General features: G+C 44.0%; 1 protein-coding gene across 1 annotated transcript; it reads right to left on the minus strand.

Moving 5' to 3' along the window:
• Nucleotides 1–201: 201 nt before the first annotated feature.
• Nucleotides 202–55,480, minus strand: PLEKHA2 (pleckstrin homology domain containing A2). The gene is made up of 12 exons (XM_069966961.1): nucleotides 55,163–55,480; nucleotides 51,820–51,980; nucleotides 48,899–48,955; nucleotides 41,813–41,861; nucleotides 39,867–39,964; nucleotides 28,811–28,942; nucleotides 28,433–28,585; nucleotides 21,452–21,520; nucleotides 20,974–21,044; nucleotides 9,656–9,719; nucleotides 5,755–5,832; nucleotides 202–927 (listed from the first exon to the last, which is right to left on the minus strand). Exons 2-12 carry the CDS (start codon nucleotides 51,955–51,957, stop codon nucleotides 616–618), a joined length of 1,221 nt encoding a protein of 406 aa, XP_069823062.1. The 5' UTR covers nucleotides 51,958–51,980; nucleotides 55,163–55,480; the 3' UTR covers nucleotides 202–615.
• Nucleotides 55,481–72,089: the final 16,609 nt, after the last annotated feature.

Raw genomic sequence — 72,089 nt, forward strand, 5'->3', positions numbered from 1 at the left:
TGAGATGACAGCTATGTGACTGCAGCTATAAAGGAAAATTTAGCTAATGTTGGACAACCCCTTTAATTACCCCAGCAGACACCCGAGAATATAACCTCCTCATAGGCTTCTCCTGCAGGATTGTCAGTGACTGCAACACTACCCACCAGGGATCATGCACCATGTATAAAGAAAACTCAAGTATATAATTTTTTCCTTTTTTAATTTGGATTCACATTTTTTGCACCGTACAAGATGTAACATTGACCTGGAAAGAAGAGAAGGCCTAACTCTGATCAGCACAAGACGTATCATGATATAGACACCAATCCACTTATAGTAAACCAGGAGTATACTGCATGATACATGATATACATGAAATAATACAAAGTGAATTTGGCTGATATAGTTAGAGTATGGGCGAGATAAAATGCCCATGATATATAGTTAAAAAAAAAAAAAAAGGAATATTTCACAGTTAAGTGCCAAGACCATGGCAGTAACAAAGCAATGAAGCATTTCAGGTAGAAACTCCACGAATAAAAAAAAAAATACTGTGTAATAGTTCTCCTCTGTAATAGAGTCTGTAGACATGGCAGCCATCTTGTCTCCCTTGTATACTAAGTTGAGTCTTGGTTAGACATCTGAAGTGCGGATGTTTATGTTATCTAGGTCAAAAACAAAGGTTTCGTCTCTTAACCGTTGGGGTTCAGACATGTGCCTGGCTCGTACCCCAAACTCCCCCTCCATGGACCCTCCCAATGTCACTTCTCCGACTGACTCTGTCACACACTTGGGTACTGGAGTCCACGGCTGCCATGATGACTTAATGGACATAGATTTTCCCAGAGGCCTTTTGACATCACATGGTGGTAGAGAGTGGACGGAGCCAGAGGAAGAGGCTGGAATAGAAGTGCGGTGTAATGACATAGTGCGGCCAAAGGGGTCCTGAAGGGGGAGACAAAATAAGATGGAGATGAGTTAGTAATACCCCCGAAGATCAAAGGTTTCTTGGTAGCACATTTCCTTCATATTTTAGGCTGGGTTCACACTGCGTTTCTGCTGTCCGTTTAACAGAACCGTTTAATGGGAAAAATAACGGATGAGAAATGTATGCATTTGTGTTTTTACACTGACTTCCATTATAAGGCTATGTTCACACAACGTATATTTTTATAAAACCACGGTCGTTGTAAAACGGCCGTGAATATTACGAAAATATATGTGCCTTTGTTGCCTATGAGATCCCAGCAGAAGCGTATATACATAGTATACGCTCCGGACAGGATCCCTAGCGCCGCCACAAACAACTGTTATGTCAGTTTTCTGCGGCTTCGGCTGCACGCTCCATAGTGTGTTGTGGGGAGTTGTGATGCGGGGGCTAAATGATCTTTTCGGGGGATGATCTTTTCTTCCTAATGGAACACAGTAATAATCCAGAACTGTTGTCTATCGTAGTGGTTCAGGTCCTTATTTCCTGATAGTACATTGTGTTAATAGATCAGAAATAGAGATGAGCGAACCGTGTTCGGGTTCAAGTCCATCCAAACCTGAGCGATCGGCATTTGATTAGCGGTGGCTGCTGAACTTGGATAAAGCCCTAAGGCTATGTGGAAAACATGGATATAGTCATTGGCTGTATCCATGTTTTCCAGACAACCTTAGAGCTCTATCCAAGTTCAGCAGCCACCGCTAATCAAATGCCGATCGTTCGGGTTCGGATCGACTCGAACCCGAACACGGTTCGCTCATTTCTAACCAGAAACCATTCAGTATGACAAGCACCAAGAAGAAGGGGGCAAATACTTTTTCGAATGACTTTTTATAATTCCATAACAATATAAAAAAATAATTGAATTCACTATATAAGATCTACATAATACCTACACAATTTAAATTTAAACCAGTGTCACGTGTTAAAGGCATACAGATTGTGGAAAGGCTGGGCAGACATGCCGGCTGTGCCACCCGCTCCAGGGCAGATTTATTACCACTTCATATGATGACATGATCCTAATCTTACATTCCAAGAACAAAATTGCAAAATGTTGTTTTCCTGCATTGGGAGGAAGCTAAATATAGTCTCTTGTGAAATCTCAGTCTTGTTTGGTAAGAAGGAACATTTAAGGACCTTAAAAACCCATGACAAATATATGGGGGGAAAAAGCTTTGAAATCAATTTAGAATAAAAAAAAAATTGTCATGTTATTGAGTCAAAAAATGGAAAAAAAAAAATCAAGCAAATATATCAGGGAAGAAAGAGCGCGGCTGGTTATTGAGTCAAAAAATGGAAAAAAAAAAATCAAGCAAATATATCAGGGAAGAAAGAGCGCGGCTGGTGTCAACCGGGTGATGACTTCAGACATAACAGACGGGGAATATGTGAGATATGATAGAAATTTAATGGGTATATTGGAATAATTTTTTCCACAGGGGAGGAGGGGTGCGTTGGTCGGTGGGTGGTCTCTTCTTCTCTTGTTTACTTCTCTTTTTGTTCTATTACACGGGGCGACTAGAGTAGCAAACAAGCGATGTGAGCGCTCGCTTGCTCCTCGTTCCCCGGGGCTACTACACGCAGCAGCAGTGAGCGGGTCAGTGCAGGGGAGACTGCGGGGGGCTGCCTGGGTGATCGCTAGATCATCCGGGCAGCCCATAGAGGATAGCGTTGCTCTGCTGCCGCCGCTTCTATTCCATGGAGCAACGGCAGCAGATTGTTGCTATCACAGCCGTTTGTCTTTTAACATGTTGAAAGACAAACGACTGCGACGATCAGCCGAGATTGTTCATGTCGGCTGATCATTGCCTTCATTGGGGTGATTATTGACCGTAGCGGTGTAATAGGGCCTTTAGGGTCCTATTGGACTGCCCGATCAATAATGTAAGCAAGTGCCGATCTGCTAGATCAACGCTTGTTTACTGGGCCTATTACACGGCTCGATTATTATTTAGCAAGGGCTGCACGGACATCATTAGCGATGTCCGTGCAGCCCTTGCCCTAAGCTGTTTTACATTACCTCTCCACGCTACCAGTCTTCTCCTGCCCTCTGTGGCTGCAGCTTCAAAGCGGTCGCTGAGTGGTCAGTGATTGGCTGAACGGTCTATCAGTTCAGAGACTGCTTTGAAGCTACAGCTGTGGCACCAGGAAGCAAGCGAAGGGCAGGAGAAGACAGGGAACACAAAGAGGCACTGTATAACAGTTTACTCATTAGCCATTGGCCATGCATCACAAATACACATAGCAGTCAGCAGCCGATGATTTTGGTGTCAGACCTAAAGACACAATCAGCCTCTATTAGACTATGTTCACACAACATTTTTTCAGCTCCGTTTAAAATACTGTCCGTTATTTTGAGTCTAAAATAACAGACGTCATTTAGCAGCCTGGCCTCCTGGTGTTCGTACATTATTCTAGTTTGGGATTACTAATTGCCCTTTGGATGCGGTCTGATATGGCCAATTATCTCTATGTATCATAGTGGCATTCCAGCAGATTTTTTTAAAAAAAAGTTTTATAACTTTGTGATATAATGTTATTAAATGTAGATTTTATTATTATTATTTATTTATTTTTGGCTGCCCCCAATGACTATGCCAGGAACAGCAGAGCTCCACAATCCCTGGTTCCAAAACACATACATATCGCATACAGCGTAAGTGATGTCTCTTCTAATGCATGTCACTAGCGCTCCAGGTGCAGCACCTATAGAGCAAACTTTTAATCACTGGTCGCTTTGCTACAGGCTCCAGTGCTATAAAAAAATTCCCCAAGTGTAATGTCTATTTTAATGCTAACATCTATTAGAATAGAGATTGGAGGAGGCTCAGTATTACTAACACTGCATGCAGCAGTACTAGCGATATGCACAAGTCTTGAGCAGCCCTGCAGTTCCTCACACAGCCATTGGTGGCAGCAGAGGAGCTGTGTAGTCTCTTACTGCCACCACTCAGTATAAAAATGTAAATAAAAAACATTACTTTTGATTTAATAAAGTTATATAACAATGTTATTTGGGAAGTAAGCAGATGACAGAGGCGTCTGCAAAATTTTGTCTCTCTATTTAAATAATTATGACCACATGGGCTGATCAGAGCATTCATATTTATAGGGATCATAGGGATTGGGAATCTAGAGGAAAGAGACAACCTACATGTCATATTGAACCAGTTTGCTCAATTTCTTATGATTTCTCAGATTTTGCCCACATAACTGATCCGTGGATGAAATGACAAAATGTTGTTTTCCTGCATGGAGAAGAGGCTAAATATAGTTTCTAGTGAAATTTCATAACAAAAGTTGAAGGACCTTAAAATCCTTAGACAAATATTAAGAAAAAAAAAGTTTGGAAATTATTCAAAATTGAAAGTTTGTAAAGTTTTCGAAAGAGTGAAAAAAAATAGCAATTATTTAAGATATGATGTAAAGTTAAAGGGAAACTATCAGCAAGTTGGAAATATCTAACCTGCTCATATGTACCTGTAGAGCATGGGGTGCTGAGGATGAAGGTAAGTCTAATAATGTGTTTTGGTGCATTGAGGACAGGACCACCACCCTCGGTGCACCGATTGGCCCCAGCCAGCTCGCTCTGCTGATATTCACTAGAAGAGGTAGGCAGGCCAGGGCGCCCCAGTGCACCAAATGCCTTATTGGCGTAGGGATTAAACTGCTAATATCATGAAAGCAGCGCTGAGGATAAAGGTAAGAAAATTATCTTCATCCTCATCCCCCCTGTGCTATAGGAATATATCAGCAGGTTAGATTCTTCACACAACGTATAACGGCCGTGAATATTACGAAAATATACATCACCTTGCCATGTATGGGATCCTAGCCGGAGCGCATACTATGTGCGGCGCCGACGCAAACAACTGACATGTCAGTTTTCTGCGGCCGCTATTCAGTGAATAGTGGCCGCAGAAAACCCTGTCAGTGCACACTATGGAGCCCGCGGCTCCGGCTGCACGCTCCATAGAGTGCAGTGGAGATTCTGCGGCCCTAAAGATCAATCCGTCCGGTATTGCAGCACCGTCCGGGATGATCTTTTCAGAGACTGTCCGTTACGTTACGTGACGTGTCTCTTACTAAGTGTGAACACAGCCTTAATGTGTTTTATTTGGATTTTTGAGGGAAGTTTAGAGAGTGTTTTTTTTTTTTTTTTTGACTTTAGGGAAAATAACCACTGTAATCTGGTTCTGACAATTGTACCAGGGTACAATAAAAAGTGACCACTAAAGGTCCCCATATACCTTAGACTTTCGTCGGATGTACCTGCCGCTCATGGCGGGTGGTTCAGCCGCCAATGTGAGGTGTATGGGCTCTCTACAACAACCACTGACAGATGATATAGGGTGTGAAAAATCACTGTCCGACCCCTTTCTTCTGGGAGAGATAAGTCACCACCAGAGCTCTCTCGTTGCAACTTATCCCTGCACAGAGAGAACACAAGAATACTTGGCCATGCAGAACGTTCCTGTGTATGGGTAGGAAGGGTGGAAGAGATAACTGACAGCCGAACATTTGTTTGGCCGTCAGTTATTGAAGGTGTATGGCCAGCTTAGGTCTAAGTATTTTGACTGGATGATTTCAAAAAGTAGGTGGAAGATGCTATATTTAGTTTTGCATTGGAGACGAGACCAGGCTAAATCTGCTTCAATTCATTTGTTAATGTCCGCAGATGGCAATGATATATTGTAGGGCAGTAGCTTGTTCCCTTATAGAACCAGTTATCATTGGATAATGATGGATACAGGAGATGACTATGAAAAACCTATACTTACCCGACAGCGGGTCCTTAGGGTTTGTATGGCAGCGTTGATTGCTATTATCCAGCTGTGCATCTCCTGAGGACTGTCAGTCTGTAAAGAACCAAGACAATGGGTGCAAATCAAATATCTTGACTTAATAAAATTTGATACAAACCCCCAATAATCCTGGCCATGGTCTGGTATGTTGGCATATTTGGCAGAGTGAGAGAATCAGACTACACACAGGGTGTGTTTGTAGTCTGTAACCATGGAGACACATAGAAGACACATAGATATAAAGCTGCAAAAATTGTCTTGGTAGGTTAGCTTGGAAAGAAGTTTCTGACCATTCAATAAAGATAGAGGAGCAAACCAGGAGATCGTCCATCATTCATAAAGAAGGTATTTGTGAGAGCTACAAGCCATGACTGATGTCACCCTGATCTACAGAAAGGTCTCCTTACAGCCGTCACATGCTGTCATCACCGTCTTCCTGACGTTACCGAAAATAATCAACCAATGTGTCAAAATGAAGCAGAGCGAGCCGTGTTTCCATCTCCAACAGTTTCACTTTTGGGAATGGCATCTCGTCCAATAAACTCTAAGGTGCTGCCAACATAAATGGCCAATGTTACCTCTGAAAACGCTGCCCGGCTGAGTGTCATGCGGGAGTTATTTCAGGACCGTTCTCTGCATTTTATTCACGTAATCCACCAAAATAAGTATAGTTAGAATCTACTAACCATATATACTAAACGAAAACGAAACGTCATATTGTATATCATATATCAACTATACCGTCTAAAAGAGACAATTGCCTGATGAAGTTCTTAGGGCCGTATTACATGGGCAGTGCAAGCGGCTAGATTGGCGCTCACTCACTGAGCCTATTACATGGCTTGACGATTGTGACTGCGCAAACATCTTGCACAAAGCCTGTGCAGCCCTTGCTTTCACATAGAAAATAATAAATTTTATAACTTAAAGAGATGGAATATCCCTTTATGTTTCTTAGAAATTTAATCAAAAAATTAAAACCCCCAACAAATCTAATTGTAGGACAACCTGTAGTGATGTACAGAATATGCTGGCTGTATCCATGTTTTCCTGGACTCCCTAGGGCAGCATCCAACTTTTCCAACAAGTATTTGTGCCCAGAGACTGTTGCCGAACCCAAACAGTTTGGCAACGTCACTTAAGACTACTTTGATGGCCCAATAGAAAATGAATGGATTTATAGCCGCGCATGCGCAGTGTACACTATTACTTCTAAGGACAATTTTGTCTCTTTTCCTGAGATGGTGCAGAGCCCAGTGGTCAGACCCCCACTAATCGCATAACTACTTCCTCAGATATGGATATCCCTTTAAATATAAGGTGGCTTGGAAATCAACTGGTCACTGTGGTTCCAGGTTCGGAAACTTCTGTTGACTAGAGATGAGCACAACTCGAACATGCTTGAGTCTGATCATTTGGCATTTCTAAACCAGTGGCTGAAGAAGTTGAATGCAGCCCTAGAGAGTCCGAGAGAACATGGATACAGCCAGTGGCATAGCTACTATGAAGGGGGCCCGAGGAAGCCTGCCCTGCCTTCATGGTAGGTACTGACACTGACATCTGACCACTGTACCCCGCTCTCCCAGGGGTCCAGAGAGGAAGAGGGACCCACCACTGCACTGTTCAGCCCCCTCACTGTAGTGCCGGGTGAGCGGGCTGAACATCCAAAGAAGAGGAACAGAGGAGCAGGACCTGCCAGGTCCTGCATGGCACAGAAGGAGAGGGATGAAGGACCTTAAGGTCACATGACCCAAAGGTCCTGAATACTTCTATGTGAAGATCAGCCCGGAATACAGTATGAGGAGGAGAGGGAAGCCTGGGAGCTGTAAGTGCTGTGCATGTGTGTCAGTGAGTGTACATATGTATCTATGGGTATATATGTATATGTTAGTGTGTGTGTATATATGTATCTGTGTATATATTTATATGTCAGTATGTGTATGTATCTGTGGCTATATGTGTGTGTATGTCAGCAATGTCTGTAGCACTGGTGTATATGTGTGTGTGTGTGTATATGTCAGTTGTGTCTCAAGTGATTGACAAGTTTGCTCCCAAAGATGTTCTGCAGCAGCTTCTATTAATGTTGGGCTCTAATAAAAGAATTATATTATAATTATTACACTGAGATTATTTCCCTGTGTACAGTCTACTCATGGTGTATACATCAGCACTAGTGTAATGACATTACAGCGTATATATGTGTGTATGTCAGTGGCGTATCTGTATATATGTTAATGGTGCCTCTGTGTGTGTATATGTGCATCATTGTCTGTGTTTGGCAGTTGGGGGGGGGGGGGGGAGCGTACAGGATTCATGGGGCCCCGTACAGTTTTTTGCTATGGGGCCCCATGAATCCTAGCTACGCCCCTAGATACAGCCATAGACCATTGGCTTTATCCATGTTATCTTGGACTCCCTAGAGCTCCCAACTTCTTCATCCCCCAGTATTCAAATGCCGAACGATCGGATTCAAGCATGCTCCAGTTACAATCATCTCTACTGTTGACCGCTTCAAAGGACATGAAATGTTGCATGATTGATGGATTTGCACTTCTGCAAGTTAAGGGGCCGTTCACACTACGGATTTGACATGGAGATTCCGCCGGGAACCTCCGTCCTCGGACTCCGCGCAGAATCCCTCTTACTAATGCCCCTATTACACGAGTCGTTTGGAGGAGCAAACGAGCGCTATTAGCGCTCGTTTGCTCTTCGTTCCCCGCTCGCTGCCGCCGCTATTCAACGCGGCGTCAGCGAGCGGGTGAGTGCGGGAGGGGCGGCGTGGAGCTGCTGGGGGGGCTGCCCGGGGGATCGCTGATCGTCCGGGCAGCCCATAGGATACAGCAGCGCCTGCTGCCGATGCTCCTATTCAACGGAGCGACGGCAGCAGATCGCTGCTATATCAGTCGCTTGTTTTTCAACATGTTGAAAAACAAGAGACTGCAACGATCAGCCGACATGAACGATGTCGGCTGATGGTTGTACTCTATTCCACGGGACGAATATCGTTCGTAGCGGCCGATATCGGCCGAATACGAACGATATTGCTCCTCTAAACGACCCGTGGAATAGGGCCTTAAGTCTTTGAATGGGAGGACCCGTGCTTCAGCTCTCCGCTTAAAGAATTGACATGTCAATCCTTTGAGTGGAGAGACGCGGAGAGTGGAGGCACGCAAGCCTTCCTATTCAAAGACACAGCAGGATTCGGCACAGAGTCCGCGGATGGAGGTTCCTAGCGGAATCTCTGCACCGAATCCGTAGTGTAAGTGTAGAGGTAAGTGCATGTTTTTTTTTTTCATCCTCCCTGGCACTTTGGCAAAAAATCCCTCTGCGCGGAATTCTCCTTTAAAACTACTGGACCCCAATGTAAAATCTGTAACAAGGCCTCCACTCCCCTATCGTGTTCCATAGTGTGGCCGAGGGGTTTTCGTATACCCTCAGGCACTAGGACCCAGGTATGACTACGGCCTTAGCATGGCCTATAATTTCCCCCAGACCATAACCCTTCAGGACACATTAAGTATGTTGACTTGTGGCATCCAGCAATCATCTCTCTGTTCTAGATAGGAATGTCATGACGACTATAATTTCCATGACTTCCCTTTGCTACCATGACGTCTCCATCCAAAACTTTCCATCTATTCTGACACACTGGAGGAGAATTACTAAGCAAAATGCAACAAAAAATGTGGAGTCAAATTTATTGAGTGTTTATGGCGGTGACAGATTTTGAAAGTGACTGAAACAAGTGACACGGCTAAAACGAGCTGAAGAACGTGCCAAATTTATGGAGGCCGTGCGCCATGTAGACTTTTTTAGACCATTGACTAATTCCTTATGGCACATAACACATTATAAACATATGAGGAAAAATATTTACCTGGATGTAGAATGTCCTGGGGGCCGTAATAATTTCAAATAAATTGTCCCTCATCAGCAAATCCCTGTAATAATTATAATACCAAGATGGCGTCAGTAACAATAATAATACCAAGATAACATCAGTGATATTAATAGTAGACAGCAAAAACGGCATCAATGCTGCACAATGTCTCCCTCTCAGAGCTCATTTATGGTGTCACTTCTGCACCTTTACCCCGGGTCACCAGGAGAGCACTAAAAGTCATACTTCCTTAAAGGGCCCTCTAAGTTGCCCACAATATAACTAAATGGGATATATTGGCAGCGTAACACAGCATGATTTATGTGTATAGTCTGATAGCATTAATTATGGCCCCATTATTTATGATTACTATATGATAGTAATAATTATGCACACAGCATGGCAGCATTATTTATGTATACTATATAATAGTAATAATTATGCATACAGCATGGCAGCATTATTTATGTATACTGTATGATAGTAATAATTATGCATACAGCATGGCAGCATTATTTATGTATACTGTATGATAGTAATAATTATGCATACAGTATAGCAGCATTATTTATGTACACTGTATGATAGTAATAATTATGCATACAGCATGGCAGCATTATTTATGTATACTATATGATAGTAATAATTATGCATACAGTATGGCAGCATTATTTATGTATACTATATGATAGTAATAATTATGCATACAGTATAGCAGCATTATTTATGTATACTGTATGATAGTAATTATGCATACAGTATGGCAGCATTATTTATGTATACTATATGATAGTAATAATTATGCATACAGTATGGCAGCATTATTTATGTATACTATATGATAGTAGCATTATTTATGCATACTATATAATATCATTAATTATGGATACAGTATGACTGCATGTGTATGATGCATTAATTGTGTGTATGATAGCATTAATTATGAATAAAGTATGGCAGCGTTTTTTTTATGTATACTGCATGACAGCATTAATTATGAATAAATGCTGTTTGGTAAATACTGTATGGTAGCATTAATTAAGTATCCAGTGTTGCAGCATTATGTATGTATGGCATTATGGCATTAATTATGTAAAAAGTACAACAGCATTATTTATGTGTACTGTATGATAGCAGTGATTATGTATAAAAGTATGGCAGTAATATTCATAAGTAATGTATAATAGCACTAACTCGGTGCGGCAGCACTATTTCAGTGTACTGTATGATAGCATTAAATATGTATTATGTATGTCAACATTATTTATGTGTACTGAATAACAGCTATAATTATGTATCATGTAGCACATCTTTATGTGTACTGTACAGTAGCAATAAATATGTATAACATATAAAAGCATTATTTATGTGTAGGAGAGTATTAATTATGTATAATACAGGGCAGCATTATTTAATTGTACTGTAAGATTACATTAATTATGTATAATGTATAGCAACATGATTTATGTGTCCTATGTGACAGCAATAAGTATGTATAACATATGGCAGAACTATTTATGTCTGCTGTATGATAGCATTAATTATAACTTATGGCAGCATTATTTATGTCTGCTGTATGGTAGCATTAATTAATTATAACACATGGCAGCATTATTTATGTGTGCTGTATGATAGCATTAATTGATGATAACATATAGCAGCATTATTTATGTGTGCTGTATGAAAGCATTAATTAATTATAACATATAGCAGCATTATTTATGTGTGCTGTATGGTAGCATCAATTAATTACAACATATGGCAGCATTATTTATGTGTGCTGTATGGTAGCATTAATTAATTATAACATATGGCAGCACTATTTATGTGTGCTGTATGGTAGCATTAATTATGACATATGTCAGCATTATTTATGTGTGCTGTATGATAGCCATAATTAATTATAACATATGGCAGCACTATTTATGTGTGCTGTATGGTAGCATTAATTATGACATATGTCAGCATTATTTATGTGTTCTGTATGATAGCCATAATTAATTATAACATATGGCAGCACTATTTATGTGTGCTGTATGGTAGCATTATTTATGTGAGCAATGACTATATCCATGTGTACATACCACCTATGTATAGTGGTACCAATAAGTCAAACAAAATCTTGCATAGTTTTCTTCTTCTAATTCAGCGTGATATATGCACGTGTCTTTGGCATCTCTATACAATGCAACCTGTCATGTACACATAAATACATGAATCCTCTTAGCAGCCGTCTTCATCCATGCGCTCTGCTAGACATGACCTCACTAAGATGGGAAGCACTTATGATGTTCCAGTAATTATGTTTACCAGCTGATACATGATGGCTGTCCAGATGTTGGGTTTAGTTGAATAAGTCAGCATGGCGGGATGAGGGAAGGAGGGGGGCTAGAGACAAGACAGTGTCCGGTTCTGTATGCGCCAGCGCCATACACAGATTTCCACCACCCACATTCACACCTCACATTAGGACGGTAGTGACAGAGCAGCTCTACACAGACACAGCTTTGCTGTCGGCAGGCTAAAATGGCTTTCTATGCAGTAGAGATTTCATCATTAGCCAATAAGTAATATACAGAAGTCATAGTATGTGCATATCACACACTTCTATCCTGTCCTTGATCCACCCAGTGCAATGTTTACTAGTTTTTGGAGAGCCGTATGAAGAGAAATCTGAAAACCTGTCCTGACCTAATCATTCTCACAGCTGAGGGTTTGTTACAACTGTATTCAGTGTAAGGTCCTGTGTTAAAGGGGTACTCCAGCGAAAAAAACTTTTTCTTTCAAATCAACTGGTGTCAGAAAGTTATAAAGATTTGTAATTGATTTCTATTTTAAAATCTCAAGTCTTCCCATACTTACCAGCTGCTGTATGTCCTGCAGTAAGTGGTGTTTCCTTTCCAGTCTGCCACAGTGCTCTCTGCTGCCACCTCCGTCCATGTCAGGAACTGTCTAGAGTAGGAAAGGTTTTCTATGGGGATTTGCTGCTGCTCTGGACAGTTCCTGACATGGACAGAGATGGCAGCAGAGAGCACTGTGTCAGATTGGAAAGAAAACACTTTCCGCAGAACATATAGCAGCTTATACGTACTGGAAGACTGGAGATTTTTAAATAGAAGTAAATTACAAATCTAAATAGAAGTATCTACAAATAACGTAGTTCCTGAACACCTGTGGCTTAAAAAGAAGCCACATGCCACTAGAGATGAGTTCGAACTTGCCGAACGTTCAGGTTCAGGCAAATCAGAAGCTCAGGATTTGTTTCCTGGTGGCTGGAGAAATTGGATGTAGCCGTATGGCTGTATCCATGTTTTCCAGGACTCCCTAGGGCTGTATCCACCTTCTCCAGCAATTGTGAGTCAAAAGCCAAGTGTTAAAGAAAAAATGGTAAAACACTATAACCACATGGCGCTATTTGTTACAACGTTTTTAGTGATCTGCGTTCAGAGTTTTTTTTGTTTTTTTACAGAAACGTTGGCATTTTCCCCCATAGACCTCTGGGGGGGGGGGGGGGTCATTCTACAGGGAGCTGCTATTGTCTCCTCTTCTACTGGTGTCACATGTTGCTGCAATGCTGAACAGATCACTTTACAGCAGACTACTCTTATCACCACAGACTCAACAGGAAGCTTAGTTTTGACCCCAGTGGTTAGAATGAAAACTGCAAGATATCTGAATATTTTATCATTTAGATAAAAAAAATTAAAAAAAGTCACTCAAAATGTTTTTAAAAAGTTAAACATAAAAACATTATTTAAACAGTAAGTCATTTTCTGATGACACCTTCCCTTTAAAGGGAACCAATCACCCCGAAAATCAATGTAAAGACAAGGATATGTGCTGATAGATCACCCAGCACACTTCCCAAATATGCCCCTGTAACCTCTGTGCCCCCCTCAATGAGACAGTAATCTTACTTTGTTCTTGTCACGCGCTGTATGTAAATTTTTGCTAAGTAGTCCTGTTGGGCGTATGTAGTCCTGGTGGGCGTATGTAGTCACGGTCCGGGGGCGTATCTACTCACGGTCCGGGGGCGTATGTAGTCGCGGTCTTTGGCTGTAATCACGCCCAGAGAGGCGTGATTCGGCGGCTTGCGGTCCAGTGACGTCATCCGGCGGCTTGCGTTCCGCGTCGCGGCCGCGCCGACGTGTTCGGGAACCCGCGCATGCGCAGTACGTCAGCGTCGTCTCCCGCCGTACTGCGCATGCGCGGGTTCCCGAACACGTCGGCGCGGCCGCGACGCGGAACGCAAGCCGCCGGATGACGTCACTGGACCGCAAGCCGCCGAATCACGCCCCTCTGGGCGTGATTACAGCCAAAGACCGCGACTACATACGCCCCCGGACCGTGAGTAGATACGCCCCCGGACCGTGACTACATACGCCCACCAGGACTACATACGCCCACCAGGACTACTTAGCAAAAATTTACATACAGCGCGTGACAAGAACAAAGTAAGATTACTGTCTCATTGAGGGGGGCACAGAGGTTACAGGGGCATATTTGGGAAGTGTGCTGGGTGATCTATCAGCACATATCCTTGTCTTTACATTGATTTTCGGGGTGATTGGTTCCCTTTAAGTGCATATTATTATCCTGCTATAATACTATGAGGATGTTCAGGTGTCAAAGAAGAAAATATATTTTTGTGTTTTCCTGGATGTTCACACAAATGACTAGCCTGCTTGTTGATGGTTTCCACAGGGAAGTCGTGCTGTTTAATTGAAAAAAATATATAATAACAATTAAGCAGAACAGGAAAAAATATAATAATTGTGAAAAAATCGTCTTTAGTGGTTTACATGTTCTCGTTATCAAACCCTCATTGAAACTAATATAATAAAAGACAAAAATGTTAGTTTTTGGGAGCTGAAAAAGCATAATATTTATTAAGTCATGTGATTCTTTCATTATGTGACTCCAGGATTTCTTTTCAATAATTGCGGGGTGGGGGGCTTGTGGTCCTTAGTAGAAATGGCAATATGCATATAGACATGGCGTTTTTTCCCCCCTCTATACAAGTCTATGGGAAGAAAAACTTCACTGTCTCTTGAACAAAACGCCAAAAACGAAAACACCATGTGGGAGATTTATCAAACATGGTGTAAAGTGAAACTGGCCCAGTTGCCCCTAGCAACCAATCAGATTCCACCTTTCATTCCTCACAAATTCTTTGGAAAATGAAATATAGAATCTGATTGGTTGCTAGGGGCAACTGAGCCAGTGTCACTTTACACCATGTTTGATAAATCTCCCCCCATGTGGGTATTGCGTTTCAAATTAATGATTTAAAAATATCAGATGCCGTCGACTAAGATTTTTAAACATGTAGTTTGCAAAACTGGGCACCAGGGGGAGCTGATCATTCAGTAACTATAAAATAGGAAAGAGCGTCTCTGTGTCTTTGTGGGTGAATGCACATTGACAGGATGTTAGATGTGTTATTTATACAACCGGGGGTAACCGTGCAGATCACCACAGCGGCATTGCTTCTGGAGGCCATTAGCTATGGCAATATGGCACATACACACACGTATATAGATCCATGTATTTTGGTCAATAAAACTTTAACACTTGAAGTGCTGCGCATGGGCCAGTGATACAACTGCAGCCCATAATTCCATCAGAAGACCACCTCATTTGTTGGGCCAGCTTGCTGTGGGGATCAATCTCTGATGGCATGGTTCACAAAACAACATATTAGATCTTTTCTTGCAGGATAAATTGTACTTTTACAGGCACCATAGGGGGTGATTACACAACACAGTAATCAGGAACCCAGGGTTAAAGTGGATCTGTCAGCAGCTTTTAGCTTACTGAAGTAAACTGCATAATAGGGCTTCTTACCCTGAATCAGGAGGTATAACTCTTATTTCAATTCCTTGCTCCGGCGCTGAGATATAAGCTTTATATGTTTTACCCAAATTAGGAAGTGAAACCCAAGGGGAGTTCGCCTGGGCTGCAAAAGCCCAGCAATGTTCACAGAATGGACGTTTATAAGCAGGCAAAGGGGTGTTAATTAAGAAGGAAAAGCATTGCTTTGAATATTGCTGGGCTTTTGCAGCCTAGTGCAGCACTCTGTGAGCTTTATCTACTAATATATAGATAAAGCCCAATCTGTCACTTTAGCTATGAGATATATGCTTTAGTATATATGTATATGTATATTAATATATCATTAAAGCTTATATCTCAGTGCTGGAGTGACAGTGTAACGCCCGGAGTAGTGGATCCACTGGACCGGCACCAGCGATGGCACAAACCTCACCAGGGAGCGGAGTCTAAGGGGCCGCTGGTTTTCACCAGAGCCCGCCGCAAGGCGGGATGGGCTTGCTGCGGCAGGCGACCCCCAGGTCGCTACCCCTGGCTTGGTTGCTGGTGTCGGCAGGCGAGGCGTGGCAGGAGATGGCACAGGCAATAGTCTGCAGATGAGAGAGCACGTGACAGGCTGGACACGGGAACAGGTGGAGTGACAGGGAAACAGGAACCAGGAACAGGGACTTGGGACCAGGTAACGGACAGGACTCAGGAACAGGGACTAGGGACCAGGTAACGGACAGGACACAGGAACAACAGGGAGCTGGGCCAAACGCTATGGGAAGCATGTAGAGGCTCCAACACTAAGGACAGGGCATGCTGGGATTTATAGGGGAGTGATTGGGTGCAACTACCAATTAGGAGCGCACTGCCCCTTTAAATCTGAGACAGCCGGCGCGCGCGCGCCCTCGGAGGCGGGGACGCGCGCGCCGGCCGGCACAGCGGGAGACAGGAGCGTGGAGAGGTGAGGCGCCCCCCGGGGCCGAGGTGACAGCAGCGCCGGGTCCCGACTATGGACACCGGCTGCTGCATAGGGCAGGTAGCGGTCGCGGCGGCGGCCCGGAACGCGGGACGCCGCCGCGGCCGTAACAGTACCCCCCCCCTTTGGCCTCCCCCTCTTTCTTGCCTGCAAATGGCACAGGAAGCCACAAAGTCTTTGACATCTTGGGATAGGCTGGGCCACCAGTAGTGGCGAGAGATCCGTTGGCCGGTCTTACGGACTCCCGGGTGCCCGGCCTCCAACGAGGAATGTCCCCAGTTCAAAATACCTCTTCGAAGCGCAGGGTGAACATGAGTCTTTCCGGGGGGTACTCTCTGAAGAGTGGAGGTGACGACTGGTACTAGGCGATCAGGCGGTATAACGTGGCAAGGGACCTTCTGTGAGTTCTTCCGGTGGAGAGAGGACACGACCTTAGTCTTGGGTACGGGGAGAGGGTACACCTCGGCAGAGAAGGCATCCGCCGAGTCTTGGTCTTCTGCCGGTAGGCCGGATAGAGGCTTGGCCGGGACAGGAAATGACATAATACACTTGGTCTGAGGTGACTTGAGACACTGGTGGGAACAGTCCTGACCCCAACTGAGAATCTCCCCGGTTCTCCAGTCCAGCTGAGGGGCATGTTCTTGTAGCCACGGGAGTCCCAGGAGGACCGCGGGGGAAGAATGGGGCAGGACGTAGAAGGATATCTCTTCTTGATGTGAAGGACCCACCTGGAGGACTAAAGATGCGGTCTGGTAGTACACACGGTCGGTAAGAATTTCGCCCGTGACCGAGGAGATAGTCAGGGGCCTGGCTAGTCGGGTCACGGGTAGCCGCCATCTTTGGACCAATGTTGCCGCAATAAAACTGCCTGCTGAGCCAGAATCGAGGAAGGCAGTAGTCTGATGATTTTGTCCTGAGGGAGTCCGGATGGAAACTGGCATAGACAGACTTGGAATGGTGGCATTCACACCTAGGGACACCTGTCCCACCGGACCTAGGTGCGAGCATTTTCCGGATGTTTGGGGACGTAGGGGACATCCCAGCCGGAAGTGATCGGAACCACCGCAATAGAGACAGAGATTCTGCTCCAGGCGCCGGATTCTTTCATCAGGCGTCAGGTGAGCCCGTTCCACCTGCATAGGAATCTCAGGAGAGGGTTGGGACATCGAAAGATCAGGATTCTGGAAAACCGGCGCCAGCTGGGGATGGCGACGGGAACGGGTTAGTAAATGTTCATGCCGAACCTCCTCCTCCCTCTCCGAAAAACGAGTATCAACTCGGGTGGCCAGTAGAATGAGTTCGTTCAGGGAGGTAGGCAGGTCTCGGGCAGCGAGCACGTCTCTCACACGACTAGACAGGCCCTTCTTGAAGGTGGCCAATAGGGCGGCCTCGTTCCAGTCCAATTCGGCTGCCAGGGTGCGGAACTGGATGGCGTAGTCACCAACAGAGGAGCTGCCTTGAGAGAGGTTGAGGAGAGCAGTCTCGGCTGAAGAAGCACGGGCAGGTTCCTCAAAGACGGAGCGAAACTCGAATAGGAAGGCCCGGAGATTGGCAGCAACTGGATCATCACGGTCCCACAGTGGCGTGGCCCAGGCCAGGGCTCTACCTTCTAATAGGCTGATGATGAAAGCCACTTTAGAGCGCTCGGTGGAAAACTGACTACTCAAAAGTTCAATGTGCATGGTACACTGAGTCAAGAATCCTCTGCACAACTTAGAGTCCCCAGAGTACTTGCTTGGGAGGGCCAGTCGGAGTGAAGAAGAAGCGTCAGGAGGTGGTGTGCGCTGGGCAGTAGTCTGCTGCTGTAAGGCGGCAGTGAGTTGCTGGATCTGCTGTGACTGCTTCTGGATTTGTTGCGCCTGCTGAGTGACCACTCTGGCGACATCACGGAGATCAGGCACCTCGCCGGGATCCATGGTTGGAGCCTACTGTAACGCCCGGAGTAGTGGATCCACTGGACCGGCACCAGCGATGGCACAAACCTCACCAGGGAGCGGAGTCTAAGGGGCCGCTGGTTTTCACCAGAGCCCGCCGCAAGGCGGGATGGGCTTGCTGCGGCAGGCGACCCCCAGGTCGCTACCCCTGGCTTGGTTGCTGGTGTCGGCAGGCGAGGCGTGGCAGGAGATGGCACAGGCAATAGTCTGCAGATGAGAGAGCACGTGACAGGCTGGACACGGGAACAGGTGGAGTGACAGGGAAACAGGAACCAGGAACAGGGACTTGGGACCAGGTAACGGACAGGACTCAGGAACAGGGACTAGGGACCAGGTAACGGACAGGACACAGGAACAACAGGGAGCTGGGCCAAACGCTATGGGAAGCATGTAGAGGCTCCAACACTAAGGACAGGGCATGCTGGGATTTATAGGGGAGTGATTGGGTGCAACTACCAATTAGGAGCGCACTGCCCCTTTAAATCTGAGACAGCCGGCGCGCGCGCGCCCTAGGAGGCGGGGACGCGCGCGCCGGCCGGCACAGCGGGAGACAGGAGCGTGGAGAGGTGAGGCGCCCCCCGGGGCCGAGGTGACAGCAGCGCCGGGTCCCGACTATGGACACCGGCTGCTGCATAGGGCAGGTAGCGGTCGCGGCGGCGGCCCGGAACGCGGGACGCCGCCGCGGCCGTAACAGACAGATTGGAATAAGAGTTATATCTGCTGATTCTGGGTAAGAAGTCCTATTGTATACCGTCTTTACTTTAGTCAGCAAAATGTTGCTGACAGATCCACTTTAAAGAACTATAATATCCAGGCTGTTCACACAAGGCATGTTTGCTATAAAAGTAAAGGCAAGATCGGAAACCATCAACAAGCACGTTTTCTGCTGTTTATGGATCCTGACAGCAAAAGGTTTTTTTACTATGCAAGCAAGAAAAATCTGGAGTAGTCAGCAAAAATAAAAACAATAAAGATATAATACAAAGATGGTAGATTATATATTGCTGACTGCAGAGGTAATGTTAAAGCTGAATAAGTGTGGTATATACGGTATATACATAGATTTGTGCCCAGTATGCAGATATGGCATGCTGTGATAATCTCTCGATGACATGGCGTGATAGGACTGATAATAAGGTCATCATCTGGACGTTAGGTGTGGCCAGGCGGTCTAGCACATTGCTGATGGTTTGGAGTGTGACTGGTACAGAAAGGTGAGGAAACTCAGATAGAGACATCCGGTGTGCTGCGGTTTCCTCTGGTGTCACAGCTGTGCTCAGCTCGCTCTGCAGGGGATCAGCACACTGGAATCTAAATGAATCTTTAGTTAATATCTACAATGTGCAACTAGAGATAAGCATGTAAAGTGCACACCAAGGGCGGCAAGGGCATCAAGTCCAGAGGCAAAATATGTACCGACCACCAGCCATTTATAATACAGGAGCCTTCTTGTGGGACAGTGAGGCCTTTGTGTCCCCTGTCGCATCAGGATCCAGGGGTAAATGCTACTTCTGCACTCTCTATAGCTGCACTATTGCACCAATTTTTCTTTACTATGACAAAGTGGACAGACCGAAGTATGACTGCATGATCAGACTACACAGGTTACGTTTGTAGTCTGTTGCCATGGAGACACATATGGCTGCATAGGAGATTTTTTGTAAAGACCTATTGTAATTTTCTATTTCTGTTATTCAATTTTTTTATTCTATCAAAATTATCTACTTTCTATTATCTAGTTTCCCACCTGTTTCATGCAGAGTATTCTTTTACTTCAAAGTTAAACTAATCATAGAATATATTAGATGCTTTCACTTCAAGGGGTTATCTCAAGATGACATGATAGGTGAGAAGAATCTGATCTGGAGAGCTCCTGCCACTTGCAGTACATGAACATTAGTGGCAGCAGAGAGACCTATGCTGCCACTCAACGTAAAATGATGTATAAATTAAAAAAAACAAACATACATTTATTTTGATGAAGTTATATTACAAAGCAATATTGCTTTATTAAAGTGGAACTATCAGCAGCTTAGATGAATCTAACCTGCTGATAGTCCCTATTGTGCATGGGGCGCAGAGGAGGACAGTATGTCTCTTACCTCGATCCAGAGCACTGTCAGGAGCACTGCCTCGCCCCATCACACAAGCTGGCCCGCCCCTTCTAATGATAACCAATGGGGTGAACAGGATGGCTTGCATGATGGGGGCGGGGCAGTGCTCCTGATAGTGCTCCGGACTGAGGATTACACTGCTAACATCATGGGAACGGTGCAGAGGAGGAAGGTAAGACACATACCTCTCCCCTCAGTGCCCTGTGCATAATAGGGGGCTATCAGCAGGTTAGATTCATCAAAACTGCTGATAGTTCCCCTTTAAAGCAAGTATATAAAAAAGGGGAGTACACCTGAACATGATAGGTATTTTTTAATTTAACCTACCCTGTCACAAACAAAAAGTCTGAGTAAAGGGGAGGAGCCATGACTGCAATATATATATATATATATATATATATATAGATACAGATACATATATTTCAATATGATACCTGCTTGTAATATAATGATCAGACACTTATTACTTACCCAGATTTAACAAGACATTCATGTGTCTTCAAAATGTCCCTAAGATGAATACAGCGCAGAGGTTCCCGATCCTAAAGAAAAGGAAAAATAGGGAATTCACATATGGGTGCTAGAATAGAGGTATTTATATAACCCGACAAGCTAACACCACCCTGTTCTCATGCTTGTTTATTTTTCCAATAAAATGGGTCCAAAATTTTGGGCCAATTCATAATATATCTTTATATCCCTTGAATCAGCCCAAACCCACTAACTGCTATGATACACCAGTAAATACTAAGCTCCTGAGCGCCACCAAGTGGTGGATGTGATGTAAAATACTGCAATTTGCAGTTGTCACTTCCCTTCACGGTGAGCTGTGCATTTGACCCTTATGTTCTTAGATCGGGGGTGTATATTATGTATACCAACAGCAGTAGGAGCCTATACTTATATCTGCATGTACCCCTCTTTTCAGTCACGAGGATGAAGAAATTACCGTTTCACATTTGTAGTAACTAATATTAAAACCGCTCAAGACAAAGAATCTTCTTTTCCAATTTTTCCTCTGTAAAATAAAGAAAAAAGTACAAATTAGCCATGGCAGCTAAAACAGGTACAACTCCGTAACGTCACTCCCAGTCAGATTATAAGGCAGTACATTGAATTTCACAGAATACTCATTTTACAGGTACTTTGTATATAAGCCGATTCTGAGTGACAAATCTTTCCTCTCTGTTCTCCTCCAAAGCTAAAAATCCAAATCTGCTGGTTTCCTGATGCCAAAGAAGCAGTTACCACCGACCATCTTATTACATATGTGGTGCACTCCTGTGAGGCTTGACCGGTCACTTGCAGGATGGTACTGTCTGACGCCACTACTGTGGTGTTTGGTTGGAGTATTGCTCAGCCAGATGGTATACTGTTGTGACGCCAGTGCCGGTGGGCATACAGGTATGGAGGCACACCTGCTTTTATTTTAGAGTGGCGAGCTATACCCTTTCCCCTGTGGTCGGTGACCTGCTGGGCTGTGAGGGGATCCCTTGGGTACTTATCACGGTGGTCCGGGTGGAGTTGTGACCCACCCAGACTATCAGTACCACCACCCACAGAAAGGGGAGATGACCCAAGGACGTGGTACCTACTGTATAGGTGCCTGAGTAATAATCACTGAGCCCCATTAGCATAAACAGATCTTCTTCATTGACAGAATACTTTATACAATGGCTGACAGCAGACTGTAGACTAGACAAGACAGAAGCTGTACTGAGGACCGTAAGAATTGTACAGCTGAGAGTAGTAGAGAGGAGTTTGTACTGAGAGTCCAGAATAGTTGAGAGGAGCTTGTGCTTCAAGTTCAGAGTAGTGGAGAAGAGGTTTGTCGTGAGTACTGAGAGTCCTTAGGTGTAAAGAGAAGCTTGTACTGCAGGTTCAGAGTAGTAGAGAGGAGTAGGTTGTGAGAGTCCCAACCCAAGTAGTTATGTTCTCTGCGAGAACTGTAGAAGAAAAAGAAGTAGTAGAATAGTGCAGACTTGAAAATAGAAGTTTAATTGTACCCGTGTTTCGACCTTTCTCGCTGTACCACCTTTTGCCCACCAGTGTCGGGTGACCTGTCCTATGAGGGTGACACAAGCCCCAGACCTTGTCACCTAGGTTGAGCAGAGTGGCCAAGATTTCCTGGTTACGGCTGGGTTCACACTATGTATATTTGAGGCTGTATTTGGTCCTCATGTCAGGTCCTCATAGCAACCAAAACCAGGAGTGGATTGAAAACACAGAAAGGCTCTGTTCACACAATGTTGAAATTGAGTGGATGGCCGCCATATAACAGTAAATAACTGCCATTATTTCAATACAACAGCCGTTGTTTTAAGATAACAGCAAATATTTGCCATGACGGCCATCCACTCAATTACAACATTATGTGAACATAGCCTTTCTTTGTTTTCAATCCACTCCTTGTTTTGGTTGCTATACAGCCTCAAACATACAGCCTCAAAGATACGTAGTGTGAACATAGCCTACACCCGCGCTGCGAGATAGAGTACGTAGGCTTCTAGCAACTTTGCTCTATCCAGATTAGTTCCTCTTGCCATCAGGATACTGTCCTGCACTTTTAGACTTGTTCTCGGTGTGGGTTGGGGTTTCTCTGACTTGTCCTCTCCCTTGAGTAGCTTAACAATGCATAGTGTGTAGAAGTGCTGCTTTCAAGAAACTGGTGCCTGCGTCTCCCATGTGTGTCTGTTCTGCACAGGAACCTGACTAAGACTGCAGACTAGTTCTGGAGTGGGGACCACAGCAGGGACCAACTTCTTTTGCGCCTTCTCTGCTCAACAACCTGACTAAGACTGACTAAGAGTGGGTGTATACTTCCTCTACCCATGTGACAACTTCCTACAGGAGGTGTAATATCCCCTGTGAGTGGTGGAGAAGAAAGCATAAAAAGAAAGGAGCTTAGAGATAGGTAGAGAAGAAGAGAAGGTCCTCATTGGTGTACAGATTACAACAAACAATAACCCTTTAGTTACCTGCAGCTGTGCAAAATACAAGTACAGTTACACACAATAGCGACATCTTGTGGCAAAATGTAGATACTACTTCATTACCACAGTTACTTGAAGTACAGGCTTTTGTGAGGGGTATAACATACTAGTAACACTCCTTGTTGGTGGTGATCGAGGCAGGTTAATCCAGAGAAACGGTAGAAATAAATCTCGGCACTCACCAAATGTAGTTGCTTATTTATTCTGTGTGTTACGTTGTCCGGCCACTATGGCCTTTATCAGCTTGAGCTCCACAGTGACATCCCCCCCTTCACAGTGACATCACCCCCTCCACAGTGACATCATCCTCTCCACAGTGACATCACCCCTCCACAGTGACATAACCCCCTCCACAGTGACATCATCCCTCCACAGTGACATCACCCCCTCGACACTGATATCACCCACCCACACAGTGACATCACTCCCCCCTACAGTAACATCTCATCATAATGACATCACTGCACTTCTACAGTGACATTACCCCCTCCACAGTGACATCACCCCCTCCACAATAACAGCACTCTCTCTCTCTACAGTGACATCTTTACCCCTCTACAGAGACATTACCCCCCTCCACAGTGACATCACCCCCTCCACAATAACAGCACTCTCTACAGTGACGTCACTACCCCTCTACAGAGACATTACCCCCCTCTACAGTGACATCGCCCCCTCCAAAATACCAGCACTCTCTCTCTCTTCAGTGACATAACCCCCTCTACAGTGACATCATCCCCTCCACAGTGACATCACTCCCCCTCTACAGTGACATCCTCCCCTACACAGTGACATCCTCCCCTACACAGTGACATCCTTCCCTCCACAGTGACATTACTTCCCCTCCACAGTGACATCACTCTACCTCCACAGTGACATCACTCCACCTCCACAGTGACACCTCACCATAATAGCATCACCCTCTTTATACTGCATTATCAGTATATATGGCTGCAGGGGTAGGCATCAAAGGCCCGTCATAAGAAGCTACATCAAAAGACCCCGGTATTATAAATGGCACCAGGTGGGTGGGGCCCTGTTACAGACTGCAGTGGGGGGCTTCTAGTCCTCCCACCTGACACAATGTCTTTGTGCGATACTGTGTGATAGACAGGGGAGGCAGCCATGTGCTATATAGGGCAGATTACATATGGCACAGTAACACCTCTCCATGTATTTATAGCACAGTAACACCTCACACACCTCAGTGACAGATAGGGCAGAGGAGCTCTCGTTCCTTCCTCTCACAGCACCCTCTTTGTATCTTATTCAGCCCATTAACCACGAAAACCAAAGACAGGAAAGACGGCAGGAAAGTTTCACACTAGACGCACCCTTCAAGAAGCCACAACTGACACTCGGCCCTGACTCTGATCTCTTACTATGAAATGTATATATCATATCCACACCCCCACAGATCCCTTACTGCCTGCTCTTACAGTGGGGCTGCCTGTGGCAATATACTGTATGATGTGGCAATACACTTGGCTAAGCCTAATATTAAGGGGGTACTCCATTGAAAAAAAAATTCAAATCAACTTGTGTTAGAAAGTTCCAGAGATTTCTAAATTACTTCTATTAAAAATCTCCAGCCTTCCAGTACTTATCAGCTGCTGTATGTCCTACAGGAAGTGGTGTATTCTTTAAAGTCTGACACAGTGCTTTCTGCTGCCACCTCTGTCCGTGTCAGGAACTGTCCAGATAAAGAACAAATGACCACAGAAAACCTCTCCTGCTCTCCAGACTGGATAGAATACACCACTTCCTGCAGGACATACAGCAGCTGAGATTTTTTTTTTTTTTTTTTTTTTTTAATTTATCTTATGAGGCAAAATAATCTTTAGTATCGTATCAGATGATAACACAGGCCGGAGAAGGAATTCAGACCCTCTGCCACCCAAGCCCTATTCCGTGCAACCAGGTAAATTTCCACATAAGATACATTCACTTGGCCAACATCTATCACCATATTGGCTGATTTTTCAGCCTGGCCAAACATGTTCTAAAAATAAAAAAGAGCCTATACTCACCTGCCCTGATTCCTTACAGTTGACATTAGCAGTGCTGCCTGCTCAGCCAATCACTGGCCACTGCAGTGTCTGGCCTTAGTCAGTGATTGGATGAAGAGATAGTTCCTGTAGAAACAGTGCATTCTCGGCAACCAGGAAGTAGCCAAGAGCACCGGAATTGTTGACCCCAGTGATTTTAAGATTTCTTTTTATTCCCAGATAACCCCCTTTAAATTGGTATTCTGGTTTAAAAAAAAATGGGCCAACCCCATATTCTGAACCTATTTCTATGGGTCCAAAATGTCATCAGCAGCAAAGTAGGGCTAGCGTGTCACCAGGGGAAGCAAACAAGGTGGACAGCAGGGCTGTGGCTGAACCGAGAGAGGTGAGTATGTTCGTTTGTTAGACCCCTTTAAGTTAAAGTTGGCAAAGGGCAAAATTTGAACATATCTGCCAACATACTGTGTGACTTTTTTTTAGGTCTTTATAGTTTCACAATCATGTCCCACCTGTTGCGTTACCTGTCTGCCAGCCCTTCTGCAGGTAAGTGGCACCCATGAGCCAGTTTTGTGATGAGTTTTAAAAAACCACATAGCTGCTTTATATCTGATTTCATGACCGCACACTCACCTGAGCTGCAGGGCGGTGTCACTGAACATACCTGGCCGCTCGCCCTCAGCGCTAGAACTAATGAATGGAATATCTGAGCAGGTATAATCACCCACAGGGTGTCATTAACATTCCGATGGAAATAAGAACTCTTTATTTTTTAATTACAGTCGTCCTTTAATTAGGTCTCGGGTAAAGCCGTACGACACGTAGACTTTTATCCAGTCAAAGCACGGATCAGCGGTGTGAAGTAAACGAGACCCAAAGTGAGAACTGGCATGGAGGGGCGACAATCCCATACCTGTGACTCCACGCTGAATTTCTTATATCCTGTTATAAATCCTGTTATAAATATATCCTGTTTACACGGAACGATTTATCGTTCATTTTTGCACGATAACGATCGAATTCGAACGATAACCGTACGTGTAAACGCAGCAAACGATCAAACGACGAGCGAGAAGTCGTTCATTTTGATCTTTCAACATGTTCTCAAATTATCGTTGGTCGTTCGCAAAAAATTCGCTGATTGTTCCGTGTAAACAGTCTTTCAACGATTTCACCTATGTGTGAGATAGGGTTAAACGATCGCATAACGATTTTTCCGTACGATGTATCGTTCCGTCTAAACGCTGATCGTTGTAAAAAAAAAAACATTGTTCATTCAAAATCGTTAATCGTGCGATCGGACGAATTATCGCTCCATGTAAAACCACCATTAGTTAGCTCTAACCCCGCAATCTTCTGCCCCAAATGTCATAGTGTAGCCTACTGTAAAATTCTCTATATTCCCAGCATGTAAATAATTATATACAGTCTCCAGCCTAATAATATACTGGTAACCAGTTGGTGCAGGAATGTGGCCTTTATAACTACAACCGCTATTTAACATTCATTAATTTATATTAACGGCATAGCTGAGCCGATTAATCAACGGGTGTAGGTACAGTGGGTATAAATAAGTTTACCCAGCATGCTCACTTTCACTCCATATAAGATTGCTGTTCACTTAAACTCACTGGAAGAGAATGATGAACAAGCTGTAGCTTAATCGGCAACACATACAGTGCCCAAATGATACTGCTATATAGTGCCAACGTAATATCACCGTACAGAGCTAAATAGTAATATGATAGAGTACCCACTTCATACTGTTATATAGTGATACGGTAATGCTGCTATACACCTCTTGCATAAAGCTGTTATACAGTGCCAAAATAATACTGCTATACACAGCTAAATAGTACTATCATCGATTACCCACTTAATACTGTTACAGAGCTAAATTTTGTTGCTATACAGCTCTTGCATAAAGCTGCCATACAGTGCCAAAATAATACCGCCATACAGAGCTAAATAATAATATCATAGCGTACCCACTTCATACTGTTATAGCGCTAAATTAATTTTGCTATACACCTCTTGCATAAAGCTGCTATACAGTGCCAAAGTATTACCGCCATACACAGTTTAGTAATATCATAGATTACCAACATCATACTCTTATATAGTGCTATGGTATAATGGTATAGCAAAATAATACCACTATAGAGGGTTAAATTACAGTACAGCACAGTACAGTAATATAATGTAGTACCCAGATTATAAGGTCATTTTGCCATCATACAGACCTACATAGCAGCACAATACAGGATTTGCCCAAAGCTGCCATACAGTGCTAAATAATACCACCACACGGTACAAATAATAGTATAATAAAATACCCAAATCTCTACCAAAATAATACTACCTTACAGAACTAAATATTATTATCCAGCATCCACATAATAATGTAATCCTGCAGTTTTCCCAAGAAGCTGCCATACAGAGCTTAAATAGTACCACCATCAAGTACTCAATAAAGTATCCACATCATGCTTAAAAATCATACCACACTATAATATAGTGATAAATAACACAGTACTAAAATAATACCAGCAGCACAGAGTGTTCAATTGAATTACAATACCATGTCAACATTATACTGCCTTATAGTGCCACAATAATAATACCACCATACAAAGCTAAAAAATAACCTGATGTGGATACCCACACTATAATTCGGTAGTACTGCTGTGCAATGCTAAATAGGGATATCATACACATAGAGCTCCCATATAGTGCCAAAATAACACCACCATACAGTGCACAAATGGTATAGTAAAGTGTTTATATCATGCCGCAAAATAATACCACAATATAAGGTAGTGCGGGACCTTATACACAGGACCAAAATAATACCGCCATAACATTATAGTACAATACATAGAAGAAGATGGTTAATGGCATATACAAGAAGAAAGTGCAAGATGTCTTTACCATGTTTCCTTGCTTGACACAATATCCGCTCTTCAGAACACAAGTGGAAGATGGCGGTTTATGGACAAGTTGGGGCATGAGGCTCTGACTGCGCCGCAGCGTGGTGTGAGGGACCACTTCAGGCTGGAAAACCTCTGGGCATTCACTTCCATTCTGAAATAATAGAAAATAGTAAAGAGAATTTGGTTATGGAAAACATATGGCGGCTTTGTTATTGAACCCACCCTGGGACCCCTCTCTATGAGCCAATCCAGGAACCACTGGGAGGATGAGTCCTAGCTGTGGTGGTCTCCACATAACCATATATTACTTATGTAATTCTTTTCCCCACACCATGTAGACTAGAAGATTCCACATGACGGCAATGTCCTTATTCACCTGGCTGATAGGAGTCTGCACCACTACTCCACCAATGATCTCTGTCTTGTACGCGGTTTGTGACTTCTTCTCCTGGGATCCAGATCCAGCGGATCCTATTTCAGGTGTCTGAGTTGATCCTGGTCTTGGTACCTGAAAAACATCAGATTATGTTCTTATAATTCTAATAATATACCACTTGTATAAACTGGGGAAAAAAATATCGGTCGTATAATGGCGCCACATACGACTACCAGATTATTAAGCCGAGCAGGTACATTGATTCTAATGGAGTCGTGTCACAGATGGGAGGGGGTTTCGTCACATTGGGGGCTGGCTGGCCCACCTCCAGTGCTTCATGGCCGGCAGGTGCTAGGTAATAGACCGTTGCCGGGCATGGGAACTGGGTGGCGGTTCAAAAAAAGAATGGCACCACCGGCATGTGGTGCCGTGTAAAAAACACCAAGCGATGTACCTAGTGTACATCTTTTTGAAATGTCAGAGAGAGCTGCCAAAATTTTTGATCGGGCTGGGTCACACATACCGTAAAAGAACGTGTTGCATTGTCTACAGAATATAAGGCAGGGATAAACCCCGACCCTGATAGATATGGGTAAAAAGTCCCAACACAAAGCAGGGATCACATTGTCACGAATCTACGAGTGACTTTGCCTTTGGCACATCAGCTCCATTTACACAAAGACGTGTTAATCACGCGTGACGAGCCTCCCATTCCAGACAGCGGTTACACAATCCTGGATCGGGGCCCATTTCTCACAGTATAATTAGCTCTATCATGTGTAGTATGGAGAGGACCATATGCCCCGCAGCCTGTCTGCTTCTGACACACTCATGTCAATTCCTCTCTATTAAGTACACAGCCCCAATCCCAACACTTTGCCCCCCCTTCCCCCCCATAGGATTTACCAGGTACACATGATAAAAGAAGGGACCATCCACATTACGGAATCCATGTCAATTGTTTGAGTGGAGAGTCACGGAGAACGGAGGGGCGCGAGCTCTCCCATTCAAAAAGATTTGGCACCTATTCCGTACGGAATTTCGGCACTGATTCGGTAGTGTGAAGGGCTCTTCCTATTAGATGAAGCGATTTTTAACGATTAGTAATTAACGATAAACGATCGCAAACAAGATTGCTTATCGTTAACCTGAAATCGTTTACCATATTACACACATTGATAATCGTTAGTTACAATCGATGTGGAATTACACTGAACGATTAGTGAAAGAATGCGGAATTACAGCAAACGATTAACGACAATTTTAGGGTCAGATCTAAATTAACGATCGACGGTATACAACCGATTTTTTCGATCGTTGCATGCAATTACACAGGACGATTATCGTTTAAATTTGAACAACATAACGATTTTCTCTACAATAATCGTCCTGTGTAATAGGGCCCTTAGAAAAGTTGTATTTGAGGCCTGATGAATAGAAGAGTGTATACATTAGAGATGAGCAAACTTTTCAAAAGTTCGGTTTGCCAAATTTTGAAGCAAAGTTTGGGTTTTGTCCAAGCTGAACGTTTGATGAACCACATTAAAACAGCCAAAGAATTTAGCGTTTAGCTATTTTAGTTTGCTCATCAATACTTACCTGTTCAAACTCCCCCGTTATCTTCCGTCTCGAGCGTCCAACACAGCCGCCACCAGTCCAGGCACTTAGCCAGTGATTTGCTGAGCGGCCTGTCAATCTTATCTCGAGAGCGACAGCCCGTTTAGCCAATCACTGGCCACAGAACTGTCCCATCTCAGTCAGTAATTGGCTGAGCGGGCTGAAGACACCAGAGATCTGTAGGAGGATACCAGGGGAACGCGAACATGCACTTCTCCCCCCCCCCTTTTTTTTTATGTGTATTAAATTGTGCGGTCGCCATCTTTACAAATTCATTATGAACTTTTTGCAAAGTTTGTAATGAATCTCGGTTCATAAGATGCGATCTAGTATCAGGGGCGTTGGTAGGATTCATGCGGCCCCATAGCAAGAAACTGGAGAGGACCCCATGATTCCTGTACCCCCCCCCCCCCACTCCATGCACATACTTCCATGAACCGCCGGCTGACACAGTCCTGTGGTGTTCCGTTCTCCCAGACCCCCTTGCCAGAGTGACACCACTAGCGTATCGGGGAGCTGGGAGCATGGAATGGCGAGGGACCATTCCAGCTGCCAGGTCAAATGAGTATGTGCATGGAGGGGAGGGGGGGGGGCTCTTGTGGCTGGAGGTGCAATGCTGCCTCCGGTCACATAAGAGACACGTAGGGCAGGGAGGACTCTGTTATCCCAAGTTAGGAGGTCCGGGAATTTATAGCCCACCCCACTCCTCTTTTTGACCTCTAATTATATCTCCATTTCCTCTAAATAGCTCATTGGAAAGGAAGTAGACTGAGACTTTCTTCCTTTTTCATTCAGTTCTTGGGTTTTTCGGCAGTTGTGGTCAGCACCTATGTTATATACACCCATCCAGTATGACTGCCTTATGTAATAAGCATGAAACGTCATCAATCCTCCCCAACTCCACACCACACTGGGATCAGACACATAAAGAGTCAACTTCTTATTGCTATAAAGACTTCACATTGTAATGTCCGTATACACTACCTGAAGACAACACCATCCGATATGATGGCATATCATCACTTAAGCCTCTGCATCTCTACTTTTTAATGTAGTAAGAGGTCCTATGGGCCTGGAGATGAAGATTCAAGTTCTCGGCCCTCATATGAAAGCTATGCCTGTGCAGGATACGTCATCAATGCTCCGCACCTCTACACTACTATGTAGCAGGACGGTCTGTGAATAGTGTTGAGTGGACTTGATGAACCATATTCATCATGGATGCCTATGGCTATAGGCATACATGCAACTTCTCCAGCCGCCGAGAGTCAAATGCTCAGGTTCGGAGAACTTGGCTGAACTCGAACAGTTCGGCAAGTCCGCTCAGCACTACTTGTAAGACCAGATTCTGCTGCGTCTCCACTTTTTCATGTAGTAAGAAGTCCTATGGGCCTAGAGAGGAAGCTTTAGCTTCTAGGTCCATGTATAAAAGCTATACCTGTGCATGATACGTCATCAATGCTCCGCACCTCTACGCTACTATGTAGCAGCAGGGCTTGTGGGACTAGAAATAAGCTTTGAGATACAAAACTTTTAACCAGGTTCTCCTTTATCCTACAGTGTCCATATACACTGCCTAAACAGTGCTCTATCCAACACGATTACATAACATTGCATCAGTCTTACCAGTTCTGCTTTCTTATCCATTAGAGAACCCTACGCACCTCATGTACTATGAGGTCCAATGGGACCAGAGATGAAGCTTCAAACTCTAAGTCTAGGCACAAAACTCATGACCGAGCCCTCCTCTCATCACTGTAATGGACTCAAAGGGTATACACTCTACATAGTAAACTATTCATTGGAAAAATAGCTCTGACCAGTGTGATAACATCTTGTAACAAACATAAAATATAGGACTTCATGCTAACATTACCAGGTACGGTATAATGCATTAACAAGGGCTTTAGGGGCAGTAGACCACAGTAAACAACATCCAGTTACTGGTGTTTGACCATATGTTTCTGGTATTCACTGAACCAGAGTATGAACATGACAAAAACAGCAGCTGGGTAGAGCAGACATGGTAATACGGTTATGGGTGTTGATAGAGGAAATGGTGCTCATTGGAGCGTTCATCTTCACAATTTTTACCCTTGTTGACTGTCAGGAGGCTGAACTAATGGAGACTAAATGGGTAGCGGGTTATTATGATTGAACTGGGGCGAAGAAATAATTTCCAGTTAGTACTATCATAGCAATGGAAATAGTGGATAAGATGGGGGAAAACACTGTGCCAAAATGGTACCCATCGTGGACGTTACTCTACTCTAATATATGTAACTACTTATAGGGATCTAGCGTTGTATCGTTCTAAGTTATCTACAATTTGGGTCTGGAAATGATTGCTGCGGGGGTACAGGTAGGTAGGCTCCAGTGCAGAGTTTATACTGGGGCCATCATATACCAACAGAGGGCGTACTGTATACGGGTCATGGCCTGATGAAAGACGATAATGCCTAAAGGCCCTATCATACAAAGTGATTATCGGTCATATTTGTCTTATTATCGGCCATTATGCTCGATGCTATCATGCTCGATGTCGGCTGAGCATTGTCTTTCAACATGTTGAAAGAGTACCGATCCAGATAGCAATGATCTGCTGCCGTTACTCCATGTAATAGATGTGGAGGCAGCAGACCACCGCTATCTTCCATGGGCTCTGATTTAACGATCGCCAGGGCAGCCCCCTGCAGCTCCCCACGTCCCCCAGCCCCCTGCTCCCCACGTCCCTAAAACGTGTTGCCACTTTGCTGGCTCTCCCTACTCGTCTGATCTACAGCAAATGTGATGGATTCAATGTCATTGTTTCTGAGCAATTATCCATGCCTGTTGTATGTGGACGTCTCCTCGAAGGTACAGAGGACCTATACATATTGTCCTTAGAGACTTTATGTGCAGCCTGCACGATTGTAGAGAGGTATTAGGTCACTATTCCCAGCTGGAGGACAGGTTGGGAAATGTATATATATATATATATATATATTTAACTGTATATAAAGAGTTAGGCTAAAATATTATAGGTTGTTACCTAGAAATAAGGGGGTAGAGGTGAACTATAGTGGACCTTTTCGTTATGGTCATGGCTTAATAACTATAGTGGGTGCAGTCATACCTGAGCTCTTGTGTCTGAAAGGGAATAAAAAGATCCCTCAGCAATATTGGAAGTCATCAGTATTATACGTAGCACCTGGTAGGTGGGGGGGCCCTGTTACAGAATTTTCATTAAAGGGGTACTCCAGCACTGATAAAAAAACGAAAAAAAGCATTTGTAAACATAGTTTTCCCACTTACTATCCCTCCGGAGTCTGCGTTTGAATTTCCCGCTGTTTGCAGGTCCCTGAAGCTCCAGTTGGTAGCTTCATTTTGTTCTTTACTTCCTGGTTTGGGGTTTCCCATGATGCAATTTGTCTCCTGTGATGTCTAACAAAGGGAGGCTGGCAATGAGTTTACTTCACTTCCTGGTGGGGGGGTTGAGGGGGGGGGAAGATAGGGAAGGGGGGCAGATAGGTTTTTGAAGCATATTACAAAGTTATATAACTTTGTAATGTGTTTTAATTACTGCAAAAAAGCTTTTCGCTGGAGTATCCCTTTAAGCCAGGAGGTTCCACTTTCTCTTCAAGGGGCGCTTTATGCTGAACTAGTGAAGAATAAGACACCTATATAATTTTCTTGTGTGGGGTCCTAAGCTGTATGTGTGTACCCCTGCTATTACTGCTGTCGTCTTAGGTGACATGGAGGGACTTTGGCTCCTCTCATCCTCTTAGTGACTTAAGCTTTGAACAGATGTAGCCACCCCACTGAGATATCGGCATCATTGCCTACTGGACCACATAGTGTGCAAGATATGACTGTCTTGCTTGGGTCCTGGGTATAAATCCCACCAAATTCCCACAGTCTTGGGGGGTATGATGGCTGATTCCCATGTGTTATGATGCCGGTAGTAATTTCCTATGAAGTATTTATAAGATTTATGGATTGTAAGATATACACATTGTAAAGAGCGCTCAAGTAGGTACATGTCATAGGCCACCTCCTCGAGAAGCTTAGGAAGTCAGTGCCGCTCCCAAACACCTTCCACCGGAGCACAATGCAGATGAGGATTTATTGATATCAGGATAATGGAAGCTCATTAGGATTCTAATAATCCGTATAAACTACAGTATAATAATACCGTGCGGTGAAATGATCGCTCATCTGTCACTACGCAGCCTCCTATAAAATGGAGAGTTTTCACACTACTGTTCTGGATCAGCTCTGACTGTTTGTCAGCGCTGAACTCTATGTGCCCCGTCCATATCTTATGTAAAACTGCTGACAATGGCGTTCCATGCGGCTGCTGATCATGTGGCCACCTCGCATAAAAGTATATTATTATAGTTAATATAGTCATGATGTGTTAGGGCCCTATTACACGGAACTATCGCGCCGATTATCGCTCCGTGTAATAAACACAACGATCGGCAGATGACAACGATCATTGGCTGAGCGTTGATATAGGTTTGGACCTATAATTGTTAGGCGCTGAACGCACATTGATACACGTAATAGCGGTGTGCGGCCGGCGGCTGGCGATTTCCAAACTCTATATATTACCTATCCAGGCTGCAGGGCTCCTTTTACGGTCTGCTTCTTCCCGGATCCCGCACACTCGAGCTTCAGAGCGGCCTGTCTGACAGGCTGCTCAGCTAATCACTGGCCGGGACCGCGGCGTCCAGTGATTGGCTGAGCAGCCTGTCAGCTGAGATAGGCTGCTCTGGAGCTGCAGCGCGGGAATCGGGGAGAAGCAGAGAGCAAGAGGAGCCCTGCAGCCGGGATAGGTGATGTATAGAGTTTAAGCAAGGGCTGCAAGGACATCACTAACGATGTCCATGCAGACCTTGTTAAACGATTATCGGGCCCTGTGATAGGCCCAGTAAACAAGCGGCTATCTGGCAGAGCATTTACAGTTATTATCGGGCCCGTGTAATAGTACCCTTAGGCTCAATGTATGCAATACAACCGCCATACCTGGTCATAGTCCACCAGGAAGTATCCCTGGTTGTAGTTTGTAAGGGGCAGTCTCAGGGTCAGTGCGGGCCTAGGTGGTGCGCATTGCTGATATAGCGGTGTGTGTGGTGGTGTACTCTGTGGTCTTAATATGGGGGTGTTGTGGAGTGTGTAGGCCTATAACCACATGAGGTGGCAAGCCTGTTCTAGGTCTGTGACTAGACTAGGCCCCAATCCAGCCCCTGAGATGTATGCTGGTGCCGGGAAGGAGCGGCACAGCAAGATAGCATCTCAGATTCTCTAGGTGACTGTTGGTATTTAGGAATCATAGCGGCCCTGAGGAAATTACAGCTTAGGAATAGAGAGGTGTTAGAAGAAGACGAAGGCGGTCTAGAGGTCAGCATATGTGCTAAAGGGTTATCCAGCTTTATCAAAACATGGCCACTTTCTTCCAGAGACAGCACCACTCTTGTCACCAGTTTGGGTGAAGGCTTTTAAACTCAGTTCCATTGAAGTGAATGGAGCTTAATTGCAAACCACACCTGAACTAGACACAAGAGTGGTGGTGTCTCTGGAAGAAAGTCGCCATGTTTTTCTATACGACCATAGTAATGCTTAGTAATCCTGGTCACATTAAAAAGTCAGTTTTAAAAATTCTTTTTTTAAAAGAACCAGTTCCAGAAAGTTTTACAGATTTGTAAATTACTTGTAGAAACTCAAGCATTCCAGTACTTATCAGCTGCTGCATGCCCTACAGAAAGTGTCAAAGTACTGGAAGTACTTGAGATTTTTTTAAATAGAAGTAATTTAAAAATCTATCTAACTTTCTGACACCAGCTAGTTTGAAAACAAATTATTTCCCTGGAGTACCCCTTTAATTCTGTCAATGACCACCATAAGAGACCTTTATAGTCCCTCTCGCTCCCCTGATACTCATATTTTTGGACTTTTTCGGTTTCCGTCATTGTGTCCTCGGAAGGTTGGGTGCACATACCTTGCTGTTTATAGTAATGTATGTGAGACATAGTAATACTAGGTTCTAGTGAGATGTCATTTTGGGCCTGACTTTATGAGGGGAGTCGGCCTAGCTCATTCTCAGTATATCGGGTTGTGTAACATTATATACAGAATGTAAATAGTAGTAAATGTGCATCTTACTGAGGAGCAGCTGCACTTAGAGAAGCGGCCTCCCATGCTTCCACTTTCCTCTGTTTCCTTATAGCATCATGACAGCGTCCGTGTCACATGTCCTCACTAACAGAATCACATGAGTGGACGAACCATCACCTCCCACATGATCAGCTAAGGATTCTCCTGAAATTCTCTGTGCTGCTGCAGACCCCATATCTTCTAATGTGTAAATACATCCCCTCTTACATTATACAGCCCTGTCATATCACATGCAGTCACAAGTGGACTGGTCATCACCTCCCACATGATCAGCGCAGACATTTCCTGAAATTCTCTGTGCTGCTGGGAGCTCTGGTTCTTCTTATACTGTATAATTCAATGCAATGCAACCTTTTTACTGACGTGACTTTTCTTCTGTCTTTCGTATGCAGGACAATAACAGTTTTACTAGTAGCCTGGTTAACACCTCCCACATGTAAGGGCCCTATTCCATGGGACGATTATTGTTCAGAGTATCGTTAAGTCGTTCGAATCTAAACGATAATTGTTCGGTTGAATAGCAGTTAACGATTAACGACCGAACTAGAAATCGTTGATCGCTTAATAAGACCTGGACCTATTTTTATCGTTGCTCGTTCGCAAATCGTTCGCATTGAATAAGACGTCGTTCGGTCGCTCGCAGTAGTGACGAACGCAATAGCGACGACAAGACGACCGCAAGAACGATCATAAGTAACGATTATCGTTCCATGTAAATGGGTGAACGATTTCAGGTCTTTCGCAATAGCGGTCCTTTGGATCGTTTATCGTTAACGATTATGCAAACGATAATCGTCCCGTGGAATAGGGCCCTAAGTCTGAAAGTCTTTGCTGGGAACCTTGATCACCCAAAGGTTGTGCACGCATGATGGGAGGACCGCAGGTTTGGAAGCACTTCTCTAAATAGGTGATGTCACGGAAGTATGAATCGGCCATGTTGAATTTTAATACTCCGGTTATTCTCCGTGGAGACAAGCCGCTGCCATCTCCAGGCTTTCGCCTTTCCCTTCATTGATTAAACCAAATTGTGCATGTATGTATATGGGGGAAATGATTTGACTGACAACTATTGAAGGTGTATGGGCACCCGGTACGCATTTAGAGGTCCCCTTTAAGAAAGTTCTACAATGTCTGGAAGCCCCATAGGAAATGAATGGAGTGCTGCTCGCACATGCCCAATATGCTCTATTCATTCCACCATTTTCGTTATTGATGGGGTTCCCAACAGTTGGATACCCCGATTACCGTATTTCCCCTATAAGGTGCATAAGGAATCATTGTGCAAGCTGGGAATAAGGCTGTAAACATCTGTATCTTTGGAGGACCCAGCAAGTTCATTGAGAACCTAAAGCATTTAATTAGACTAGTGTAATGCACTGTCTCTCCTGTGGGGGTGCTGCAGGGAAACCGAGCACTTATTGACAGATGTCGCCATAGATAACAGAAGATTGTAGGTGGTCCAAACTGTCTGTGATCAGCTTACTGATGACAGACCCAAAAAAGTATTATCCAAAGTGACTAAACCCTTTAAGAAGCAGTAAGCATCACTCTTATTATTATTAGTATTATAAAATTAGCCAATTTTAGAAAGGCCCACACGTACGAATCACCCCATGACGCATTATACAAACATATAGGAGTGAAGCCAAAGCAAATGACTAGTTCCCAATATTACAGAAGAGCAATACAGAAAGTATGAACATGGTGAGGCACTGAGATAATAGAGGCGACAGATGTAGAAATTGTTATCCCAAAAGAAATTCACTTTATCTTGAGGCATCTTGCTCTCATTATATCCTGGAATGCAGTTTGGCAAATGGTTTCCGAGATATCCATCTACAGTATAAGGGCCTTATCACTTACACAGCTAGACTTTACACAGTAGACAACTACATTTATGATGGGGCTTTAAAGCTGCTGACTGGCACCAGGCAGAAATGGGCACAAGTAATAATATAAGGGGGGATTTATCAAACATGGTGTAAAGTGAGACTGGCTCAGTTGCCCCTAGCAACCAATCAGATTCCACCTTTCATTTTCCAAAGAGTCTGTGAGGAATGAAAGGTGGAATCTGATTGGTTGCTAGGGGCAACTGAGCCAGTTTCACTTTACACCATGTTTGGTAAATCTTCCCCATAGGGTCCCGGAAATTAGAAATCACCCACAAATTCCATACCCATGTATGAGGGAGCTAGCAAAGTTCTACAAAAAATATATATACAAGAATATATATATATTGGCCAAACCGAAATCACATTAAGACATCAGGATGGAAGAATCTTAAGTGAGGAAGGAAATATGACTGTACACCTTTGGCTTAAAGGGGTACACTGGTAAAAAAAAAGAAATCTTTCAGCTCAACTTGTGTCAGAAAGTTATATAGATTTGTAATTTACTTCTATTTAAAAATCTCCAGTCTGCCAGTACTTATCTGCTGCTGTGTGCCCTGCAGGAAGTGGAGAATTCTTTTCAGTTTGACACAGTGCTCTCTGCTGCCACCTCTGTCCATGTCATGAACTGTCCAGAGCAGGAGAGGTTTTCTATGGGGATTTGCTACTGCTCTGGATAGCTCCTGACATGGACAGAGGTGGCAGCAGAGAGCACTGTGTCAGATTGGAAAGAATACACCACTTCCTGCATGACATGCAGCGGCTGATACGTATGGGAAGACTTGAGATTTTTAAATAGAAGCAAATTACAAATCTATATAATTTTCTGACAATTGATTAGAATTTTTTTTTTTTATTATTGCTAGATTACCCCTTTAACCCCCATTCACCTGCCAGCTATATCTCCTGACCTTCTCCTTCAGATGGCTCAGCCTTGAGTGCATTTGATTTCAACAAAAAGAAGGAGGTACGCTGCTGCCAGACACCCCTGATGACAGCTTATCTATGAGAACAAGGGTCCTGGTTAGAGATGAGCGAACCTGGAGCATGCTCGAGTCCATCCGAACCCGAACTTTCGGCATTTGATTAGCGGTGGCTGCTGAAGTTGGATAAAGCCCTAAGGCTATGTGGAAATCATGGATATAGTCATTGGCTGTATCCATGTTTTCCAGACAACCTTAGAGCTTTATCCAAGTTCTGAAGCCCCCACTAATCAAATACCGAAAGTTCGGGTTCAGATCGACTCGAACCCGAACCCGGTTCGCTCATCTCTAGTCCTGATGTTCCTATATGCTACTATAAGGGAAATGTCATAATGGTTAACCTAGAGTCCAACACCCATAGAATACATACATGAGTAGTCAGAAGAAGAAGCCATGTCCATTACTCACTGTGATTTTGCTTGCTGCATTTAAAGCATCCACCCATCCCTGAAGATCCTTGGGGTCACTGGCTTGAAAAAAATATCTCTGAGATAAGGCATTAATAACTGGTGGAAATAAAAAAAAACATAGTGGTATAAATTACTCAAGAAATAGATGATTGATAGATAGATAGATAGATAGATAGATAGATAGATAGATAGGAGATAGATAGATAGATAGATAGATAGATAGATAGATAGATAGATAGATAAATAGATAGATAGGAGATAGATAGATAGATAGGAGATAGATAGATAGATAGATAGATAGATAGATAGATAGATAGGAGATAGATAGGAGATAGATAGATATATAGATAGATAGATAGATAGATAGATAGATAGATAGATAGGAGATAGATAGATAGATAGATAGGAGATAGATAGATAGATAGATAGATAGATAGATAGATAGGAGATAGATAGATAGATAGATAGATAGATAGATAGATAGATAGATAGATAGATAGGAGATAGATAATAGATAGATAGATAGATAGATAGATAGAAGATAGATAGATAGATAGATAGATAGATAGATAGATAGATAGGAGATAGATAGATAGATAGATAGATAGGAGATAGATAATAGATAGATAGATAGATAGATAGATAGATAGATAGAAGATAGATAGATAGATAGATAGATAGATAGATAGATAGATAGAAGATAGATAGATAGATAGATAGATAGATAGATAGATAGGAGATAGATAGAAGATAGATAGGAGATAGATAGGAGATAGATAGATAGATAGATAGGAGATAGAAGATAGATAGATAGATAGATAGGAGATAGATAGATAGATAGATAGATAGATAGATAGATAGATAGATAGAAGATAGATAGATAGATAGATAGATAGATAGATAGATAGGAGATAGATAGATAGATAGATAGATAGATAGATAGATAGTCTAAGAATTCTGCAGCACAACCAAGTATAGTGAAAAAAGTTAGATGCATCTGTAGGGAGTCTCTATAGCCATAGCTGTATCTATGTTTTCCCAGACTCCCTAGAGCTGCATCCAGCTTCTCCAGCCACCAGTATATAAATGCAGAGTGACTGGACGTGAGTATGCTGGAGTGCCGCTCATCTCTAGTGGTTACCTCAACATATACACAAGTGCACAATGCACTTCTCACATAGCAGGAAGTGTTCTCCCTCTCACACAGCATTATTCTAACAGCCCTACACAACCACACACTGACAGGAGAACCGCCCCATTCATACAGACAAACGGCCCTATTTCACCGGACGATTATCGTTCGCATAATCGTTAACGATTAACGATTAACGATCTCAAACGACCGCTATTGCGAAAGACCTGAAAACGTTCACTCATTTCCATGGAACGATAATCGTTACTTATGATCGTAATTGCGGTCGTTTTTTCTTCGCTATTTATTTGCTATTGCGTTCGTATCTATTGCGAACGACTGAACGACGTCTTATTTAATGCGAACGATTTGCGAACATTTTGCAAACGAGCAACGATAAAAATAGGTCCAGGTCTCATAAAGCGATCAACGATTTCTCGTGCGGTCGTTTATCGTTAACTGCATTTCAACCGAACGATTATCGTTTAGATTCGAACGATTTAACGATAATCTGATAATCGTCCGGTGGAATAGGGCCCAAAGGAACCCATCCACCCATCCCAATATAGCTTATGGCCTCCCATGCTAGCCCTAGCTCACTGACCGCACAGTCACATGACCCCATCGGCGGACTGCCCTGTGGCCATATTGCATAAAGGCACAGTAACCGTAACAAACACAATAACACTAAAGCAAGGAATATAGGCACAGAAAAAAAGAGTGGATAGTATGGCAATTCTCGATATAAGCAGAAAGCAAGGGGTTAATCACATACATATACATATATAGATATATATGGAATATGTCCTTACCGAAGCAATGCGTCAGCCGGGATTTCTGTTTCGCAGCAGCTACGCTGACCTGGCAATAAAAAGATCATCAGTCTGGGTTATTTTTGTTATGTGCTAAATAAGGAGAATGCAATAAAAAAATAATAGAGGAGTAGGTGAGAGATGTATTTAGACAGGGTAAGCCGTATGGTTCCCAACACACCCCCAGACCGTGACTCACAACGTGGCTCTGACTCTACCAGGACGTGATATCCAGGGAATTCATACACCTTCCCTATATACATGTCAAACCTAAGTCATTTAAAGGGGTTGTTCACCAACTTTTTTTTCTTTCAAATCAACTGGTCCCAGCAAGTGGCAGAAATTTGTAATTTACTTCTATTAGAAAATCTCAAGTCTTACAGTACTTATCAGTTGCTGTATGCTTTGCAGGAAGTTGTATTATTTCCAGTCTGGAGAACAACTAGAAGTTTTCTATGGGGATTTGCTACTGCTCTAGACAGTTCCTGACATGTACAGAGAGCACTGTGTCAGACTGGAAAGAATATACCACTTCCTGCAAGACGTACAGCAGCTGATAAGTAATGGAAAATATGAGATGTTTTAATAGAAGTAAATTACAAATCTCTGGCACTTTCTAGGTTGATTTAAAAGAAAAACATTTTTTTGGGTGAACTTCCCCTTTATTTAGGGTTTTTTTAGGTTTAGAAAAACGTCTTTCTTTAAGATCCATCACCACTCCTGTCTTCAGTTTGGGTGTAGGTTTTCTAGTTTTGCAGCTCTGTTACATTGAAGTGAATGGAGCCAAATTGCAATGCCACACACAACCTGAGAACAAGGGTGGTGCTGTTTTTGAATCCTATATAACCTCTTTAAAATGAATGACTGACTATGGATGTTGTTGATAGGCCTAGGATCTTCTCTCAGCTGTGGCTCATTGAGGTAGCAGGGCTTTTTCTAATCCTGGATAACCCCTTAAAGTGCTTATCTAGGTTTAAAAAAAAAAGTGGCCACTTCTTCCAAAAACAGCGCCACTCCTGTCCCCATGTTGTGTGTGGGATTGCAACTTGGCCTTATTCGCTTTAATGGAAAAGAGCTGCAATACCACACACAACCTGAGGAAAAGGGTGGTGCTGTTTTTGAATCCTAGATAACCTCTTTAAAATGTATGGCTGACTATGGATATAGGAGATAGGCCTCAGCCTTCTCTCAGCTCTGGCTCATTAAGGGGTCCTGAGCATTGGGCCCCTTCTATTACGTCTATGTGCCCATTGTCGTGGTTATAATAGAAGCATGGCCACGCTATGTTATATAACAGAGTGACATCCCATTATCTCCATACTAACATAATACATGTAGGGGCATGCCTCAGCCCTATTGCCCAATGCAGACGTGCTTGCTCACAAACTCTCACTTCCTCATGTCCACTTCCCCTTTTTTTTCCCTCCCAGCCGGATGATTCTCTTCTGCTGATGCAGACGGCTCGGACGCTGGACGTCCAGCACATGGAGGTGACTCGCCACCGCCGCTGCTTCACCCTCGAGCTGTTTAGACTCACTGAAAACCTCTATTCTTACACCAAGTACACAGACAACTCAGAGGAATATCACATGACAAGCCAAGAAGCACAGATACATGTGCAGTGTAACTAAATAGTTATACCTACATACCGTGCAATGTCATATAATACTTGTATACCATGTGCACACATAATACCACCATCCAGTGGTAGCATAATAGCTCCCTTCAATGCAATATAACTAATACTGCCATATACATATAACGACTACTGCCATATACAAATAAATAATACTGCCATATACATATAAATAATACTGCCATATAATATAACTAATACCACCATATTCATATAAATAATACTGCTATATAATATAACTAATACCACCATATACATATAAATAATACTGCCATATATATATAACTAATACTACCATATACATATAACTAATACTGCCATATACATATAAATAATACTGCCATATACATATAAATAATACTGCCATATAATATAACTAATACCACCATATGCATATAAATAATATTGCCATATACATATAACTACTACTGCCATATACATATAAATAATACTGCCATATACATTTAAATAATACTGCCATATAATATAACTAATACCACCATATACATATAAATAATACTGCTATATAATATAACTAATACCACCATATACATATAAATAATACTGCCATACGATGCCGATATAGCACTGCCATATATTAGGTAAACAGTGCATATATATATAATATGGTCTTACATAACACCATATAGTATATTAATAATACTGTCATATGATGTCTATATAGTACTGTCTTACATAATGACACCATATAGTATATAAATAATACTGCCATAGGTTGCCTATATAGCACTGCGCCATGTATTAGTTAATCAGCGCATATATAATACTGTCTTACAGTGCCTACATAATAACAGCATAGGCTATGTTCACACAACATAAGTTCAGTATTAATCATTAAGTAAATACTGCTATATAATGTCCCACACAATATCATTCTACCCCAAAATGCCACCATTCAGTGACCAAATAATGGTGCCTTATAATGGCTCAATAATACCATAATATACAATCTAAATAATACTACCATGCTATGCCTACATAATACCAGCAAACATTATACAAATAATTATACTCCACCATACAGTAACCAAACTGCCTTACAATGCCTAAATAATACCACCATACAGCATCCAAATACTGCTGCCATATAGTGCCTGCAAAGAACTGTCACATACCCCCCACAATCAGTGCAAAAATAATCCTGCCTTACAGTGCCTACATAATACCACCATACAGTATACAAACAATACCGCCCCCATAACACTGCGATATATTCCCCACACAGTACAGGTTACAATTATTACAGCGAAAAAGCCTAAATAATACCACCATACTATACACAAATGGTGCTACCATATTTTTCTTATACACAATGCAGCCAATGAGTATACAAATATTACTGCCATACAATTATTAATTCATGAAGAGCATTAAAGGGTTACTCCAGCAAAAATATTTTTCTTTCAAATCAACTAGTTTCAGAAAGTTATATAGATTTGTAATTTACTTCTATTTAAAAATCTCCAGTCTTTCAGTACTTATCAGCTGCTGTATGTCCTGAAGGAACTGGTGTATTCTTTCCAGTCGGACACAGTGCTCTCTGCTGCCACCTCTGTCTGTGACAGGAACTGTCCATGTCAGTAGCAAATCCCCAAAGGGAAACCTCTCCTGCTCTGGACAGTTCCTGACATGGACAGAGGTGGCAGCAAAGAGCACTGTGCCAGACTGGAAAGAATACACCACTTCCTGCAGGGCATACAGCAGCTGATAAGTACTGGAACACTGGAGAGTTAATAGGAGTAAAACCAGAAATGACACATTGCGATCGGCAAATGACAAACTCAGCTGGGCCACATCTGTTAGATACCGGATAAAAGCTGAGTTCAGAGTGAACACCCCTGATGAAGACGCCTGCTTTATATCACACGCCCCAAAGGGTATTGAAACCACATCACATATGGCTGCTCACAGCGACAAGTCTGATCTGTTAGATAGGAAGCTAGCGGTCGCTGTGATGATCAGTCCGCGAGTTATCACTGTTGTATTTCTAGCACAATGACAACTCTTACTGGTTAATGTCACTTAGGAAAAACCCGCTGGGGCCTTGAATAACGGATAATATATCCAAATAGGACACTGACATATACCAGTATGGACAGGCACAGGTCCCATTGACTTCAATGGTTCAAATATTCAAGTTTTGGCGTTAATTAAAAAGCATGGTGTACTGTAGTTATAGTTACCCTCAAAATAATTACCTCCAGGGTATCCAAGTAATACAGTCCCCAAATAATACAACTATACAGTGCTCCATACATTGCTTAAAGGGGTGCTCCAGCAGGATTTTTATTTTTATTTTTTCAAATCAACTGGTGTCAGAAAGTTATACAGATTTGTAATTTACTTCTATTTAAAAATCTCCAGTGTTCCAGTACTTACCAGCTGCTGCATGTCCTTCAGGAAGTGTTGTATTCTTTCCAGTCTGACACAGTGCTCTCTGCTGCCACCTCTGTCCATGTCAGGAACTGTCCGGGGCAGTAGAGGTTTTCTATGGGCATTTGCTCCTGCTCTGGGCAGTTCTTGACATGGACAGAGGTGGCAGCAGAGAGCACTGTGTCAGACTGGAAAGAATACACCACTTCCTGCGGGACATAAAGCAGCTGATAAGTACTGGAAGACGTGGGATTTTTAAAGAGAAATACATTGCAAATCCATGTAACTTTCTGAAACCACTTGATTTGAAAGAGTTCTTTTTTTGCCAGAGTACCCCTTTAAATAAGGGTAATATAGCATACAACATAGTGCTAAAACATGTAGCCAGTCTAATATAAGACTTTCATTCATAGTCACAGATCGCTGCTTTAACTTTCTTCACTGCTGCAAGCTGGAATCCAGTTGTTTTGGGAGAATCCATAGGGAGTGAAATCCTATCCAGGCCTGTATGTTAGTAACATCTGACAGACATGTGTGTCTATTGGCTCCCTCATAGAGAGCCTTATATGACCCCATCCTATTTCTGGGCTGTATACGTATAACGGCTCCTTCTGATGTCAATTGCTTTGTTTATTTTTCATGGATATTTAAAAAAACAAAACAATAGATAACAGAATTAATTGATTGGCTGATGCCATTGCTTCTAACGGTTGGAAGTGGATGACTCTTGTCACTTGATTTAAACACTGCAAATTGGAGCAATTTTTGGTTTGGGGTAAAATAGCTTCCTTTCCTGTGTTATCTTTTTTGTTACATCCTCCCTCTAAATTACATAAGCCCAAGCTATTACATCTAGTTAAGGGCAAGAGTTCCAGTGGCATAGCTCCCATGGAGGCAGACCACGCAACTGCTATGGGGCCTGGCGAAACGTGGTTTGCCTCCCTGGTGGCTACGGCTCACAGCACCCACTGGCAGGAACTGGCCTGCCCAGTCTCTCTTGTGGCCAGAGGCAGCATTGCACCTCTTTCCACAAGAGTAACACCCCCCCCCCCCCCCTTTGCTGCACATACTCACATGACCAGGCTGCCGGTGCGGTCCTTTGTCGCTCTATTCTCCCAGCTCTCCGGCAAGTCACTCGGGTGCTGGGGGTTTGGAAGGACGAAACGCTGTGCCAGCAGAGGGGGTCATGTCAGTATGGGGGGTGTTGCCCGTACAGGATTCTTTGGGCCCTCTACAGTTTCTTGCTATGGGATTCCCATGAATCCTAGCTACACCCCTGTATGCAAGCCGAGGAGCACTATGGCCAAATAGGCTGACCATGTGGTCTCAAGGTACCGATACAGCTTGAATAAGTGTCAGACACTGGTTGACAATGGTTGTTCCATGTAGACTTATTTCTCCCATCCTCCTTATACACAACCAAATGTTCATGTGTTCCCTATGGGGAGACGAGGAGTAACCATCAGAGTGCTCTAGTGCCGGCTTATCCCTCCGAGAACAGAGGGGATGGTTATCATAACCGACCCCTATCTGCACCAACATCATCTGTCAATGGACATTTGGGAGGCCCCCAGCATCTGGTTTAGCTGACTTTAGTATATAGTGTATGGGGGCCTTTAAGTCGGCTGACCATGCGCTGCTTCTTGGGCAACCAGGGTAAGGTGCCCCATGAAGGGATTATCTTATTAAAGTGAAGCCCTTTTAAAATGCAAAAATTACTTTTTACCTAAAAAAACTGCTCTAAAGTTTGGCCACTAGGGGGGAGATTTATCAAACATGGAAACATGGCAAGTGAAACTGGCTCAGTTGCCCCTAGCAACCAATCAGATTCCACCATTCATTTTCCAAAGAGTCTGTGAGGAATGAAAGGTGGAATCTGATTGGTTGCTAGGGGCAACTGAGCCAGTGTCACTTTACACCATGTTTGATAAATCTCACCCTAGGTGTCTACGTTTTCTGCAATCTGCCATTCACTGCCTGTTGTTACGGGAAATCTGTCTCTATCAAAGACTCACGACAAAACACAGGAAGTGGGGAGGGGTTTAGCATGTACTATATGGAACACAGAGAGAGTCTGGGAAAGCTTAACTGTGTAGCTACAAACCGAGCCATTCTACCTGCTGTGGGTGACCCACACTGTTCCTAAAAGGTAAATCAAGGTTTTCCTTTCATCTTTTATCACCTATCTTTTACATCAGTGTAAATGCCAGGGTACCTATCGCTGTATATCCACAGTGCTGCTTCCTGTAGCTTTTCAGCAGCAGCATCTGCAACCGCAACGCCCCCATTATGGTTATGAGGGCGCCATGTTGGCATGAACCAGCATCAGAATGGACCGCACTCTATAGTGGCTTATTGCCCTTTGCCATATGTGATCATTACATTTATGCCCATTGTTCCAGTAGACTTAAAGGAGAAGTCCGGCGAAAATTTTTATTAAAGTATTGTGTTGCCTCCCCAAAAAAGTTATACAAATGACCAATATACACTTATTATGGGAAATTTTTGCTGGACCTTTAATGTTTTATCCTGAATGATACAAATGTATTCACTGTTTAAATTAAATAATATGAGTGGTAATGAAATGTACATGTGAACACAACCCTACAGAGGCAAAGGTATATAGATCTATATAGTAAAGTCTTATATGGGAAACCTAAAACCTATGGAAGTTTTTTCCAGACGGAATCGTCGCTGATGTCTGAACTGGTCACAACCTTTAACATTATTGTCTAATAGACTAAGGTTAAAAAAAGACTTTAAAAAAAAAAAAGAAGCACTAAAGCCCTAAAAATATCCTGAGACAAAGACAGGAAATCAGGCAGCATTGCTCAAGAAAAAGCCGAAAGTGATCAAAGGCTTCAGCCCCCGATGGACGCTACATAGTCATATGCATCACAGCCAACTCATACATGAGATAAGAGAAAGATACATGTATACAGCGCCACCCCTGTCTATAGGCTGTGTCTGGTATTGCAGTAGTCAGGTGAAAGAGGCTGACCCGCAATACTAGACTGAGGCATTGGTCTTTATATCGGGTGAGAGTGAACACTTACTTTGGATATATATGTCAGTTTTAATGACCCCACTGCTCCGGCGCCTCTGGGCAGGTTCTGGAAAGGAAAACACAGAAATATGATCATATATATGTATATATATATATATATATATATATATATATATATATATATATATATATATAGTCCCTAAAGAATTGTCCAGGGTTGGAAAACAGTTTTTTTTTTTTGTTTTTGTTTTTTTTGCAGAAACAGTGCCACCCCTGTCTATAGGCTGCACCTGGTATTGCAGCTTATTCCTGTTCTCTTACATGGGACTGAGCTTGACTACTAGTTACTAAATGTTTTCTATATTTATGGTTAGTAAGGACGCTCGATATATTTTGTTCTTCTTGTAGATGTTGCTGTCACCACCGGCAGCTGCTACTGTGGAGGAGAAAAGTTTTTCCTAAGTCTCAACAGCGGAAGAGGAAGTGGCATCGGCCGAGCTTGATGTGCCCCAGAATACGGCTTCAGTTTAACCACTTCGTGACCATGGTGTGGGTGTTAGGGGGGGGGGAATGATTACCACCCTTCATGACCAAAAGGAACTTACATCTGAAATTTTTGCTCTATCTCAGGTTATGTAGGTTATGTGTCTAGTAAATTAAATTACCAGTGACCTATACGTTCTACCAGTTCTACTAATACTACCAGTAATTGTCTGGTGCACAGCTTATAGGGTAAAGAGAGGCCTTTAGATCCAGTTATGTGACATGGCCAGAATTTGACAGAGGCATGTAAGGGGTTAAACTGTCAGGATCAGCGGCTTCTTAAGTCATAGTGACAGCCGAGCCGCTGTGCTTAATGACACCACCATAGAACCATAGAGATTCTAGTGGCTAAAAAGGAGATGGTGAGAAAAAGGTTGAAGCCCCAAGAAGAGATATTGGGGGTCTCCATTTCTTAAAGGGGTTATCCAGTGCTACAAAAACATGGACACTTTCTTTCAAAGACAACACGTCTCCAGTTGAGGTGTGCTTTGCAATTAAGCTCCATTCACTTCAATGGAACTGAGCAGCAAAACCTGCACCCAAGCTGGAGACAAGTGTGGGGCTGTCTCTGGAAGAAAGTGGCCATGTTTCACAAACTACATACTTTCTTTTATCTCTGGGCAGAGTCTCCATTGGCTGCCACAGTGCTTCACCTATAACCATAACAAATAAGTGGCTTGCTGGCACCCAGTAAATGGAGAACACTCCCTCCTAGCTATGCCCAACTTGTGGGGGAGAAGAGAGAGAGAGAGAGAGAGAGAGAGAGAGAGACTCAAACATGGAGACTCAGTTGTTCCTGGAATGGCAGTATAATATATAATATATGAGAGTCAAAAGGGAACAGCTGGTCAGCATCTTCTGAGAAACACATTTTCTGGGACAAACTGATATATTCTCTGGAAAGTGCAGATAGCTGCCAACAAGGCATGTAGAGCAAGTTAGGTAATAGCAGTTTTGGTAAAAGTGCACAAAATTGTTACACCTCCTATTAGAACTCTGCTGTGGGGGGGGGGGAAGACTCAAAGGCTTTCTCTATGTGTGGGTCGGGAAGGACTCACAGGCTTTCTCTGTGTGGTGGGGGAAGCAGGGCTCACAGGCTTTCTCTATGTGTGGTGGGGGGAGCAGGACTAACAAACTTTCTCTATGTGTGGTGGAAGCAGAACTCACAGGCATTCTCTATGTGTGGTGGGGGAAGCAGGACTTTCTATATGTGTGGTGGGGGAAGCAGGACTCACAGGCTTTCTCTATGTGTGGTGGGGGGAGCAGGACTCACATGTTTTCTCTATGTGTGGTGGAGGAAGCAGGACCCAAATGTTTTCTCTATGTGCGGTGGAGGAAGCAGGACTCACAGGCTTTCTCTATGTGTGATGGAGGAAGCAGGACCCACATGTTTTCTCTATGTGTGGTGGAGGAAGCAGGACTCACAGGCTTTCTCTATGTGTGGTGGGGGAAGCAGGACTCACAGGCTTTCTCTATGTGTGGTGGAGGAAGCAGGACTCACAGGCTCTCTCTATGTGTGTGGTGGGGGACGCAGGACTCACAGGCTTTCTCTGTGTGTGGTGAGGGAATCAGGACTCACAGACTTTCTCTATGTGTGGTGGGGGAAGCAGGACTCACAGGCTTTCTTTATTTGTGGTGGGGGAAGCAGGACTCACAGGCTTTCTTTATGTGTGGTGGGGGGAAGCAGGACTCACAGGCTTTCTTTATGTGTGGTGGGGGAAGCAGGACTCACAGGCTTTCTTTATGTGTGGTGGAGGAAGCAGGACTCACAGGCTTTCTCTGTGTGTGGTGGAGGAAGCAGGACTCACAGGCTTTCTTTATGTGTGGTGGGGGGAAGCAGGACTCACAGGCTTTCTTTATGTATGGTGGGGGAAGCAGGACTCACAGGCTTTCTTTATGTGTGGTGGAGGAAGCAGGACTCACAGGCTTTCTCTGTGTGTGGTGGAGGAAGCAGGACTCACAGGCTTTCTTTATGTGTGTGGGGGGGGAAGCAGGACTCACAGGCTTTCTCTATGTGTGGTGGGTGGAGCAGGACTCACAGACTTTCTCTGTGTGTGGTGGAGGAAGCAGGACTCACAGGCTTTCTTTATGTGTGGTGGAGGAAGCAGGACTCACAGGCTTTCTTTATGTGTGGTGGGGGGGAAGCAGGACTCACAGGCTTTCTCTATGTGTGGTGGGGGAGCAGGACTCACAGGCTTTCTCTATGTGTGGTGGGGGAGCAGGACTCACAGGCTTTCTCTATGTGTGGTGGGTGGAGCAGGACTCACAGGCTTTCTCTATGTGTGGTGGGGGAAGCAGAACTAATGGAGAATAATGGAGAACTAAATCTCCTCAAGCTCCATCTCTCTCCCTCTTGCTATGGTGCTCTCACATACAGATTTGAAAGCTCCCCTTTTACTGCATTGCTATGAGGTCTGCAGTGCTCACCTGTGGGTTATCCATGTACCAGATCAGGTGATTGGCCTGGGTATCCAGGATGAAATATCTTCGGAGAAATCTCCCACTGTCTGCATCTTCGATGTCCAGAAACCCACAGGTTCTGTTCCTCCGATCCACATAAGGCATTCCTAATGCATCCACACATCACCCTGCACCAGGAAACAATACATTTTATTATTATTATTATTATTATTATTATTATTATTATTATTATTATTATCCAAAGAAGCTGAATTCCCATCTACAGTTATTATGATCTATTGAAACTTTTCCTCTGATGACTTTTTTTTAAATATATTTTAACTTTTTTTTTTTTTTCTCATCAAGACCAGGAGTAGATCTTAAAGAGGAGACACTTTACATTCTTCTCGTCTCTTTGTATTTAACCCCGGTTGTGGTCTGTTCAGAATGAGGCATTCAGAGATATTTAGGTCCCCAGTATGGGATCCAGCATTGGGCAATATAATGTGACTCTTTATATAATAGACAGGGCATGCATTCTACATAATGGTAACACAGTCATAGTCAATTATGGGGTGGAGGCTGGCCTGTGTATACAATGACAACAGCAGAGTTTCGTGTCCCGTTAAAGTGAACATGCCCTGTGTAGTTGTATGGTGGACAACTAGACTCGTATCCTTGAATGAACCCAATGTAGTTCGGTTCTTTCTTTACCATTGCATGACTAGAGTTCATTGCAATATTGTTTCGTTCTATAGATGTCGTCAGGACCCCCTGGGTAATACGATACTTTATGGTCTCACATAATAGACGTATATTTGGGTGAAGATTTCTTAAAGGCGACTCTAATGAATTGGTTGTCTATTAATTCAGACATATAACAAGTGTTCTAAGTGTTCTAATCCCTAAAGAGTCCTGAAAAGACAGAATTGGGGGAGATTTATCCAACATGGTGTAAAGGAGTAAAAGAGGAGGAATTCCGCGGCAAAACTCTCCGCGACAAAGACTCAGTTGCCCCTAGCAACCAATCAGATTCCTCACAGACTCTTTGGAAAATGAAAGGTGGAATCTGATTGGTTGCTAGGGGCAACTGAGCCAGTTTCACTCTACACCATGTTTGATAAATCTCCCCCATAGTGTCTGGTTACAGATCTCTACCAGCAGAATGACTTGTACAAAGCTGAAGGAATCAGTGGATGATCTACTAGATTCAGGGTTTTACGGTAGATTCGCTCTGCTCTATAGATAACTCCTGCCCGCATAGTATACAGCTATATGACCACTGGACAGTAGTGATAATACTAGCGGTGAATGCTGCCGTACATCACCCATACAGTACAACCACCAAGTGTCTGTATATAACCAGCAAACCTTGCTTCAGTAGGATCTCCATACAGTATTCAGTACTATATATAATCCCCATATTCTCATCATTCATATCAAAACTCTTGTTGAATGTATCCATAGGGCCCCACCTGTCCATCCTGCATAGGCCAGCATGGCTTCTTTTGGCATAAGTCAATTTACCCATTTTTAAGACTAGGCTATACTATACTGAGTGATCCAGGAAATATATATATATATATATATATATATATATATATATATATATGTCTCATATGTCATGCTATCAGTGGTAGGCTATTGGTAATGTAAGGCTATTTGCTATCTATATGCCTATAATTTAGTATACATTGCAGCCTTTTATCCCTATGCTATGGTATGTATTGCAGCTTTCCCTATATTCACAATCTATAGCAATATTCGCTATCTATATGCCTATATTGTAGTATACATTGCTGCCTTCTGCTTGGTATCGATGGTAGCCTGTTGGGGATATATTGGATGTATCACTATTTCTATCCCTACGCTATGGCATCTGTTGCAGCTTTCTGTGTTGGTCCTAGTGGTGGCCTATTGGTAATGTGACGCTATTTTCTATCTATAAGTCTATACTGTGGTATACATCACATCCTTTTGTCATAGTATCGCTGGTAGCCTATGGGTGATGTATGACTATTTGATACCTATATAACTATAATTTGGTATACATTGCAGCTTTCTGTCTTATTATTGATATGTCTATCCCTATGCTATGGTAGGTACTACAGCTTTCTATCTTGGTACAGTACAAGTGGTAGCCTATTGGTAATGTATGGGTATTTGCTCTCTCTCTCTCTTATATATATATATAATATATGTATATATATATATATATATATATATATATATATATATTGCAGCTTTCTGATATAACTTATGAAAAAAGTCTGACAATACATACAATACAGTCCACTGCAGCCCCTTATATAAGGAGACTCTAGACAACAGCTTACTTTTCTACCCCCTGAATATCCTACAAATCAGTGGGCAGAACTAGGCTGTGACCTGATCTACAGTCAGGTGACCACTGGTCATTCGCTGTATACCCTGCATTGTATCGTCACCGGCCATTAGATATGACCCCAATACTTGATCAGATATGACCCCCATATTTGATTAGATGTGACCCCAATACTCAATCAGGTATGACCCCAATATTTGATCAGATATGACCCCAATACTCAGCTATATATGACCCCAATACTCAATTAGATATGACCCCAATACATGATTAGATATGACCCCAATACTCTACTCGATTAAATAAGACCCCAATACTCGATTAGATATGACCCCAATACCTGATTAGATATGACCCCCATACTCGATTAGATATGACCCCAATGCCCAATTAAATATGACCCCAGTACTCAATTAGATATGACCCCAATACTCAATTAGGCATGACCCATTTTCTGATTATATATTACCCCAATACCTGATTAAATATGACCCCAATACTCTATTCGACTAAATAAGACCCCAATACTCTATTAGATATGACCCCAATACCATCCCATCCCAATAATCTGTAACACTGGTCCGCAACTCGTGGCCCTCCAGCTGTTGAAAAGTTACTACTCCCACTATACCCGGGCAGCCTGCAGCTGTACTGTCATGCTGGGAGTTATAGTTTGGAATTGTGGCAAGTATATACAGGTATAAGAATAACACTATATAAGTATATACAGGTATAAGAATAACACTAAGTATATACAGGTATAAGCCACTATAGGATCCAGTTGTAATAAAACTAGATCACTAGACATGTAGGTCCCCTATACTGTTATAATAAACCGCCATGTAGATCCCATATACCGCCACCTATAATCAGCCTTTGACTTGACGCATACTGTACATACACTCGAGTGGTCACCATATATATTATATATCACATAAAGCTGACCTTCTCTCCATATGGATAGTCTACAGGTTGGTAACCATTGCTCGCTACATCTATACGTATAGGGATCCCATATGATCCTACCTTAACACTTGTCTTGGTTCTGCTTGTATTTATTCATGTTGGGGTCAGCAGGCTCCATCTGACCCCCCCTCGCCGTGCTCCTCAGAATGGTTCGCCGTAACACAGTCTTGAAGTTTGCTTTATCTAGGTCGAGAATCCTTTGACGTGAAGTCCTGTTGGCTTGGAAAACTTTTTTTTCTTTTCTCGTTGTGGATCTTCAAGGGTTATTCCTAGAACAAGTGAGGAGGCAAGTGCAGAAGTGTCCTGCTCCTCAGGATCATCTCACAGCCACTTCCCCTCCTTGTGTGTTTGTTTGTCTCCTTCCTAATCACTGAGTCTTCCCCTGACAATCAGTGTGACAGGCACGCCTCACGCTGCACACCCCTGCACACACAAAAGACACACTCACAAGTGTGGGCCGGGTTATGATGAAGAGCACTGAGAAGCAGGAAGCTGGAGAAGCAGACCGAGCCGGGCTCGCAACGTGTTCAGACGCTATGGATCATAGTGACCCATAGATACTTTTTGCCAACCTGGGGCACACTTGCGGTTGGAAAACTACAACCCCCATCATGCCCCGACAGCCTTCGGCTGTCGTGGCATCATGGGGTTTGTAGTTTTCCAAAAGGCGGAGAGCCATAGGTTGCAAAATGCTGCCCCAAAGGCTGTCGGGGCATGATGGGAGTTGTAGTTTTGCAACAGCTGAAGAGTCGCAGGTTGACAAACACTGCTATGAAGGCTGTCAGGGCAATGATGGGAGTTGTAGTTTTGCAACGGAAAGTAACAGGTTGACAAACACAGCCTTGAAAATTCTTGGGACATGATGGGTGTTGTAGTTTTGCAACAGCCGAAGAGCCACATATACAGCCCAAAGGCTTTTAGGCATGGTGAGAGTTGTAGCTTTGAAACAGCTGATGAGCCACACTGGTTGACAGACACTGCCCCGAAGGTTGTCAGGGCATGATGGGAGTTGTAGTTATGCAACAGACAGGGGTAACAGGTTGACAAAAAACAACCTGAAGGCTCTCAGGGCATGATGAGAGTTGTGGTTTTGCAAGAGCCGAAGAGTAGCAGGTTGACAAACAAGGATCGAAGGCTCTCCGGGCATGATGGGAGTTGTAGTTTTGCAACAGCTAAAGAGTCGCAGGTTGACAAACACTGCTATGAAGGCTCTCAGGGCATGATAGGAGTTGTAGTTTTGCAACAGCTGAAGAGTCGCAGGTTTACAAACACTACCCCAAAGGCTGTTAGGGCATGATGAGAGTTGTAGTGTTGCAACAGCCGAAGAGCCACAGGTTGACAAACACAGCCTGAAGGCTCTCTGAGCATAATGGGGGTTGTAGTTTTCCAAAAGGCGAGAGAGCCATAGGTTGAGAAATGCTGCCCAAAAGGCTGCATGGGCATGGTAAGAGTTGTAGTTTTGCAACAGCCAAAAAGTAACAGGTTGACAAACAAGGATCGAAGGCTCTTTGGGCGTGATGGGAGTTGTAGTCTTGCAACAGCCGAAGAGCCACAGATTGACATATACAGCCCGAAGACTTTTAGGCATGGTGAGAGTTGTAGTTTTGCAACAGCTGATGAGCCACACTGGTTGACAGACACTGCCCCGAAGGTTGTCAGGGCATGATGGGAGTTGTAGTTATGCAACAGACAGAGAGTAACAGGTTGATAAAAAAAAAAAGCCTGAATGCATGATAGGAGTTGTAGTTTTGCAACACCTAAAGAGTTGCAGGTTTACAAACACTACCCCAAAGACTGTCAGGGCATGATGGGAGTTGTAGTTTTGCAACAGCTGAAGGGTCGCAGGTTGACAAACACTGTCAGGCGACACAAGGTGACAAACACTGCCCCAAAGGCTTTCATACATGGTGAGAGTTGTAGTTTTTCAACAGAGAGTAAGAGGTTGACAAACACATCTCCCTGCTCCTCCCATTGTCCCGCTCTGTCATGCACCGGCGCATCATTTGTACGCTGAACAGCAATGGCACCTGACAGACCTCTATGAATTATTCCAGTGATTAATAACAAATATTTTTACATTTTTTAAATAACATTATATAACTTTTTAATAATAAAGTTAGTAATTTAGTTCCAAAAATTTTAACATTTTTATATTGACTGGCAGCAGTAAGGGTAGACACGGCCTCTCTGCTGCCACCAATGGCTGTGCTGAGAACTGTAACTGCCCAGTTACACATCACTGCATGAAAGGTTACAACTACTGTCTATTCTAATACATGTTAGCAGTAGAATAGACATTATTACACTTGGGGAAGCTGTCTGTGTCCATAGCGCTGCAGCCATGGCAGCTTGTAGCAGAGCAAGCAGTGATTGGCAGTTATCCTGCCCGCTCTATTACAGGGTTGAGTGGCTGCAGCGCTCGTGACACAGACAGCTTCAGGATGTAGTTTCGGCAACAAAGTGTTCTCAAATCCAAACGACTTTAGGTTATGTTCACACTGCGTAAAACTATGGCCGTAGCTCTCGCCGCAGAACTACGGCCATAGTTTTGCGGGGTGGAACATAGCCTACTGTTAATGGGATCCCGGCTGGAGTGTACACACATCGTATGCGCTCCGGCCGGGATCTGTGCGGCACCGTAAAAAACTGACAGGTCCGTTTTCTGCGGCCGGAATTCAGTGAATTCCGGCCGCAGAAGGACCTGTCAGTGCACACAGTAAAGCGAGCGGCTCCGGCCGCTCGCTTCACTCTGTGCTATGGGAAGCTCTGATGCGCCCGCATCAGAGCTCCGCGGACGGAAAGATCACCCGGCCGGTACTTAAGTAGTCACGGAACGGCCGGATGTTCACGTAGTGTGAACATAGCCTTATAACGTAAAAAAACAATCTATATGTCACAACCACAGTGTTTCGGGTACCCTTAACCCTTAATTGTGGTACTATGATTGAGGGTTCCGCATGTCTGAAACGCGTCGGTTGTGACATATAGATTGTGTTTATGTAATAAAGATGTTTGGATTGGAGAACACTTTGTTGCCGAACCTATTTTTTGATTCTCAGGGTCCTATTCCACGGGCCGATCAATAATGTAAACGAGCGCCAATCTGCTAGATCGTCTGCTTGTTTGCTGGGCCTATTACACGGCTCGATAATCGTTTAGCGAGGGCTGCAGGGAGATCGTTACCGATGTTTAAACACCATACTTTACCTAAGCATATTGCAGGTCTCCTGCGCAGCATCAGCTTCGGTGCGGCCTGTCTGAGCTGACTGACAGCTCAGCCAATCACTGGCTGCGGCTGTCCTGACCAGTGATTGGTTGAGCGGTCTGTCAGCTAAGACAGGCCGCACCGAAGCTGATGCTGCGCACGTGACCGGGAGGAAGAAGGAGCGCAGGAGAAAACCTGCAACATGCTTAGGTAAAGCATGGTGCTTGTGAAATCATCTGTGCCCGATGATTTTAGGTTTGAACCTAAATAAACGATAATTGGCTGATCGTTGTCTCTATTCAATATGCTATTTTGCATATCCTTTCTTCCCAGAATTCTCAGTGCAGCAGCAATGATCTGTAAGTCTCCACATGTCTTTATGACGAGCTCTCCTTGAGGAGAGTAACTACCCCTTAGACCCATGTCGATAGACCTCTCACTAGCCAGCCAACACTCTGTTGTGGACTGATGAGGGGTAAAAACCCCAAAACAGCTGTCTGCAGATGGGAAATCTTTCCTTTTGAAAAAATTGTTTGGCTTGGCATAAAATCCCCAGTCAATGTTCTAAGGCTTTTGACTGAGTGAGGCTTGGCTTGAAGGGACATCTCTTTGCTCAAGAGGTGTGAGCTATTTTGCATATCCTTTCTTCCCAGAATTCTCAGTGGAGCAGCAATGGCCTGTAAGTCTCCACACGTCTTCATGACGAGCTCTCCTTAAGGAGAGTAACTACCCCTTTGACCTCTATTCCACATAGGCCCCTTACTTCTGCCCATTCTCATCACGTGGGGAGTTCGAGCACAGGTGGATCCCATCTGGAGTGGTGAGATGTTTCCTTTGTGACACAGACTCTCATATACATATACGCCGGGGTCAGCGGAGTATGTGTGCATTTTGAATACAGAGAGAGTAGCTGCTGGATGGTTTCTCATTCCCAGCAACAAGCTAGGTATGGCCAATGCTAATCTATGTGTATAGCCATCCTTACTAGCAAAAACACAGTGGGGGTCCTAAGAAAAATATTTTCTAGAGCAGGGGTAGGGAGCCTTGGCTCTCCAGCTGTTACAAAACTACAACTACAAGCTAAAGCTTTGTCTGTCCAGGCATGATGGGAGTTGTAGTTTTGCAACAGCTGGAGGACCAAGGTTCCCTACCCCGGCTCTAGAGCCTATGCAAATCCATCATAGTCTGTGATAGTCATTGTACACACAACCCACATGTATGTTGCCCAACCCTCCGTAGGATGAGCAGGATGGGTCCCACCAATATAAGGGACATATAAGTCACATGGCCCCATCCTTACTAAGGGATGAAACAATGTTGGACGTTGGACTATGACACCCGGCCATTGCTCCTCTCCACAATAGTCTGAATCCAAAGATTTTTTAGCTGGTTGTCTTCTTTTGTGTACTTCATTTGTCCTGATTCCACGGTGTCTCCCACACATGGGTGTGCTGCTGTATTCTGGGGGAGGCTGCGGAGAACAGGGCGTGCACGCTCATATACACATGGGTCCTATCGCTCAGTGTCACATTGGAATGAATGTGGAGGCTGAACATCCCAGCAGCCATCTATTCTAACACAATAACACCATACAAGACCCGTATCTGAGCAGTAAGCCCCCCAGTCCCTATAGGATAGGTCAGGGCTCAACTCTTAAAAAACATGGCGGCTTTCTTCAAAATCAGTGCCCTACCTGCTCACGGGGTGTGCGTGGTATTACGGCTCAGGACAGGTGTGGTGCTGCTGTTTCTGGAAGAAAGCCATTGTTCTGTTCCCGAATAATCCCATTACATTAAACAGTCTACTCTTTACATCTTATTAAAGGGGTGCTCCAGAAAAAAATATCAAATCAACTGGTTTCAGAAAGTTATATAGATTTGTAATTAGCTTTTATTTAAGATTCTCAAGTCTTCTAGTACGTATCAGCTGCTGTATGTCCTGCAGGAAGTGGTGTATTCTTTTCAGTCTGAACAGTGCTCTCTGCCGCCACCTCTGTCCATGACAGGAACTGTCCGGATCAGCAACAAATCCACATAGAAAACCTCTCCTGCTCTGGACAGTTCCTGACACGGACAGAGGTGGCAGCAGAGAGCGCTGTGTCAGACTGGAAAGAATCCACCACTTACTGCAGGACATACAGCAACTGATAAGTATGGGACGATCTACGATTTTTAAATAGAAGTAAATTACAAATCTATATAACGTTCTGAAACCAGTTGATTTGAAAGAAAATGATTTTCGCCGGAGTACCCCTTTAACAGTCCCTTCCTCATGTTCTATTAGTACTCCTACCATGTACTCATGTGGGGCTAAAACCTCAAAATAGCTGTCATCAGATGGGTATTCCTTCCTTCCGGAGAGATCTCTGGCTTGGCTTACATTCCCAGTCATGTTTTAAGGCTTCTAGTTGGAGTGAGACACTGAGGTCCAAGGAAAGCTACCTAGAAAAAGTGGTGTGAGAGACACTTCCTTCCCAGAATTCCCAGTGCAACGTAAATAGCAAGGTGTATAGTGTCCTCTCCTCTCTCCACTGACATATGATGTTAGTGGAGGTAGGGGTCAGATGTGATGGATTTTCACTACCTGACCCTTTTGTTCTAGGAGGGATAAGCTGTCTCTAAACAGGGATGGGGAACCTTCGGCCCTCCAGCTGTTGCAAAACTACAATTCCCATCATGCCTGGACAGCCGAAGCTTCGCTTTGGCTGTCCAGGCATGATGGGAATTGTAGTTTTGCAACAGCTGGAGGGCCGAAGGTTCCCCATCCCTGCTCTAGAGCTTTTTCTAGAGCTCCTGATAGGGAAAACATGAACATGGACATTTATATTGGGAGGATGGGAGAGACTGTTAGAGAAGCTATATAGGCCCCTATAGGAAAGAAATGCAGGAATAGTCTACATTGCAGTTACTGTACTGAGCTCTAGGTAATATGTCTGCCCTACATGAATAACTGTGTGAACAAATAAAGTTGTGAATTTTTTAACTGGAAATTTTCCACTACACGGTCAAATGGTTAAACTGGTAATTGCCGAGCAGAATGGATCACTGACTTATTAGATAGGCTGCACATTTTCCAGGGGGAAGTCAGACATGACTAATGTATCTTTGGTCTGTAAGGCTGGATGAATCACGGGCACGGCCAGCATCTCACATTACTTCAGCCTTATGCAGAAATACAAGGAACAGAGAAGACAATGTAAAAGGGCATTTCCAGTGACCCTGTCCTCCCCCCCCCCCAGGGATTCAGGTTAAAGGGGGTAAGAAAAAAAAATTGTTTTTAAATCAACTGGTGTCAGAAATTTATACAGATTGTAAATTACTTCTATTTAAAAATCTTAAGACTTCTGGTACTTATCAGCTGCTGTATGCCCTGCAGGAAGTGGTGTATTCTTTCCAGTCTGACACAGTGCTCTCTGCTGCCACCTCCTTGTGGAAATCCGACTGGTGTATGGAGTCTTCTCTGGTTTGGCTGATGTTCATGGTCATGTTTTAGATCAGCACTCACGTCACCCTTTTCAAGGTAGCGTTCCGTTAAAGGGGTACATCTGCCGTGTTTTTTTTCCCTTTCAAATTAGCTGGTTTCAAAAAGTTTTTCAAATTTGTAATTTACTTTTATTTAAAAATCTCCAGTATTCCAGTACTTGTCAGCTGTTGTATGTCCTGCAGGAAGTGGTGTATTCTTTCCTGTCTAACACAGTGCTCTTTGCTGCCACCTCTGTCCATGTCAGGAACTATCTAGACCAGTAGCAAATCCCCATAGAAAACCTCTCCTGCTCTGGACAGTGCCTGACATGGACAGAGGTGGCAGCAGAGAGCACTTTGTCAGACTGGAAAGAATAGACCACTTCCTGTAGGACATACAGAAGCTGATAAGTACTGGAAGACTTGAGATTTTTAATTGTATAACTTTCTGGCACCAGTTAATTTGAAAACATTGTTTTTACTGGAGTACCCTTTTAAAGGCCAATGCAAAAACTTATTTCAATGCGACTGGCTGACCCAATGCTCCCCTGATGGCCGATGTCAGGAGAGAGGAGCATGGGGCAGGAGTGATATGATTTTCCCCATAGCTGACATAAGTATGCTCATCTAAGCTGGGCGTGCATGTGTATATGGGCATCATTAGTCTTCCAATGTGTATACCATATCCAATATCCAATGTGTATACCAGCTAAAGCAGGAAGGCTCGTATTGCACAAAAGGGGTTATACCTTCTCTGCTTCCTTTATTTATGCATGATTTTACAGTGTCAGATGCAATATTCACTATGCATATAAGTATATACTGTGTACACAGTGGGAGAGATTTATGAAACATGGTGTAAAGTGACACTGGCTCATTTGCCCCTAGCAACCAATCAGATTCCACCTTTCATTTTCCAAAGCGTCTGTGAGGAATGAAAGGTGGAATCTGATTGGTTGCTAGGGGCAACTGAGCCAGTTTCACTTTACACCATGTATGATAAATCTCCCCCATTGATTATGTATACAGACCCAATCCAGCCACATCATGAGAACATGAAGATATAAAGTGCTAATACCCGCATGATGTGGTGTAGGGATCACATAGGGGACGTCCATATAGCAGCAGCATCACAGTGACACCTCAATACACAATAATACCTCTGAAACTGCTAAGATAGTGGTTAACACGTAATATTTCTAGTTACCATTTCCACCCTTTAACTTTGTGCTGAATAATTTCTTGATAGATCTTTAGGGTGCCTTCACACGTACCGACTCACAGCGTTAATAACGCTGCGAGTCGGCTAGGTCCTGGCAGATCACTGCCATTACATACGTATGTAATTCTGCCGGCCGCTTAACCCCTTCTGATGCCAGCCGCCTCCCGCTACGCTCTGTATACATACCTCCTCGCTCCACGGGGTCCCGGCGTCCTGCTCTCCCGCCCGGCCAATCAGTGTATGTAATGACAGTGATCTGCCAGGACCTAGCCGACTCGCAGCGTTCTTAATGCTGCGAGTCGGTATGTGTGAAGGCACCCTTACAGTGGTCGGGGCTGCTGCAACCAGATGAAGCTTTGGAACTTGTGTTCAATGTAAAACCATATGCAGTGCCCAGCATGTTATCTGTCATCTCTATAGCTATTAAAGGGGTTATCCAACGCTACAAAAACATGGCCACTTTTCCCCCTACTGTTGTCTCCAGTTCAGGTGCAGTTTGCAATTAAGCTCCATTTACTTCAATGGAACTGAGTTTCAAAACACCACCCAAACTGGAGACAACAGTAGGGGGAAAGTGGCCATGTTTTTGTAGCGCTGGATAACCCCTTTAAGCCTCCATTCCATTAAAGGGGTTGTCCAGCAAAAATCTTTTTCTTATAAACCAACTGGTTTCAGAAAGTCATATAGATTTGTAATTTACTTCTAATTAAAAATCTCCAGTCTTACCATACCTTTCAGCTGCTGTATGTTCTGCGGGAAGTGGTGTATCCTCTCAAGTCTGACACAGTGCTCTCTGATGCCACCTCTGTCCATGTCAGGAACTGTCCAGAGCAGTAGTAAATTTCCACAGAAAACCTCTCCTGCTCTGGACACTTTCTGTCTCAGACAGAGGTGGCAGCAGAGAGCACTGTGTCAGACTGGGAGGAATACACCACTTGCTGCAAGACATACAGCAGCTGATAAGTACTGGAATACTTGAGATTTTTAAATAGAAGTAAATTTCAAATCTATATAACTCTCTGAAACCAGTTTCTGAAAAATGTTTTTTGACAAGGTACCCCTTTAATTCTGTACAGTACAGTGGTGCCTTGGATTACGAGCATAATTCGTTCCGGGACCGTGCTTGTAATCCAAATCCACTCTTAAACCAAAGCAAATTTTCCCATAAGAAATCATTGAAATGCAGACAATTGGTTCCACACCCCAAAATAATGATTTATTATTCTGAATAACATGTAAAACAGATGAAACAAACATTCAGAAACAGCAGAATATGTGATATTATATGTAACTGTACAGTAATGGAGAGGATGGGAAACACAAGGGCGGACAGAGACTGCAGGGAGCATGAAGGAATGAGCAGGACATATGTGGGCACATACAGGCAGCACTCTGTCCGGGCAGAGAGGGGTTACAGCTATGGAGAGATTACCCCACAGTCCTGTCCCCTGATGCAAGCCCCAGCCTGAAGTGGATCTGCTATGATTTGGAAGGTGAGGGAGAATTCCTGGGTCAGAGTACAGGGCTGTAGACCCCGCTATGCAGACCATGCCCCTCCCCCACTTGCGCTCCCACCCAGTACAGGGAGCTCTTAAACCAAAGCAATGCTCCTAAACCAAGTTACAATTTTGAAAAACTGTGAGCTCTTAAACCAAAACGCTCTTAAACCAAGTTACTCTTAAACCAAGGTACCACTGTACTTCCAAACATTAATAAGTGCTGAACTCCAGAAATCCCTTACACAGATACACAGTGAATGGGGTGTGGCCAAACATGGGAGCTGCTGCTTCATATACCTTGGGGGGGTCTTGGGCTAGGGACCCCCCCTGTCCTCAGGTTGTGTGTGGTATTTCAACTTAGCTCCATTGACTTCAATTCTACGGAACTGCAACAACATGAATAAACTAAGGATTAAAGTGGCGCTGGAAAAAAAAAAAAGCGATGTTCTTGTAAATGCACAAAACCAATGTGGCTTCCTGAAAATTTTTACCAGTATTCTATCATCTTAGATTGTCCCAAAACCTATGGGCCACTGATGGGTTCCTCTCTTAGTTCAGTCGGCCCTGAAGGTATTTTACTTATATTTCACTATACAGTGGTGCCTTGGATTACGAGCATAATTCGTTCCAGGACCGCGATTGTAATCCGAATCCACTCTTACACCGAAGCAAATTTTCCCATAAGAAATCATTGAAATGCAGACAATTGGTTCCACACCCCAAAATAATGATTTATTATTCTGAATAACATGTAAAACAAATGAAACAAACATTCAGAAACAGCAGAATATGTGATATTATAGGTTACTGTACAGTAATGGAGAGGATGGGAAACACAAGGGCCGACAGAGACTGCAGGGAGCATGAAGGAATGAGCAGGGCAGATGTGGGCACATACAGGCAGCACTCTCTGTCCGGGCAGAGAGGGGTTACCGCTATGGAAAGATTTTGTAATTTCTAGTATATAGAAAGCAAAGGAGGTTAATACATTTTCATGTTATGTGTTACCTTTGCATACCTCCCAACCGTCCCGGATTCCGCGGGACAGTCCCGTTTTCGGGGTTCTGTCCCGCGGTCCCGGAACGGCACCCAGTGTCCCGCATTATATGTGGCCCCAGCGAAAAAAACAATAAACCAGTACTCACCTGTCCTCCGGTCCCAGCAGCTCCTCTCCCGGCAGAGCGCGCACTCCCGTCATCCTCCGGGGCGGGCAGCGGGGTACAGAGACACTGACTGTGCCGGAAGTGACCTGCAGCCTCTGTCATGAATCACTTCCGGCACAGCCAGTGTCTGTATACCCCGCTGCCCGCCCCGGAGGATGACGGGAGTGCGCGCTCTGCCGAGAGAGGAGCTGCTGGGACCGGAGGACAGGTGAGTTACTGGTTTATTGTTTTTTCCGCTGGGGCCACACTAATGGGGGGTATTTGCTACTCTGTGGGGCACTATATGGGGTATTGGCTACTATGTGGGGCATATATGGGGGCATTGGCTACTATGTGGGGCATATATGGAGGATTGGCTACTATGTGGGCCACACAAATGGGGGGTATTTGCTACTCTGTGGGGCACTATATGGGGATTGGCTACTATGTGGGGCACTATATGGGGATTGGCTACTATGTGGGGCACTATATGGGGGATTGGCTACTATGTGGGGCACTATATGGGGGCATTGGCTACTATGTGGGGCACTATATGGGGGCATTGGCTACTATGTGGGGCACTATAATGGGGGCATTGGCTACTATGTGGGGCACTATATGGGGGCATTGGCTACTATGTGGGGCATATATGGGGGATTGGCTACTATATGGGGGGATTGGATAATATGTGGGGCACTATATGGGGGATTGGCTACTATGTGGGGCACTATATGGGGGATTGGCTACTATGTGGGGCATATATGGGGGATTGGCTACTATGTGGGGCACTATATGGGGGCATTGGCTACTATGTGGGGCACTATAATGGGGGGATTGGCTACTATGTGGGGCACTATATGGGGGCATTGGCTACTATGTGGGGCATATATGGGGGATTGGCTACTATATGGGGGGATTGGATAATATGTGGGGCACTATATGGGGGATTGGCTACTATGTGGGGCACTATATGGGGGATTGGCTACTATGTGGGGCATATATGGGGGATTGGCTACTATGTGGGGCACTATATGGGGGCATTGGCTACTATGTGGGGCACTATATGGGGGCATTGGCTACTATGTGGGGCACTATATGGGGGCATTGGCTACTATGTGGGGCATATATGGGGGATTGGCTACTATGTGGGGCATATATGGGGGATTGGCTACTATGTGGGGCATATATGGGGGATTGGCTACTATGTGGGGCACTATATAGTTGCATTGGCTACTATGTGGGGCACTATATGGGGGATTGGCTACTATGTGGGGCATATATGGAGGATTGGCTACTATGTGGGGCATATATGGGGGATTGGCTACTATGTGGGCCACACAAATGGGGGGTATTTGCTACTCTGTGGGGCACTATATGGGGGATTGGCTACTATGTGGGCCACACAAATGGGGGGTATTTGCTACTCTGTGGGGCACTATATGGGGGTTTGGCTACTATGTGGGGCACTATATGGGGATTGGCTACTATGTGGGGCACTATATGGGGGATTGGCTACTATGTGGGGCACTATATGGGGGCATTGGCTACTATGTGGGCCACACAAATGGGGGGTATTTGCTACTCTGTGGGGCACTATATGGGGGATTGGCTACTATGTGGGCCACACAAATGGGGGGTATTTGCTACTCTGTGGGGCACTATATGGGGGATTGGCTACTATCTGGGGCACTATATGGGGATTGGCTACTATGTGGGGCACTATATGGGGGATTGGCTACTATGTGGGGCACTATATGGGGGCATTGGCTACTATGTGGGGCACTATATGGGGGCATTGGCTACTATGTGGGGCACTATAATGGGGGCATTGGCTACTATGTGGGGCACTATATGGGGGCATTGGCTACTATGTGGGGCATATATGGGGGATTGGCTACTATATGGGGGGATTGGATAATATGTGGGGCACTATATGGGGGATTGGCTACTATGTGGGGCACTATATGGGGGATTGGCTACTATGTGGGGCATATATGGGGGATTGGCTACTATGTGGGGCACTATATGGGGGCATTGGCTACTATGTGGGGCACTATATGGGGGCATTGACTACTATGTGGGGCACTATATGGGGGCATTGGCTACTATGTGGGGCATATATGGGGGATTGGCTACTATGTGGGGCATATATGGGGGATTGGCTACTATGTGGGGCATATATGGGGGATTGGCTACTATGTGGGGCACTATATGGTTGCATTGGCTACTATGTGGGGCACTATATGGGGGATTGGCTACTATGTGGGGCATATATGGAGGATTGGCTACTATGTGGGGCATATATGGGGGATTGGCTACTATGTGGGGCATATATGGGGGATTGGCTACTATTTGGGGCATATATGGGGGCATTGGCTACTATGTGGGCACTCTATGGGGGTTTGGCTACTATGTGGGGCACTATATGGGGGATTGGCTACTATGTGGGGCATATATGGAGGGATTGATTACTATGTGGGGCACTATATGGGGATTGGCTACTATGTGGGGCACTATATGGGGGATTGGATACTATGTGGGGCATATATGGGGGATTGGCTACTATGTGGGGCACTATATGGGGGGATTGGCTACTATGTGGGCATATATGGGGGATTGGATAATATGTGGGGCACTATATGGGGGCATTGGCTACTATGTGGGGCACTATATGGGGGCATTGGCTACTATGTGGGGCACTATATGGGGGCATTGGCTACTATGTGGGGCATATATGAGGGGATTGGCTACTATGTGGGGCACTATATGGGGATTGGCTACTATGTGGGCACTATATGGGGGGATTGGCTACTATGTGGGGTACTATATGGGGATTGGCTACTATGTGGGCACTATATGGGGGGATTGGCTACTATGTGGGGCACTATATGGGGGATTGGCTACTATGTGGGGCACTATATGGGGATTGGCTACTATGTGGGCACTATATGGGGGGATTGGCTACTATGTGGGGTACTATATGGGGATTGGCTACTATGTGGGCACTATATGGGGGCATTGGCTACTATGTGGGGCACTATATGGGGGCATTGGCTACTATGTGGGGCACTATAATGGGGGATTGGATACTATGTGGGGCACTATAATGGGGGATTGGATACTGTATAGGGCACTATTCAGTCAGCAGCAGGTGGTGACTGTAGGGGAGTGGCTATGGAGGGTTGCTATGGGGGCGTGGCTATGGAGGGTTGCTGTGGGGGGCGTGGCTATGGGGGCGTGGCTATGGGGACCGCGGCGCACATGTCCCTCTTTGCTCTTTGCAAAAGTTGGGAGGTATGCCTTTGTACCTGCAGAGTGTGATTGCTAGAAATGCCCCATTCCCTCAGCCTATCCTGGGCTTGTTCTAGAAAGTTCCCACCAATGGGATTTTGAGTTGCCTCACCTATTCTCCACCAATAGGGGTCTAGCCCCAGTCTCTCTGATAAAAACTCCCAGCTAGCTCCTGGTGGCTTAGTAGCTGTAGTAGTGTGGAGTAGATGCCAATAGTTGTTCTCCTTCGCCAGTTCCTGTCAGCAGGATTATGGCCTAAGGGGTAATTACTGTTATGGGGATCTTCAACCTGTCTATATCTGGGGTGACCACATTCTAAAAAGTATTCTCAGAAAGTCCTTCAGCTGTCCAGAACTATCCCCAGTGGCTGGCAAAGCAGCAAGTAAAGCCGAAGTACCCCACTGAACCTGACTCGATCTCCTTGGATAATCTTGAGGGATTAACTGCACGCAGTTATCCAAGCCCGTGGCCCCTGTTCCTGGATCTGGCACTCTGTGATCTCTTCCTGCAAGAGGCGGTATTCTTTAAACCGTACGTACGGATATTCTTCTATTAGAAGTCATCACTAAAGTCATTGCACGGCTTAGACTAGTCCTCCTGGTAGCCCCCTAACTACTGCTCAAGTCTACCTTACACTACCTAACAGACTTTGCAACTCAAAGAAAAGTATCTTCAGTATTGCAAGAGATTAACAATCATACTTAAGGGCAAACCACTTTGTCTTCACTTGTCCCTACAGATATCCTGTACTGTTCCTTTAACAAGTCTGCCAGGAAAAGTTATTAACGGCTTAAAGGGGTAATCCAGCGAAAATCTTTTTCTTCCACATCAACTGGTTTCAGAAAGTTATATAGATTTGTAATTTACTTCTATTTAAAAAATCTCAAGACTTCCTATACTTATCAGCTGCTGTATGTCCTGCAGGAAATGTTTGTTTTCTTTCCAGTCTGACACAGTGCTCTCTTCTGCCACCTCTGCCCATGTCAGGAACTGTCCAGAGCAACAGCAAATCCTCATAGAAAACCTCTTCTGCTCTGAACAGTTCCTGACATGGACAGAGGTGGCAGCAGAGAGCACTGTGTCAGAGTAACAATAAAACAACCTTTCCTGTAGGACATACATCAGATGATAAGTATGGGAAGACTGGAGATTTTTAAATAGAAGGAAATTACAAATCTATACAACTTTCTGAAACCAGTTGATTTGAAGAAGAAAAAAAAAGATTTTCGCTGGAGTACCCCTTTAAGAACATGGACTCTGTGATTACCTATACACTGCAGGGAACACCTGCAGCAGGAGAGTTTTCTGGAAATCGAAATATCTGGATTATTGGGATTTTCAGTAAATTCTGAAAGCACAATGAGACTGAGGTAACTTGAGGTTCCATGACTGGATTTCCCCTCTGATAGGACTTTCAGCTGAGTCATTGTGCGGAGCAGTAACTTCCCTCATTACTAAAGTCTGAAAAATGTCCGAGCGGTTTTCTGTATTCACCGATCCGGGGGTTAACTCCATGCAGGTCTGGCCGGAGTTCTAGTAAAGCCCTGGTAGTAAGTGATAGGAAATTATCCCCAAATCTGTGGGAAGGATCTGAGAACAGAAGGGAAATTCAGTTCCACCACAGCCTGCAATTTGTGAGCAGATCGGAACATGAAATTCCCTCGTCCCTGCCAGGTTAGCATGGCATCTCGCAGGGGGCGTCTTCACTAAGAACAATAAGGAATTGTTATTCATGCAGCGTTGGCTCCAAACCAGTTACAGGGGTTATGTAATGAAACAGCACCACTATTGTCTACAGGCTATGTCTGGTATTGCAGCGGAGTCCATGATTGTGACAGAGTTAAAGGAAACCTGTCACCAAGACAATGCTATCTAATCTATAGACGTCATGTTATAGAGCAGATTGATACTCGTAACTGAGACTCTGCAGACTTTTTTGCATTAAGAAGTCCAGTGGGCGGTGTCACTCACTGATAGGACCGCCCACTGGACTCCTTAGCATGGAAAGATCAGAGATTTCAATCAATAAGATTTCAATCTTTTGCCATAAGAATATATATATATATATATATATATATATATATATATATATATATATATATCAATATGCTCAGCCTCTCCTGCTTTATAACATGGTGGTGAGAGCTTGGGTAGCATTTTCATGAGAGGTTCCCTTTAAGGGGGTTGACCAGGATTAGAAAAATTTAGCACATTTCTTGCAATGGAGCCCCACTCCACCAGTAGCTCAGGATGCGATTCCACATGAGTCACCTAAAATATGAAACTTGTAAAGGGATTATCCAGGGTTTAAAGGGGTTAGCCAGGATTGGAAAAACATGGCCGCTTTCTTCCAGAAACAGCACCACCCTTGTCCTCAGGTTATGTGTGGAATCGCAGCTAAGTTCCATTGAAGTGAATAGAGTTCCGTTGTAATACCAAAAACAAGCTGAGGACAGGAGTGGCGCCTTCTAGAGTGTTTCCCTACACTGCCCAGCACTATCAGTATTGATTGGAAAGTCTGTAGGGATGTGCCCAATAGACAAGGGCAATGGTAACACCCATTTGTCAAACAATGGGTAGCACAATGTAGAGATCTAAGAAAGGTTTCTATTTCATGAGGAATGTAAATATTTACCAAAACAGACACTAATATTTCCCTGTAGATTTATTCCACATCATGTGACTCTGTTAAATGGGTTTTCCCCAGCACAGTGCCATACTGGAGTCTTGTTGGGTGTTGATCACCTGGTTACACTTTTGTGTGTTGAGTCTATAAGGTCATTAAAGGGGTTGTCCAGCGAAAAACTTTTTCTTTCAAATCAACTGTTATCAGAAAGTTATATAGATTTGCAATTTATTTCTGGACAACCCCTTTAATTTCCTTTAAACATGGCACGTACCTTCCCCTGTGGCCGTGCTGTCATCCCTGCACTGTCCATTTGCTCCCTCTGGCTTCTGTTCCTCCCCCTGTCTTCTAGCTCTCTCTTCGGGCTGGCAATCATGTCCCTGTCTCCTAGGCCACACATGCGCGCTGGCTCTGCCTAAATTTAAAGGGTCAGTGTTCCCCTGATTGGTTGCTCCATAGCAGCTTTTGCCTTATGCTGGGGAGCTTGTGCGGTGTTGTAGCAGCTCTGTGGGTGTAGGGTCACTTGGGCACTTGTCATGGT

This window comes from Dendropsophus ebraccatus, chromosome 1 (assembly GCF_027789765.1).
Source record: "Dendropsophus ebraccatus isolate aDenEbr1 chromosome 1, aDenEbr1.pat, whole genome shotgun sequence".
NCBI lineage: Eukaryota > Metazoa > Chordata > Amphibia > Anura > Hylidae > Dendropsophus > Dendropsophus ebraccatus.

What these genes read in the sequence shown, in the direction of transcription:
- PLEKHA2 (XM_069966961.1), bottom strand. Translation starts at nt 51,957, where the DNA reads ATGCCTTATGTGGATCGGAGGAACAGAACCTGTGGGTTTCTGGACATC. An exon ending in TGCAGACTCCTATCAGCCAG is followed by an intron (nt 28,586 to 28,810) that starts GTGAATAAGGAC and finishes CTATTATTTCAG; the next exon opens with AATGGAAGTGAATGCCCAGA. An exon ending in CCCTAAGGACCCGCTGTCGG is followed by an intron (nt 928 to 5,754) that starts GTAAGTATAGGT and finishes CTCCCCCTTCAG; the next exon opens with GACCCCTTTGGCCGCACTAT.